The sequence below is a fragment of the Cydia amplana genome, chromosome 27 (assembly GCF_948474715.1).
Source record: "Cydia amplana chromosome 27, ilCydAmpl1.1, whole genome shotgun sequence".
NCBI lineage: Eukaryota > Metazoa > Arthropoda > Insecta > Lepidoptera > Tortricidae > Cydia > Cydia amplana.
The window spans coordinates 6,758,036-6,818,983 of record NC_086095.1 but is presented as its reverse complement, the minus strand read 5'-3'; the positions used below and the strand labels follow the sequence as shown (position 1 = coordinate 6,818,983).

Genomic DNA, 60,948 nt, shown 5'->3' with positions numbered 1-60,948 from the left:
TTATAGTAAGTATACATTCAGTGAGTAGTGACCTAATGACGTATACATAACATTAAATGTATTGTATGTATATTAAAGGGGTTTTACTTAATTTACGTTACATTCTCCCGTACTTATTTACATGTTTTACAAGACTGTCTGCGAAACTCTGCGTAGGGGGCGCCACTCCCACAATAGGTCACAATCTAAGGGTCTACCGCAAACGAGAGAGTCGAAATTTTGTTATCTAACCTCTCTATTACTCTTGCATATTCGAGCGATAAAGAGGCAGATAGCTGAGTTTCGATTACGCGTTTCCCGGTAGACCCTTTGTAACAAACCGCCTTGATGTTTCAATGTCATATTTGATTGTCTCTAAAAACTTGTCAAAAACAGTTTAAGGTACAGTATGTATAAGTTACTCTATGGTTTACTAAAGGCGCTAGTGTTGCACTCTGGCGGCAAAACATAGCAGTAATACTCCATATAAAAAAGGAAATACCATTTCGTTCTGACCTTTTATAGTAATATAAATTGGTTTATGGAAACGTGTAGGCGCGTAATAGGCTGTTGAAATAATTAGAAAATTAAACACTGGCCACACAAATACTTGTCTAGTTTTAGGTTTCAATATTGCCACCAAGAGATGGCGCCTCTTTCTATGCGTTTGGTTGAGCCATAGAGAAAAAAATACATAGAGTGCTCACTCCATACATCAGTTTTAGTACCAAAAAGACTATTAGCATCTAGCATCGAGTAGCGGAACTGTCAGTACTGCTACTTGACAATAGATGTAGCACCGACCGGAAAGTATTATGCTGTTGGGATAAGACTTTCCGGTCGGTGCTACATCTATTGTCAAGTAGCAGTACTGATAGTTCCGCTACTCGATGCTAGATGTAGACACTGAAATTAATAGTCTGAACTGAGTATGGAGTGAGCACTCTTGTCTTACTATATTTCTCTATGGTTGAGCGAACAAGTATTATTGTATGTGCATTGGTCTTATATAAAATAAATAGTTTCAAGGGATTTTTCCTTGTTTATCTTCAACCAAAGCCCATAATCCAAGCGCTAATGTGAAACCGCCATTAGCTCGAACGCTATAAATGTGGAAGATGGCAGTCATAGACTAGGAATCCTCTAGACGGAGTTTAGAGCAATTATTTCATGAAACCGATGCTGCCAAAAATACTGGGGTGCGGGGGACGAGGTGAGCGAGTCCCGTGCCGTGATTGGTCCGTTCAAACACACGGACCAATCACGGCACGGGATTCTGACACTTTGACTCGAAGATGGAGTAAAACTACCGTATACAGGGTGATTCAGGAGACGTGAGCAGGATCAAGCCTACGCATACAATAGGTTATAAACAACTGTTTCGTACCAGTATTTGCGAGATTAACTTTAATTAATTTTATGTCTGTTTAAAAAAAAAGTTTTAATTTATTTACGACATTCATGGTCACCCTCTTTGTTTTATCCATAACAAGTGCCAAATTGAATGTCATCGGAGTCTAGTTACTTTTGAAAAATCGTATCTCACTCAAGTGTGACATTTTATTTTCTAAATACTCAAAGTGCTGTCATAACTGTTAAAAAGGTTTTATCTTTGTTAATTAAATGTTGTAGGGTATCCATGATTGTAGTTAATCCAATTTGTCCTTACCAAAAATTATAACAACAGAAAAATGCGTGATTGTTTTACTTAAATATTGTGGTGAACGATTCTTCTACATGTACTGATTATGTAGTCTTAGTCCTGCTCACGTCTCATGAATCACCCTGTCATAGAGAAATATAGTAAGACAAGAGTGCTCACTCCATACATCAGTTCAGACTATTAATTCCAGTGTCTACATCTGGCATCGAGTAGCGGAACTATCAGTACTGCTACTTGACAATAGATGTAGCATCGACCGGAAAGTCTTATCTCAACAGCATAAGACTTTCCGGTCGGTGCTACATCTATTGTCAAGCAGCAGTACTGATAGTTCCGGTACTCGATGCTAGATGCTAATAGTCTTTTTGGTACTAAAACTGATGTATGGAGTGAGCACTCTATGTATTTTTTTCTCTATGACCCTGTATAGTGGCAGAGGGGGTAGCGTTACTACGCTCAGTCTAGAGGATGTCTTGTCTGTGTTGGCAGTATACCGTCTCGTCATCAATCTGTCATCATGTCACCTGTCACGTGTCATGTCACTACATGACGCTGCACTGCGAGTTGTCGGGCGCTGCGAGCCCTTGCGGCGCGGCCATGTCACCAACCAGCTCGGTGGGCGGCTGACCCAAGTCTTGCATCTGGAAAATAATATACAATACACTGGATCAACCAAATCTTGTCAGTAGTAAACGGCGGCAAATTTGAAAAATCGCGGGTTAAGTTTCGTGAACGTTTTATTAGATAGCGGTGACGCCATTTTGAATAAATGACACGAGATTTGAATAAATGATTCCGTACTACGATTATTTTCCTCTTCTGATGATATTTCATCCTCCAAGTAAATTATAGATGATCAAGCAAATCTTGTCAGTAGGAAAAGGCGCGAAATTCAAATTTTCTATGGGACGTTATCCCATCGCGCTTACATTTTTCAAATTTGCCGCTTTGACCTTGGTGGATGACGGTGTGTTATGACGCCGTGGTACTTTCCACATGTCGCCACCGTAAAGACGGCCGTCTTTTGCTGCCGCTATATGACGGCCGTCATATGACGGCACCGTTTTCGGAGGAATCCAAAGCTTTAGCAACACTGTGTTCGAATAATTCCAAAATCGCGTGTCATCTGTGTGTTATCTGTGGAATGTGGATCGTGAATGACAGCCATCATCTTATTGTTTACATTCTGAATCGTTTCTATTTCAAGAGAAATTTCTGCTGTCACCATTAAATACCAAGATTATGCATGACCTCAAGCAAAGCTAAGGTGCCTACAATGTACAATCATGCTCGTTGACGGTAAACATTACTAAAATTTGAGGTTATGATAATTCACTCGAACTGACGTATGAAGGGCGGAAAAATAAACACGGTTTGGTTCGATGTACATTGCTGCTTTTCTTAGTGCAATTCTGCTCTTTGAGTGTTACATGGTGTTACCCTACTTTAATTTGCAGTACATTGCTACTGACAAGATTAGCTTGACGCACTATAGTTATTATCACATCACCTATTCGGAAAAGAGCTTTTTCACCTCAGCAGATCGAACAAGGGTACTTTGCTACTTAAAAACAGTGAGCAAAATCGCATTTTGCTCACTGAGTGACACAAAATGAGCAAAATGCGATTTTGCTCACTGTTTTAAGTAGCAAAGTACCCTTGTTGGAGCTGCTGAGGTGAAAACTTAATTGTTGATATATCTTAAGAAAACATGAGTGAATAGAGGTAAGTGATGAAGAAGGAATACATTTGTCGGGTTCTCTAATATGTTCTCACTGCTGAGGTGAAAAGTTTTGTGAACTACACGAGATCAAAGTTATTTACATCTTGTGCGCTTTTGAGTCCCTTACTACGCTCAAGATTCTAAATTAGATTCACTCGCTACGCTCGTGAATCTAGTATAGTGTTACCGTCATCCACCTTGCCAACAACCAAACCAGCATAATAAGACCTACGAGAGCCAAACCATTGAAGACCTACTACGAAAGCGCCATCTACTGCGAGGTATCGGAACTACCAGCCTATTGCGTCACTACAGCGTCGTGTAGATGGCGCCACTGAGATTTCTGTCATATTAATTGTAATAATCCAATTATACCTTTTAGTTAATTTAATATTATAAAATTAAATGTTTTGATTGTTATTAAATATTACATGATATATGGAGCTTATACGTAATTGATTGTATTAGAATCTATTTTAAAAGTATGTATATTAGCTACCAGATTCAACTCGTGGAGGGGGTTTGTGAATGTTAATAAAAGGGGTCGTAACCGGGGACGAAGCTCTCTTTTTGCTTCTGATTTTTGTACCAACAACTTGGTGAATAATAAATCAGCGTCAATCTATACTAGTTTCATTTTATAGTGCAAGTGCTACGATTACCCATCCTGAGTACGTTAATACCTCAGAAGTGGGATACCTACGTAATGTCTGGCCCATATTTCAATGGTTTGGGGCGAAAAAAGAAGAGAAAAGCCTCAAGTATTGACGCCAACACCGAAAAAACAACGAAATTTTTTTCTTCAACACCACGTGGCGGCGATGAAGACGAGTTACACACACCTAAACGACGACGAATTACGCCCACGGAAGCTGAAGTTATCCCCAAATTCAACCCAGAAGACAGAAATAGCAACGTGAAAGGATGGCTACACAAAATAGACCAGTTGGGAGATGTATACGGTTGGCAGAACAAAGATCGTCAGTTCGTTATGCAAATAAGACTTCGTGGCTCAGCGCGTGACTGGTATGACGACCTAGAAGATTACAACCTCACATGGGACGAATGGAAACATACGCTACAAACGGCATTTCCGCGCTCAACGGATTTTGTCGACCGCTTGGAAGAAATGATGTTAAGAACCAAAATCGATACCGAAACTATGACGAAATATTTTCACGACAAGGTTTCATTGCTCAAGAAATGCAACATCTATAATGAGGACGCTATTTCATGCATCATCAAAGGCCTGCCATTCGAACTGCGCGCCAACGCCAAAGCATATCAATGCGAGACACCAGAACAACTTTACTATGGGTATCTATCTTCATTAGAGAACTTTAAGAGAATCGAAGCTGCTGCTAATGCGAGAAGAACAACGTGGAGGCGAGGAAATACGACTACAACATCACACACATTACCGAAGCTCTGCTACGCATGTCGACGGCCAGGTCACGAGGCGCGCGACTGCAGGACACAACTTCACTGCGACGTGTGCCAGCGCAACGGTCACAGCGCAGCTACATGCTGGTATGCTGCCGGGAGCTCAAGACAACAAATAATCAAGGTCGGTAACGTTATGTTTATCACGTATGATATTTTCCTTGATCTTTATAAAAAGAAAGTGTTTGTGAATGGCTACGAATTAATAGGTTACATTGATACGGGAAGTAAAATTAACATACTTACCATTGAACATGCTAACAAAATGAAACTTGTTATGACACCGTCTTCAGTTCTTATGCGCGGTTTTGGTGGTGCACATTCACAATCACTTGGTACCGTACATGTTGAAGTTCACATAGATAATATCACTTTGTCAGGCTCAGCGGAAATAACTAGCTATAAAATGACAGAAATTGACTTTATTATCGGGCAGAAATTAATAAATCAAGAAAATGTTAGCCTGATCACAACAAACAACTCTGTGACACTTGTTCATACGAGTGATTTAGAAAATACCCTACAGGAAATTAAATTAACTTCCTCCGATTTTGTTACGAAGTACCCGGTTTACTTAAACGCAGATGTTGTTTTGTTGAAAAACAGTTGTAGTTTAGTAGAAGTTCGTATTGACTGTGATGAAAATGGAGGTAAACACACGTTCTTGTTGCATCCGGTGTGCTTTGAATTAGGAAGTACATCCTATTTCATACCCAGAGCTGTTTTATCGTGTCAAAATCCACTCATAAAGGTAATTAATGTGGGCGATGAATCAATTCGATGGACGAAAGGAAAATTATTAGCACGTGTCGAAATTATCAATGCAAGTGAGATGGATGAATGTAATGTTATGACAGTTGGTAACTCATCTATGTGCGATAGGATAATTGAAACTAACATAAATCCTAGCGAGTTAGATGTAGGTGATCTTAATGAGGCAGTTTTGGCAAGGCTTTTGAATTTGTTAAATGAGTTTAGTACTTCATTTGCTAAAGATACTAAGGACTTAGGCTGTACAGATCTAATTAGTATGAAAATCAAAACGACAACTGATGAGCCTGTATTCTACAAACCGTATCGGTTGTCCCATAGTGAGAGCGCCATAGTTGACCAGAAGGTACATGAGTTATTAGATGCTGGTATAATTAGGGAATCTATGTCTGACTACGCAAGTCCCGTCGTTTTAGTAAAAAAGAAGAATGGAGAATATAGGCTATGTGTAGACTACAGGGCTTTAAACTCGCGTACTGTGAAGGATAGGTACCCCTTACCCAATATAGACGATCAGTTAACTCGTTTATCCGGCAAGGCATTTTTTACGACACTAGACCTAGCACAGGGGTACATGCAGGTCCCTATAGACGAAGATTCCATACATAAGAGCTCGTTCGTGACCAGTTCAGGCCAGTGGGAGTTTTTGAAAATGCCTTTCGGACTGTGCAATGCACCTGCCGTGTTTTCTCGATTAATAAAACTAGCTCTAGGTAACGTTCACACCGAAGTAGCTCTATATCTTGATGACATCATGTTGCCTACTGTTACTATTGAGGAGGGCTTAGATCTCTTAAGACGCGTGTTACAATCTCTTAAAGATGCGAATTTAAAGCTGAACTTACGAAAGTGCTCATTCTTAAAACCAACTGCTACCTATTTGGGACACGAAATTACTCAAGGGACTATACAACCTGGAAAGGCTAAAATAGAGTGTGTTAGCAATTATAAACGACCTAGTAACGTTCATGAAATCCGCCAGTTTATCGGACTAACGTCATATTTTAGGAAGTTTGTGCGGGGTTTTGCCGAAATCGCTAGACCGCTTACAGAACTAACTCAAAAGGGTGTTGATTGGCACTGGGGCCAAGAACAAGAACATGCGTTTCTAACGTTAAAACAGAAGCTTGTAGAAAGACCCGTATTAGGTATATATGATAGGAACGCCGAAACTGAATTGCATACCGACGCGAGTAGCTTGGGCCTTAGTGGCATATTACTTCAGTACCAGCCTGACCGTAGTCTCAAACCGATAGCATATTTTAGTAGAGTCACAAGTAAGGAAGAGCGGTTTTACCACAGTTACGAACTCGAGACTTTAGCAGTTGTAGAGTCCCTAAAACGATTTAGAGTTTACTTGACTGGGATCCCTGTAAAAGTAATCACTGACTGCGCGGCTTTACGAACCACCCTTGTCAAAAAAGATTTAATTCCACGCATCGCCAGGTGGTGGCTTGCTATCCAAGATTTCGACCTAAAAATAGAATATCGCCCTGGTAACCGAATGCGTCACGCCGATGCCTTAAGCAGGAACCCTGTCATTAGCGAGGTACATATAGTAGAGGAATCCGACTGGTTGCTTACTCTCCAGATGCAAGATGACGCGATACAAAACATTATTACTCAACTTTCTCAAGGTACGAATAATGCAGACATAGTTTCTAATTACGTGCTAAAAGAAGGGATTTTATATAGGAAAACTTTGTCAGGAGAACGTTTTGTCATTCCAAAGTTAGCAAAGTACGGTTTATTACAAAAATATCACGACCAAATAGGTCATCCAGGCTTTGAGAAATGCGAGAAAACTATTAAGGCCCAGTTTTGGTTCCAAGGAATGACTCGTTTCATACGTAAATATATAAACTCGTGTTTACGTTGTGCCTACGGTAAGGGTAACTTTGGTAGAGTCGAAGGTGAACTACACCCCATAGATAAGGCAGCTGTTCCGATGCACACATTGCATATAGACCATCTCGGTCCTTTCGTAAAGACCCGCCTCGGAAATACATATCTACTTGTAGTAATTGATGCTTTTACTAAATATGTATTTGCGAAGCCTGCGAAAAATGCCAGCTCAATGGAGACTATTAAACTTTTTAAGGACGTAATTTACCAATTTGGAAATCCTTGTAAAGTAATAAGTGATAGAGGAAAAGCCTTCACGAGCCGGTATTTCAAACAGTTTGCAGAAGAGTGTCAGTTTAAACACGTCTTGAATGCCATAGCCAGTCCCCGTTCTAACGGACAGGTGGAGAGGGTAAACCGCACTCTTCTGAACGGTCTTAACACCATGGCTGATAGTGAATGTACTTGGGATACTAAAGTAGCCGATGTAGTCTGGGGAATTAACAACACGCCCAATTCAACAACGGGCTTCACCCCATTTAGTCTTATGTTTGGTCATAGCAACACACGCTACCCAGCATACCCCTCTGATACTCCTACAGACGTAACTAATCAGCAGATACAACTTGATTCTCGTAGAAAGACGGCAAAGTTACGAATTGACCGAAACATGACCGTCATGAAAAGTAGGTTCGACAAAAAACGAAAACCCTATAGGAAGTACTCACGAGGTCAATTAGTTCTGTGGAAAGGTGGATCTGCGAGGGATACTCAGGCGAAGGTTACAAGAAAGCTTGACGGGTTATATACAGGGCCTTACAGAGTAATTAAATGTGACCATAGTATAGACCGTTATACAATTTCTAGCGTGAAAGGCATGAAAGGTTATAAAAGGTTCTGTGCCGTAGTACGAGCAGATGTTCTTAGGCCTTATAAAACAACCTTATCAGATGATGATAGCTCTGGTAGTGACCACGACATAGACAGGGATGATCTTATCGACCTTTTAGAGAGTTAATAAAATATTTGATTTGTCCAATCATATAATATTTGATTTGTCCAATTATAGTGTGTTTGCGCCCATAATAAAGTTAATCATCTTAGCATAAAAGGTAAACAATCAATAATAAAATCTTACGATTAGATCATTCATTTAATTATAAATATATTTAAAGTGTGCGTAATAATAATCTTATCTGTAAATATATTTCTTGAAGTATGTATTTCAATGAATAAAACAAAATTACATGATGTAACATACCTACGATTAAAAAGAAATAATAATTAAATCGGCGTAGGTACATTTTATTTTATATCAACTCTATAGACATCCTGTATACTTATTTACCGTCTTAATGCATTCATAATTTACAAGCGTAAACTGAGAGGGTACTTCTGCTATACAACATAAACAAATGATAAATCTATCTCACAAATACATTGACAACATTATTTTATTGTGACAAAAGGGTAGATATTATAAGCACGTGACAAGACAGTTCATAAAAATAAGGTAAGATACAATTAATGGCAGGATAGAAGCATACAAGTAACGGTCGTAATAAATCCGCTGTGTGGAAATTAAACGCAGTACCTATTTCCTCTAATCTGTGTGATACTTTGTTTACTATACCGAGAGGTACTGTGTGATAGCTAATTACTGTGTGATGCAATAAGGACTATGTGTCTAATACTAACTGTGTAGTAAAAACTGTGTGATATATCTGTGTGAAGCTCCTGTAAGTACCTATGGCACAACCTGTGTGTTTAATAGACGCTATTAGCATGCATATGGTACTAAATAAGGATTCAATAAACACATCGAATGCCTACTGTGTGATACTTAACTGTGTGACATGTCTCCAAAGCCCTGAAATGCGTTATTTTTTTAAACTTTTCCCCCTAATCTGTGTGTTAAACGCAATACCTAGTAGTTGTTTGAATTGGAGTCTAAGAAAAATATGTAAGATATCTGTGTACCAAGTAGATAGTGTAAATTAAAATAAAACTTGCTCATCATCATACAATTTAATGTACGTTTATCATCTGTGTGAAGCTGTCAATATAGGTATCTAACATCAGGTGATATAATATAACAATATACTTGGCTGGTTCTTTATATATTCCAGGTTCCTGAATCGACCGGCGGTCCAACCACATCTACCAACAACTCGAGGGCTCCACCAGCAGGCCGTGGTGGACCACGGCCATGGCAGGACGGCCGAGTGTTACCGTCATCCACCTTGCCAACAACCAAACCAGCATAATAAGACCTACGAGAGCCAAACCATTGAAGACCTACTACGAAAGCGCCATCTACTGCGAGGTATCGGAACTACCAGCCTATTGCGTCACTACAGCGTCGTGTAGATGGCGCCACTGAGATTTCTGTCATATTAATTGTAATAATCCAATTATACCTTTTAGTTAATTTAATATTATAAAATTAAATGTTTTGATTGTTATTAAATATTACATGATATATGGAGCTTATACGTAATTGATTGTATTAGAATCTATTTTAAAAGTATGTATATTAGCTACCAGATTCAACTCGTGGAGGGGGTTTGTGAATGTTAATAAAAGGGGTCGTAACCGGGGACGAAGCTCTCTTTTTGCTTCTGATTTTTGTACCAACAACTTGGTGAATAATAAATCAGCGTCAATCTATACTAGTTTCATTTTATAGTGCAAGTGCTACGATTACCCATCCTGAGTACGTTAATAATAGAATCTTTCGCTTGCACGGAACTCAAAATAAGCACTCGAAGAAATATCAAACTTTGATCTCTTGTTATACAAATAACTATTTCTTCCCAGCTAGGAGGGATCAAAGTAGCACTTTTCTGTTCTAGCACACTATTTTTTAATTTTTTGGACTTTATTTTTTTGCTTAAATAATCTGTTTAAGCATCAGATTGTGTCAACACTAAAATTTTTTTATTTTCCTCATAGTTGATGTGAAAAGCAGTATGTGTCACACGGTATCAAAATTATTTCGTCTTGGACGTTAACACTTGAATCCCTCATTACGCTCAGGATTCAATGTACGCCCTTGACGGAAATATATTATTTTGATCCCTTGTAACACTAACTACTATTACATATCTTTGTTGCCGGTCCCATATTGGGATACCCTCCCCCAATTGAGGGGGGATTTAGTTCAGAGGTGTAGGGTTGGAGCCGGTGTAGCTTTATTTGACGTTCATAAGCGCATTGTAATATGCCTACTTGAATAAACTATTTTTTATCTTTATCTATTTACGATACAAGTGCTAGTGCACTTCGGAAATAGAACCCGGGTCTGGGTTCCACTAACCCGGGTTAGTACCCGGGTTAGTGGAATGGTGCAAGTGACCCTTAGGTGGTCACAGGGTTTTTAGTAAGTAAGTAAGTAATATTTATTTGTGAAACACAGGTTATATACAGATGACAGTGAGTTGATACAGTACTCTGTGATCTACCATATAGGTGTACAAATATTTAGTCTTCTTATATCTAACTTATTATTTAGATAGCTTAGAACTTGTTACATATTTACATCATAGCAAATTAATTGAAACATTCGGTTACATTGTAATTATGTCAAATAAAATAAATTAATAGAAAGGACAATTTTGGTCACGGGCGAAGTTTTTGTCAGATAAAAATTGATTGATTGATTGGTTGATGGTTACCTTCTGCATAAGTTCTAGCACCACTTCGAACCGCCTCCTCTTGACATCATCAGGGTCCGTTTCCTGCTCCGGTTCCAGTTCAGCGCAGACCTGCTGCATCAGCTCCTGTTGCCGGCAGTATCTGGCAAGAAAACAGTTTGTTTTAACCTCTCAGTTCCCAGTGGCTCCAATATGAGTCGGAATTGTATGGATTTGAGAGGTCCTGGGAAACGAGAGGTTAAACGGGTAAATTTGGTACCGGCATTTTTGCCATGGCCATAGAGAAATATAGTATGACAAGAGTGCTTACTCCATACATCAGTTCAGACTATTAATTTCAGTGTCTACATCAGGGATGTTGCGAACATCCGCATCCGCATCCGCAACCGCGGAACATCCGCATGATTTTCAACATCCGCATCCGCATCCGCATCCGCATAAAATAGATGCGGATTTAATGCTGATGCGGATGTGGAACAGGTCGGTACAGGAACGTCTTAGCATTCGCGTAAGTGCTACACTGCTAGGTAATTTAGTCATTAACCAAAAAAACCTATTAAAAATGAGCAGTCAAGCGTGAGTGGGACTTAATGTACGGAACCCTTGGAACGCGAGTCCGACTCGCACTTGGCCGACTTTTTGAAATAAAAATTACTAAAATGTAATATTTGACGTTTTTTATGATACTATCTTGACATCCGCATCCGCATCCGCGGATGTGAGCCTTTAAAAATCCGCATCCGCGGATGTCAAAAAATCGGCATCCGCAACATCCCTGGTCTACATCTAGCATCGAGTAGCGGAACTATCAGTACTGCTACTTGACAATAGATGTAGCAGTACTGATAGTTCCGCTACTCGATGCTAGTTGCTAATAGTCTTTTTGGTACTAAAACTGATGTATGGAGTGAGCACTATGTATTTTTTTCTCTATGGCCATGGCTCATGGGAGCCTGGGGTCCGCTTGGCAACTAATCCCAGTAATTGGTGTAGGCACGTTTTTACGAAAGTGACTGCCATCTGACCTTCCAACCCAGAGGGTAAACTAGGCCTTATTGGGATTAGACCGGTTTCCTCGCGATGTTTTCCTTCACCGAACCAGGCGGGGTACTTGTCTACCAACTCCTTCAAGGAATAGAGGACCTCCTTAGAGGAGGAACATGTTATTCCTGAAATATAACAATTAATCCAAAATGCCCACCTGTCGTAGTCATCCTGGGGCACTTTCCCTTTGTTCTCCTCGAGCCAGGCGGGGTACTTGTCTACCAACTCCTTCAAGGAGTAGAGGACCTCCTTAGAGGAGGAACATGTTATTCCTGAAATATAACAATTAATCCAAAATGCCCACCTGTCGTAGTCATCCTGGGGCACTTTCCCTTTGTTCTCCTCGAGCCAGGCGGGGTACTTGTCTACCAACTCCTTCAAGGAGTAGAGGACCTCCTTAGAGGAGGAACATGTTATTCCTGAAATATAACAATTAATCCAAAATGCCCACCTGTCGTAGTCATCCTGGGGCACTTTCCCTTTGTTCTCCTCGAGCCAGGCGGGGTACTTGTCTACCAACTCCTTCAAGGAGTAGAGGACCTCCTTAGAGGAGGAACATCTTATTCCAGAAATATAATTAATATGCTCACCTATCATAGTCATCCTGGGGCACTTTCCCTTTGTTCTCCTCGAGCCAGGCGGGGTACTTGTCTACCAACTCCTTCAAGGAGTAGAGGACCTCCTTAGAGGAGGAACATGTTATTCCTGAAATAATGCTCACCTGTCGTAGTCATCCTGGGGCACTTTCCCTTTGTTCTCCTCGAGCCAGGCGGGGTACTTGTCTACCAACTCCTTCAAGGAGTAGAGTACCTCCTTAGAGGAGGTACATGTTATTCCTGAAATAATGCCCACCTGTCGTAGTCATCCTGGGGCACTTTCCCTTTGTTCTCCTCGAGCCAGGCGGGGTACTTGTCTACCAACTCCTTTAAGGAGGGGTAGAGGACCTCCTTAGAGGAGGAACATGTTATTCCTGAAATAATGCTCACCTGTCGTAGTCATCCTGGGGCACTTTCCCTTTGTTCTCCTCGAGCCAGGCGGGGTACTTGTCTACCAACTCCTTCAAGGAGGACCTCCTTAGAGGAGGAACATGTTATTCCTGAAATACAATTAATCTAAAATGCCCACCTGTCGTAGTCATCCTGGGGCACTTTCCCTTTGTTCTCCTCGAGCCAGGCGGGGTACTTGTCTACCAACTCCTTCAAGGAGTAGAGGACCTCCTTAGAGGAGGAACATGTTATTCCTGAAATAATGCTCACCTGTCGTAGTCATCCTGGGGCACTTTCCCTTTGTTCTCCTCGAGCCAGGCGGGGTACTTGTCTACCAACTCCTTCAAGGAGTAGAGGACCTCCTTAGAGGAGGAACATGTTATTCCTGAAATAATGCTCACCTGTCGTAGTCATCCTGGGGCACTTTCCCTTTGTTCTCCTCGAGCCAGGCGGGGTACTTGTCTACCAACTCCTTTAAGGAGGGGTAGAGGACCTCCTTAGAGAGGAGCGACTGCATCATCCCTTGCATGAAGGGGAGGAACATGTTGCCATCCTGAAATATAATAAATAAATTAATATTACATTGCATTATGGAAGGTAAATGTGACTAATTGGGTTAATCAACTTTTTCTTGTCACATGCTATGGTTACGGTCTCCTGAGTCACTCTTAAAATTCTAGGTTTTTCTTATTTAAATGAACCAAACTAGCATTTTATAGTAGTTATAAGACCGTTCCATAATGGGGCATCTACTGAGCATGTTAGTAGAACATGGTACAGCAGTTCTTCTAACAATCTATTCTACTATTGTCTCCTCGCTGATGGGACAGAATAACAACAAAAAATTGTTTATTGACCCAATTACGTCCACGAGCGTAAATTTCTTTGATAAAAATAAAATCTGCCATTGCTGAATCTAAAAGCAATCGCTGCTTTGTCGATGAAATTGTCAAATTTGTTTGTTGTTGGAGAAAAACGTAGTAGACGGAATAGTCCCTATGACGGAATTAGCCACATATTATTGACACTTACCATAGAGAAATATAGTAAGACAAAAGTGCTCACTCCATACATCAGTTTTGGTACCAAAAAGATTATTAATTTCAATGTCTACATCTAGCATCGAGTAGCGGAACTATCAGTACTGCTACTTGACAATAGATGTAGCAGTACTGATAGTTCCGCTACTCGATGCTAGATGTAGACACTGAAATTAATAGTCTTTTTGGTACCAAAACTGATGTACGGAGTGAGCAATCTATGTATTTTTTTCTCTATGCCCTAACTATGACATTGCCACACATGTCATTGGCAACACCTTGGCATTAGCATGGTGCGACTAGGACTCGCCTGGTTTTCTCCAAGGTTGAAGTTGCCGAACATGTTGGCGAGGTCCTGGTCGCTGAATGGCGTTTGTAGACCTTCGGAGTTGGAGCTCAGGTTCTGTAGGGTCTGCGATATGGCTGCTGACACCTGTCAAATAAATAAATAAATAATGGGACAAACTTAAATACTTAAATATATAGAAAACATCTATAACGGATCTATGATCAACACAACAATACCCAGGATTTAAACTCGGGACCTTCTGCTTTATAGGCAGGGTCACTACCGACTACGCCGTAAAGTACATCTATATTTAGGGTTCCGTACCTAAAGGGTAAAAACGGACTACTAAGACTCCACTGCCCGTCTGTCACCAGCCTGTATCTCATGAACCGTGATAGCTAGACAGTTGAAATTTTCACAGATGATGTATATCTGTTGTCGCTATAACAACAAATACTAAAAATAGAAGAACACAAGACAAAAGAATCTCAGTGGATATTTTTTGTGTTGTAATGATGCGCTCCCGTTGTCCAAGGGACAATAGTGGTACAGTTTGTTAGAAGAAAATGTTGTACCAGTTATAGTTCGTTTTTTTAGGGTTCCGTACCCAAAGGGTAAAGAACGGGACCCTATAACTAAGACTTCGCTGTCCGTCCGTCCGTCCGTCCGTCCGTCCGTCTGTCTGTCACCAGGCTGTATCTCATGAACCGCGATAGCTAAACAGTTGAAATTTTCACAAATGATGTATCTCTGTTGCCGCTATAACAACAAATACTAAAAATAAAATAAAATAAATATTTAAGGGGGGCTCCCATACAACAAACACGATTTTGTTAGCTCTATTTTTTGTTGATGGTGCGGAACCCTCCGTGCGCGAGTCCGACTCGCACTTGGCCGGTTTTTTTAGCATTAGAAAGAACTTGCAAGAAGGTAAGCGATCTTGACATGTCTTTTAATTGAAAAACGCTTATTAAAAATCAAAAACTATTACTTATGAAAGCAGAAGAATATAAATGATCGTATTACATTCATAATTGTTACATATTTGCCGTAACTTATTTTTAAAGTGTGTTTTCCAATTAAAAGACACATCAACATTTACCTTATTTCTAATGCTAAAAAAACGAACTATAGTTCTATTAACATGCTTGGGCCATTATAGAAGTGACCACAGTAGTAAACTAAGTTTGTCCTACTTCAGACACACCTAAAATTTTCCTCCTATGCCAGATTTAGACGGCCGTTTTTTCAGGCTTTAGGTTAGTTTTCGTTCATGTCGTCTCGGATATGGGTGAATATGGTATAATGCCCTGAACACAAATATATGAGATGACAAGCGCGAAAGTGGTGGGGGTAGGTGCTGTGACGTCATAAAGTCGGCAGTACAAACTTTTTTTTTATTTTCGTTTAAACATACCACGTGGGGTATCAAATGAAAGGGCTTTGTGAGTAGATCGCAAATATATAACATACTGTAACATTTTCAATACTTGGTCTAACAAATTATTAGAAAACGTTCAAAAAATTCACAATCCACAGTTGAATTCTATTACCTTACCTTAAACTGCAACTTTTATTATAACAAGTTTAAGGTAACAGAAAATTATACTTTTTCAACTTGATGTACTTTTCTTATTTTTTTATATATTTGGTTAATTATTTTTTAACATTACATAGAGGATATTCACAGTCACTTGGTATGTATTTTGGACTAATCCATTCAGCCATTTTCAATTTAGAGCAGTTAGAATACAACTGTGGATTGTGAATTTTTTGAACGTTTTCTAATAATTTGTTAGACCAAGTATTGAAAATGTTACAGTATCTTATATATTTGTGATCTACTCACAAAGCCCTTTCATTTGGTACCCCACATGGTATGTTTAAACGAGAATAAAAAAAAAGTTTGTACTGCCGACTTTATGACGTCACAGCACCTACCCCCACCACTTTCGCGCTTGTCATCTCATATATTTGTGTTCAGGGCATTACACTGAATGCATCGATACCATATTCACCCATATCCGAAACGACATGAGCGAAAATCGATTTCTAGAAGACTTTTCTTTCGCTGGCCGGGCCACTAATTGGGGGGAAATTAAGAGGCAACAGGAGTGGTCATTTCTCCATACAAACGTACTCGACTGTTTCCTCCGTGGGTTTTGAAGCTAGAGCAATGATTTTTTCAACACAGATTAATATCGTCAATATCTGTGTCGGACCGTTTTGCTTTTTTTGATATTTTTGTTTTTTAAGGCGCTAGAGCCCTTCAAAAATGGCCAAAATGGCCTAATTGACTATGATAAATGAGAGGCGTGGTATTCAAAACTGACATCAATTAGCCAAAAAAAGCAAAACGGTCGGACACAGATAATTTCATAATTATTTAGATTTCCAAATTTGGTTACGATTGCTTAAGTTTTGGAGGAGGAAACAGTCGAGTACGAAACCTCGATTTTTGAGATTTTTACGCAGGATTTTTCGCCTTGTCCTTATCGCACTAGTTTTAGGAGCCACTTCCGTTAGCGAGACGGGTATATTTACCTAAAATATTTAAATCTCAGCTCCTGTTTCGTCTTAAATCCAAAGCGTACCTCGTCTATTTTGGCGGGGTCCGCCGCGGGGGCTTCGCAGCCGTCCGCCGCGCCCGGCTTCAGCACCGCGGCCGCGGCCTCTGCACGACACCATAGAGAAATATAGTAAGACAAGAGTGCTCACTCCATACATCAGTTCAGACTATTAATTCCAGTGTCTACATCTGGCATCGAGTAGCGGAACTATCAGTACTGCTACTTGACACTAGATGTAGCATCGACCGGAAAGTCTTATCTCAACAGCATAAGACTTTCCGGTCGGTGCTACATCTATTGTCAAGTAGCAGTACTGATAGTTCCGCTACTGGATGCTAGATGCTAATAGTCTTTTTGGTACTAAAACTGATGTATGGAGTGAGCACTCTATGTATTTTTTTCTCTATGACGACACATACACCCATCGATAAAGGGGCCCACTGATTAACCCTTGAATGCACGATTTTTTCTTTTTGCCCGAAATTAATATATGTATCACGTAATTGTTTGCAGTTTCTAGGAAAAATTGTAAAAAAAATCGATTTTCACTGCGAAATCAGTGTTAAAAGTTGCATAGGCTAAATAATATTTTTGGAAATATATAGGAATTAGTAAAGGGTATAAGAAAAATCTTAACTGCCATCAGAAAGGTACACTATTTATGATGTTCCTATGATAAAGTTTGTAAATATAAAATAATTACCAACCCCGAAAAATCTGCCCAAAATCACATACTAAAAATCATCAACTTCCAGCTTTTTCCAAGTTTTCCGACATTTCGTCTATAAACAAATGTAATTTTTATAAATTAAAATACTGCGTAAATTTATGTAATAATTCGTAAAATTTATTAGTTTTACTATCGAAATAATATACAGGAACAAAAATAATTTGTTTAACCGTTAATCTGTGAGCTGTCTAATGCTTTGTAGAAATTTGGCAACACTATGCATTTAAGGGTTAACAGTCCGCCGGACGGTATTGGCCTGTCAGTTGTTCCATAGAAAAAAAAAACACAGATTGCTCACTCTATACATCAGTTTTAGTACCAAAAAGACTATTAGCATCTAGCATCGAGTAGCGGAACTGTCAGTACTGCTACTTGACAATAGATGTAGCACCGACCGAAAAGTTTTATGTTGTTGAGCATAAGACTTTCCGGTCGGTGCTACATCTATTGTCAAGTAGCAGTACTGATAGTTCCGCTACGCGATGCTAGATGTAGACACTGAAATTAATAGTCTAACTGATGTATGGAGTGAGCACTCTTGTCTTACTATATTTCTCTATGGTTGTTTGGAACTGTCTAATTGTTCTAACTGACAGGCCGATACCGTCTGGTCCGGTGGACTGTTAATCAGTCCCTTAAAATGGGCCATTACTAGGGTTTGCAATCCGGATCCGAAATGTATGAAATTATCCGGATCTGGATCCGGATCCGCGGATATTCCCATACATTACGGATCCGTCGTGCAAACCCTAGCCATTACATCATTATTATATTATCATTATCCTATATTTAAATTATTTTGAACCTTGTCTTATAGTAAACTAGCGACCCGCCCCGGCTTCGCACGGGTTAACAAATTATACATAAACCTTCCTCTTGAATCACTCTATCTATTAAAAAAAAACGCATCAAAATCCGTTGCGTACTTTTAAAGATCTAAGCATAAGCATACATACACAGACAGACAGTCAGCGACGCGACTTTGTTTTATACTATGTAGTGATTGGGATGAAATTGGTTTGAGAAAGCAATATATATAACAAAACAAATGCTACTGTATTGGGTTTATAAAAGGTTCAAATTAGATTGAAACAGAGTGTGCATTGTAATGCACATTGGGCCTTATGAGGATAAATCACTCACCAGCCATTTTCGAGAATGTCTGTGCTATCTGCTCCTGGCTGATTTCTGGCTCTGGAACACAAAATATTTATAACATAAGTTTTATATTTTTTATTAAAGATAAAGATAAAAGATAGTTTATTCAAGTAGGCATAATTACAATGCGCTTATGAACGTCAAATAAAGCTAGGTAGACCGGCTCCAACCCTACACCTCTGCCCCGAGAAGATTTAAATCCCCCCTCAATTGGAGGAGGGTATCCCATTATGGGACCGGCAACAAACTCGGCGGGACACATCTTTTCAAAAATAATTACATCTTATAATTAACATGCATTACGAGAAAATAAGGAAAAAAAATACAATTTAAACCACTATAGAATTCATGCAATTATACACATAAGGTACTTATACTATATTTATAATACAAACAATTCGTTATTACACAACCACAATAGTTATTTGTACAACAAGAGATCAAAGTTTGATATTTCTTCGAGTGCTTATTTTGAGTCCCGTGCAAGCGAAAGATTCTATACTAATTTAGAATCTTGAGCGTAGTAAGGGACTCAAAAGTGCACTAGATGTAAATAACTTTGATCTCGTGTAGTTCACAAAACTTTTCACCTCAGCAGTGAGAACATATTAGGGAACCCGAAAAATGTATTCCTTCTTCATCACTTACCTATTCACTCATGTTTTCTTAAGATATACCAACAATTAAGTTTTCATCTCAGCAGGTCAAACAAGGGTACTTTGCTACTTAAAAACAGTGAGCAAAATGCGATTTTGCTCACTGTTTTTAAGTAGCAAAGTACCCTTGTTCGAGCTGCTGAGGTGAAAAATACATTAAAACAAATGCGAGTCAGACCCGCGCACGAAGGGTTCCGTACCATTACGCAAAAAACTGCAAAAAAATCACGTTTGTTGTATGGAAACCCACTTAAATATTTATTATATTATGTTTTTAGTATTTGTTGTTATAGCGGTAACAGAAATACATCATCTGTGAAAATTTCAACAGCCTAGCTATCACGGTTCATGAGATACAGCCTGGTGAGTGGTGACAGACATCAGACAGACAAGCGGACAGCGGAGTCTTAGTAATAGGGTCCTGTTTTTACCCTTTAGGTACGGAACCCTAAAACATATAACTAGACGGTATAAATTCTTACGTTCACCCGGCACACCACTGAAGCTTCCCAGTAAAGCGGCCATGTTGCTTTCAAACTGCGCCGCTGCCTCCTTAACAAACTCCTCGCTCCACACCGGTTCCTGTACCTCTCCAGCTGCGGCTGGCTTCTTCGTCATGTCTTGGAGAGCGCCTGGAACAAATCATTGTTAATCAAGTGAATTCGATTAAATAACAATATGTACCGTACTACAAGTATTCACCTGCGCCAGTTCTCGAGAATGGTCGTGCCACACTCTATTGAATAGAATAGAATATAATAGAAAAACGTTTATTGCAAAAACCATCTACATACAGCACCACACATATAAATTTAAGAAAGAAGATCTTATACACTAAACAGTTAAAACTATTAGTAGCTTAAACTAACATGCAATAATAATCGTAGTATTGATGCTGCTATAGAGGCTACAAATGGACACCACTCAGTATATGCTCTAACATAATATATATGCTATAGCGCTGGTCTTCCGTGGAGCCCAGGGCAAGAAGATAGCTCATATTGGGATCGATCTATCATCACTGACAGGACTATTGTAGCCAATAAGCCTGACATTGTGATAATAGATCGAGCGCAGCGCCGGGCCGTGCTCGTTGACATCACCATCCCCCATGATGAAAATCTCGTGAAAGCCGAGAAGGCCAAGTCCAGTAAGTACCTAGACTTGGCTCACGAGATAACCGCCATGTGGGATGTTGACTCGACGATCATTGTTCCTATAGTCGTGTCAGCGAACGGTCTCATAGCGAAGATTCTCGACCAACACCTAGAGAGACTCTCGCTGAGTGGTTGGATCAAGGGTCAGATGCAGAAGGCGGTGATTTTGGACACGGCGCGTATAGTGCGTCGGTTCCTCACTCTGCGGCCCTGACCACCGGCAGCTTGGGCCCTGCCCCGCTGCTGGCGACATTCTAGGTAAGGTTTTTTATAATGTGTGTATTTTTATATGGTTTTGTAATGTTTTGTAAGTGTTTTTGTATTGTACTTTTATACTCACATTGTAAAATCCTAACCTAAGACCCAAATGAAATAAAGAAGTAATAACAATATGATGGATCTCTAGTTTTGAATTAAATAAATAATTGAATTGAATTAATTGAATTGAAATAGCCTAAAGGTAAAGACTATCATATGTTTCTAGCTGTAGTAATTATGAGTCAGGGGGGGAGGGGGGAGTATACAATTTGTTTTTTTTAGGAGAACTGTTATGCTCACATGGTCACAATCCTTGGGTACAAGTTATTATTTTTTTTTTAATTTAACAAGCGGAAACGTCTGCGATCGATGCTATTAAGCTTAGAATAAATTTAAAAGTGGAAAAATCACTGTCTTGGGTGAGACTTGAACTCACGGCCTCTGGATCGATACTCCAGCGCTCTGCCATCTGAGCCACCAAGACCACATCCATAGCCAGCATAGCATTCAAGAAGTGTAACGCTCTTACGGCAGATGGCGCTCGGGTCCCCTTGGCCCATATGGTGGAAGGATTAGATAATTTTATTTCTCTTGCAAACTACAATATGTCCCACAGTTCGGTGTGCATTTTGGCATAGGCCTCCTCGAACCTTCTCCACTGTACTCTGTCCTCTGCAACTCTGGACCAGTAAGGCCCCAGGGTTAAGCGGATTTAATCTACCCATCTTGTATTTGGATGTTTTTGTTTTCTGCTTCCGTCTCTTGGGTACATATTATTATAGTTAGTACTTGTATGGGTCGGCCACTTGTCTGGGACGCTACCTGCGTAGATACCCTGGCGCCGTCCCATATTCCAGGCACTAAAGTTGGTGCTGGTGCGGCCGCATCCTCAGCCGAAAGCCTCAAACGTCGCAAATATGCGACACTAGGTAGTAGCTACATATTTGCGGCGTTTGGGGTGGACCCCTGGAGCCGTGGGGACCTAGCGCGCATAGCCTCTATGAGGAGCTGATAAAACGCCTTATAGAGGCTTCTGGTGACCAGAGGGCTGGCCAATATTTTGCCCAGCGGATCAGCATTACCATCCAGCGGGCAATGCGGCCAGCCTTCTGGGCACCCGACTGAGTGACTTACAGGCCAAATTTTTTATTTATTTAAATGTTTTTATGTTTTCTAAATAAGTTCTATTGTCATTAAGTACTAATCACAATGACTACTTAATTTAAAGTAAAACAACCTAAGCAAGGACATAGCGAATTACTTCTCAATGACGAAATTTCGTCATTCTTCGTTTTGCACGTTCTCGTATTGACAAAGTTCATTAAATGTACGTAATGCTAGCTAATGTATGCAAATATTTAAGGTACAATGCAAACGGAAATAAAAAATAAAGGTTATACTTGTTAGGTAATGAATCGCAAGATTATTTTAAGAACTTACTGTCGAGTAAATCGTCCAGTTCGGGATCGACTTCCTTTTTAGTCGCATCTTTGTTGTCGGACATAATAATTTAGTAATTAAACTATTTAAAATAAATTTTATGAAATAAATTTCACAAGACAGTCTAGTTTTTTGACGTTTAAAAATTTTACGGTCAGTGAGTGAGCCTCATACATAATAACCTTTGAGATTAATACAGTAATGCCAACGCGAGAAACTAGAAATTGAAATATTAATTCGCCAGATGTTCTTTATATTTACTATTTAATTTAAGTTAAGTACAATAGGATACATATTTTACTGAATGAACATTGTTTACAAAGAATTTTTTATTATAATCTATTTTATTTAAAAAATGTTGTTATGTTGGTTACTCTGCTTTAGTAATATAAAGAAAAGAAACGTGCCGTTTGTGTCTTATCTATGGAGATAAGACACAAACGCAGCATTTATCCCGTATCATGTTGGTATCATGTGACTAAAATAGAGCTAAAATATAAAGGCGGCAAAAGGACTGTCTCATTTGTCTTACACTAGGTACCCAAAAGAAAAGATGAGTATAGTCTGTTCGGAAAGAGAAGAGTCGTGGAACGTATTGGGCCCCATACATTCCACGACTCTTCTCTTTCCGCACAGACTCTATAGTTGTTTTTGTCCTTATTTCCTGACAATTTGGTTTTACCAACTATAGTCGTAAGTATCATTGGTAGTTTGTGGTCGTAACACACTATTGCGCCGCGACCTTGGAGCGAGAAAGAAATATCTCTGTCTTGCTCTCACTTATGGGTGCGGCGCACCAAAGTCGCGGGGCGGTTCGGTTTATTAAGTCCTACAAAGCAATACTGTCGTTTTAACTACGTAATATGGATTTCCGCAAAGTACTCAATGCCCTATCGGCCTATTATACAAAACAATAAAACACTGTGTCAGTTACAGAATTTATTATAAATCGGGCATGCCTCCTCAACAGTTGGGGCACACGCAGGGCGGGCAGACGGTCGTCGTACCGTTGGTCGAGTCCGTCACGTAGCGCGGGGTCGTCACCTGTAACACAAGTTCAGCTCAGCTGGTAAAAGGCTTCTACAGACGTTGCAATAAGTTTTAAGGACTTATTTTATGTGCTTATCACGAATATTTGTTCCTGAGTCATGGTCATGGTTGTTATCTATATATCTATGTAATTATAGCTGGTCAACCAAATCTTGTCAGTAAAAAAAGGCGCGAAATTCAAATGTTCTATGGGACGATATCCCTTCGCGCCGCATTTTTCAAATTTGCCGCCTTTTTCTACTGTCAAGATCTGGTTGACCAAGTATATCTATATATTTACGTAGGTATGTACTCGTATATCGTCGCCTAGTAGAGTTAGACTAAGAAAAGTCTGCAGCGATTTTGATAGCCCACGCAGTGCAAGGGTTATTTACACGTCATAAATTCATAGAAGTTTGACGTTTAAAATGACACTTGCACTGCGTGGGTTATCAAAATCGCTGCAGACTTTTCTCGGTCTGACTCTAGTCACGTAACAGTAAAAGCTTTGCTGTCGATCTGTGTGTACACGCATTACCTTGAACCATCTTTGAACTAGGTAACGTACCTTAATGAACTTGAATTTTAAGTTTCCATACTTCTTCAGGTTAGACAGTGGAGCTCGGGTGATGCAAAGGCACTGAAAATTATATTTAATATACTTAGATAGCAGATATTCGTCCACTAATTTGTGTTGATTTCAAATAAAAGGTTTTTTTTTGTGAAACGGCTCTGAAAATTAGCAAAAGGCAAGTCCAAATTATAACAGGGGTTTTTAAAAAAGTCTTCCCCAAGATGGGACACCCTAAAAGGGCCCACTCTGGGAGCCTACCGCAAAAATCGAAAATCGCAAATTGCGGGCATTTTTCTGTCACTCAAATTACGCCTTCATTAGAGTACCTAAAAGAGAAAGAATTTGTGAATTTCGGTTTTCGCGGTAGCCCCTCTGGCCTGTCGGCCGATACCGTTCGGCGGACTGTTAATCAGTGGGCCCCTTTACAACACCTATTGTCGAATGTGTGGCGATGAGGAAGATAGAGTAATACCTAAACCTAATGTGTGAATGTCACGGCCTCGTCTGACAGAGAATGAGTAGGTAAAAGGTTTCTATTGAGGGCATATTGAGGGGGGTTACACAAACAACCCCGATGGGGATATACAGTAAAGAAAATACTGTAAATCGAAACTTACCCCTGGCTATATAAACGAATAAAAATTTATTAATTTTTTATATTTACGTTTTTAAATATACAATATTTTTTAATTGTAAAGTATAAAAAAAATACTTACAATCTGAAAATATAGAAATAGTCATCATAATTTTTTGTTATATCATCGATAAACTAAATGCTAAAATATATGTGGCCGTAAAAAAAAGATATGCACTGAAAGCGCCTAAAATAAAAATATCTGACTGTTTTGATTTTTTTTTAATTAAGCTGATTAAAACAAAAAACTCACCGTTGGACGCTAAAACCAAAACAATTTCAGTGATATTCATTAAAAATGAAACGAAATCCGATTTATTTATCATTACGATACAAGTGCGGAAAATAGGAAATTCGCAACGAGTGGCGATAAATTAAAACACGACCAAAGGACGTGTTAATTTATCGACACGAGTTGCGAATTATCTGTTTGCACATGTAGCGTACGTTTTACACTACATTATGGAACTTTAAGATTTTTGACATAGTCACATAATTAATGTGTAATTACCGCACTAGTTAAGTGTGGCAAAGAATTTTATATTACAGGATTTTTTGTGGCAAAGAAGCACTATGTACTGTAAAAAATATTATTGTATATCTTGTAGGTACTTACAGGTGTCTGAGGGATAAAATAATTTTCGTTTTATTATGTTTGGTTAGGTATAGTTGTATTATTCCATATCAATACACTTAAATGTACTTACATAACGCTGAAATAATAATGATAATTTATTTTTGAGTTCGTGACATTGAAATGAAAGACATAAAAAAAAATAGTACACTAAAAAAACAATCATTAAAATATACTTACAGTTTTCTGTAATTAATAAAATATGTATCTTTATTCAATTATTTATACTTATTACAAAGAAACATACCTACAATATTTTAATGTCTTAGGTATTCTTATTACTGTTATTGTAGGAAATGGTCCTCCTTCTGTCTCTTGCAATTGGGGGTCTTTAAATATGTACATAGATACCTACATATTTTTTGTTTGTTAAAACTTTACTTTTACTTCAAATAAAAAAAGTATGCGTACCCATAACTGAAAATAATTTAATGTATAAATTGGTGATGATTAAATTCGATTCATGTGAAAGCAATTAAATAATTGATTAATTATGTTGTCTTAAACAAACGGATTTATTTATTATTATTTGTATCTCCTTGGATATCACGGGCCTATAATCCCGGTTTTTTGATATGCTTGCGTGGGGACACAGATCCAACACGTAGAGGCCCCTTGGAGAGCTTTTATGTCATGTAGAACGCCTGCTGGAACCCGTTCACAGGTGCAACAATAGACACCCATGAACCGGTATCAGCAGGCATTGGGGCTATTGTAGAAAAAGAGAACAGTATACCGGTCTATGGATTGAAGTTTGGGTGGACTATGAGACTGGGTTATTACAAAGACGTACGGACACCTGCCATAACAATGTTTACACAAGTTGTCGAGGCAGGTGGTGACTTGCCGCGCCCTAGATGGGCCCCTGAAACTGCCGTCGCGAAGACGACCAGGGGCAACATCGGTGTGAGCGGCTCAGGGGTGTCGAGAGGTGTGCGCCGCTTTCTACATAGTGGCTGTTAACATGCAGCCACTGTGCCAAACTGCCAACTCGCGTCTTATGCATCTTTCACTTCCACCCCAGGAGCATATAGCTGAAACGACTCCTCTCTGGATGGCCAATTAAGGTAAGCCAGAGCTGAGAGTCCTGCGGGTCCCCTTGCGGTCCACTCCGACCGACGAAGACACGCCGGAGACGGAGACCCTGACCGACTCTCGAGAGCACTCGGGTCCGTGGGGTCGTTACTCCCCAACAACTTATTATTATTATTAAATTCTTACACCTTAAATATGATAAAGGTACTGTATTTAAAGGGACTTTAAATGTATTTCGTTTAGGTCTAGGTATTGGCAAGGTGCGAAGTCGGTGGAGGGGGAAGTGGCGCTGATCGTCACAAACACAGGTAATCTTATGGAATGTCCGCCATTAGTACTAGCGGCAGCCGCTTGAACTAATTTTACTCCATAAGATTTAACGTAGAAAATCCGCCAAAATGAGGGCAGCACCAGTCGTGCACCTAGCGAATTAAGATACATAGATTAGGCACTAGTTGACTACCGAACATATTCATCAGAAAAGTATCCATCTACCTATATGTCGTTTATTATTTTATTTAAGTATTAAGTTTACCTCGGACTGTAAATTAAAATTAATGCAATTTAATTTATGGAAAAGCTTGTTAGCATAAATAATATACATAGTTGGAATTTATTAAATAAGTAAATAAGTAATTTATGCAGTAATAGAACAATGCACATTAGATATACGAGTAACTACGGACATTTTGAACATGACAAATTGGAGGCAGAATTATTCTAAATTAATATTAAATTACGTACTTCGTAAGTGTTATGAGGTTATTAAATAAACATAATATTATCAACATTACGTAAAAACAATGGTTTTTATAAACCTGGTAGTTCCTGCATAGCTAATTTAATTTTTATAATTAATAATTACACTTATATGTGAATATACTTCAAAATAAAAACAAAATAAAAATAACGAATGTTAAATAGGTAACTCACATATACTCGCTGAAACAAATACGCAAGATTTATTTTACAGGTTTTATTATCTACTAAAACTTTAGTGTGAAATTTGAAAATTGTATCTTAAACTCAATTCTAATCAAATGTAAACGTGTATCAAGTAATATAATAAAACTCACAACATGCTAAAAATAAAATAAATTGGTTAGCTAAGTATACTTAGGTATTTTATAAAAAATAATATTAACATGTTAATGTGAAGTAAATTTAGTAATACTTACTTCACCGTTCTGTGCGTGTTTAGGAATAAAAAGAACAAAATTAATAAAAAATAGTTTACAAAGTGGTGATAACAATTTTATTAAAATGCGATGGCCTCTCCAATCGTCACCGGTAATCATATGCGATTTGCAGTATGTACTCGTATTTTAATATCGTAATATATAAAACTTTGATTTTAATAACAAAAATCTACTTAATAATAATAGGTACATGTAAATATTTATGTACGTGGCATAAACTGGCGAAATATTTACCGAAAGCTAAAAATATACATTCGCTATGTTAGTAGGTATAATATATGAATAAGGTAGGTAGCAAAACATGTTTTATTAATTTAAATTATATTATACATAGCAAAAATATTTTGAAAAATTACCGTGAACTGTAAAAAAGTAGAAATTGTTAATAAAATATAATAAATTTTATTCAGGAATGAGACACATTTTACAAATATAATAAATTGCACCAGTACGTAATTACAGGGACAAATTAAAATAGGTATGTACTTATATATTAAAATAAAATAAAAAATTGATTTGAATGTAACAGGTAAAAAGCACAAGGTTTCAAATTAAACATTATTTAAATAAATACAAATTCCACTTACGTTCAGCTGAAAATATTTTGGGATTTGAAAGATACCTTTATAATATTAAATATTAACAAATTAATAATGATCACTCTTCATCTATGTAGGTGCCTACAATATACTGGTAAATAATATTATTTAAAATGACTGAAAACCAACTTACCTCCGTCTGAAACGGTGTTTTTTTGTTATTCATGTGTTTAATTTTTTTATACATATTTTCCTAATACTTAAAAACATACTAAAAAAATACAAAAGAAAACGTTTGTTTTCAAGACCAACTATGTATTACGTATCAGAATTCAATCGTTTTGAAATTTGCGATAAAAATACATTAGCCACTTTAAGTACTTACCGTTTCCTGGAAGAACAAAAATAAAAATATTTAGTAACACATCATATTGATTTTTAAAAACTTCAATATTTGCACAAGTACAAATCAACTTACAGTTTGCTAAAAGAAACAACACATCATCGTTAATTTCGGGCAAAAAATCAAGAAAATAAATAGTATTTAAATTTGTATAAGATCGCGTGTTCAATAAAATTTGCATTAATGCATTGCAATTGCATTTCACTGCATTTCAAGGCAAGGAAACAGCTTCGTCGTCTATTTTACTCTCGTTTTTAGGGTTCCGTACCCAAAGGGTAATTATTTATTCGAGTGATAGACAGGCGAACCAGGCTACAGTCGACTCTCGTTATTCGAAACTCGAAGGACTAGTACCACGAAAACCGAATTTCGCAAATTGCGGGCATTTTTCTCTGTCACTCTAATTACGCCTTCATTGGAGTAAAAGAGAAAGATTTGCGAAATTACGTTTTCGCGGTAGCCCCTCAGATAGCGAGCTAAGCCAACAAGATGAAAACCGTTGAAAGGAAACGACCATAGAAACTTAAATAATGGAAATAGTCATAGTTAAATAATGGTAATAGTTATCGTTTCGCGGATTAATATGGATTTCCGCAAACGACTCATTCTTTTTAAATATGTGACGTTATCTATGAAAAGGGACATTATTGTTGATGGCGCTTACGCTATTATTAAGCCCAAATCTAATATTTAGTTAATTTCATTTTTATGTATATTGTTTTTCTTTGTGTCTTTTCTTTTATATTTTGTAGTTTCACAGTGCCTTGGTTTTATACTGTAATGCTGTGTTACTTATTTGATCAATAAATAAATAAATAAATAAATAAATTAACGATGTTCCGATATAAATACAATGCCGCGCGACGCTATGTGCCGTAGGCGCCATCGACAATAAGGTCCCTTTTCATAGATAATGCCCCATATGTTCTGTTTGCTTGGCATTTGCGTACGATTGTAAACTTGGCTATGCTTTCGACCGCATTAAATTTTAATATAATTTAGCATAACATATATAGAGCAAAATAAGTAATAAGCAACTTGATACTTATGTTTAAAACATATAAGTAAATTTAATGCAATAATAAAATAAAAAAACTTACCGGTCCCTGTTGACAAAATAATAAGCAAAATAAATTAAGTAATAATAATAAAAAATAACAGTAATATTTTAATTTAAGTACTTCACTAGAAAGTAGAAACTAATGAATGCACTTACCCCCTTTTACTAGAAAAAGATAACGTTATAATTAATTATATTGCGTTTATTAATTGTTTTTATGAATCAGTTCCTTTTTTTAATTTTGTCATGGTTCTGTTAGTTGTAGGACGCACGAACCCCCATGGCTTCACAATTTCTAAAATGAAATCTGAATTGACATAATTATACTACATAAGTATATACCTAATTATTAATTATATCAGCCAACCAAATTTCATTAAAATTGGTTCAGAAAATTGGATTGCAGAGAACAACCTGACATATGAACTCACAGTCCCCTTTGAATTGCTTAATATTATGTGTGGTCCCAAAACCAGTATAAAAAATGCAACTTAAACGTATACTCACTTTTTTGTAATGCAGGGAGAGAATGAAAGTATAATTTTAATAATCACACAAGTACATATTACGTAATCATAGTCTTCAACTAATAAATTCGATTACCTATTTTTTATTATTTGACAATATTATAACATTAAGAACTTACATATCGGTCCTGTTAATTAAAAAATAATTATATTATATTATATATATTGTAGTCAAACCTTGAATCAACCAACAAACTTTAATAAATTTATCGTTAATTACTACATTTTCTTCATTTTTACTAATTTTAAATTTATAGGCAAATAAAATATAAACTTAAAATAATTTCCAATAAAAATTATACTTACGGTAATCTGCATAAAAACGAAACTAATTTAGAATCCTTAAATAAATAAGGGTAAAATAATATACAGCTAATGAAATGAATGTACGTACCACATTCTAAAAACAGAGAATTTTAAATTATAAACGTTTTACAATTATAATGCTAAAAACAAACTAGGGGGTAAATTTTTCCCCTGGTATTAAATTAAAATTATTTATCGCAATTACAACTGTAGGTGTTATCTGAATAATAGTCAAATTACATACTAGTATACATTTGTACTTTGAAGTTATTTTTACAGCTGGCAAAAATTGATAAATAACTAACATTACTTTATGTATAAATACAAAACTTTTGGCATAATTAAATTAAAACAACTACCGTACTAACCTCTGGCTGTAATAGCAACAAGTATGTAATTTTAGTCTATAAAAAAAATGTGATTGGTTCAGATTCCAGAACTTGTTAAGATTTTGATTGTATTTTGATACGACTTTGAATACGTTCGACGTGTTGCCTCTTTGTCGCACTTGTAAATTCGTACGTAAGTGTGACAGGGAGGCAAAACGTCGAACTTGGTTCTCGGTAGGCCCTCAGATTGGTGACTTAAAAGGTCATATCAAAACCAGTTTAAAATCATAACAAATTGTTAAATTAGAATCGACTTCCAAGGATTAAAATATTTCAAATGTTTGGACAAACAACCAAATAGTAGGTATAGCTGGGTTATGTTGGTTATAATGAATTCATTAAATTATTAATTTTTGCTACAGTTTAGTTATACTTACTGGATTATCTTTTTCGGGCTATATTAGGAACAAAATTAATTTATATTGTTGTAGTAAAATTTGTAATTTAATAATGAAAATCAGATTAAACAGAATGCACTTATAATTATGATAATTGGAAAAGTACAAGTACTTACATCCAGCTGTAAATTAAAAAATATTATTAAAATGTTCAGAATAGAAATATTTAATAGTGATATTGATATATTATTATATGAATTATGTAGAATTGTTTGTGAAAATTAAAAACTAAAAAATTAAAAAAATATTTGTGAAATATTATTATAATTTTATATTAGGTAATTTCAAAAAAATATAGCACTTACTTCCAACTGTAAAGATAATAATAGCTAATGTAATGTAATGTAAATTTTGTAATTGAAACCCCTTTTCTACCCTACCTATGCCTGTAGACCCTTTGCCTATGTATTATGATTGTTATGATTTTTATTACTATATTAAATACAGCCTTGAATTAATATTCCTATATACTGTAAAGATTCTTTTATTTCTAGGCTTTTTCTTTTCAGGTAGGTAATTTTAGTTTATTTTGTTTAGTTCTTAGTTTAATTTATTTTTGTTAGTTTTAACGTTTTATTAATATTTTTATGATTCAATCTAACTTATATTACCTAAAAAAATATATTTATAAATGGTTATTTGAACGGTTACAACGTTACCGCACTTTTCCCCTCAGACTTAAGGGGACGTAGCCCCCATTTTTCTCTCTGGATAAAACATTTATAGCTCATTATATAAAACATTTTTAGGCGATTTAATGTGTTTAGGTATATTTACCACAGCTACGCCCCTTCGTTTGACTTTTTTTTCGTTTTTATAATTATTATAAGATTTAAAATTTAAACGAAAGTTCTCATAAAGTGACGTATTCAGAATATGACGACCTCAGAAAGTGACACACTCAGAATGTGACGTCCTCAGAAAGTGACGTCCTCAGAACGTGACCTAACTCGAAAGTGACCTCCTAAGAAAGTGACATACTACGCCTTTTTTTCTTGTATGGTCGACTGCTAGAGTAGAGGCTAGAGGGGCCCACTGATTACCAGTCCGCCGGACGATATCGGCCTGTCAGTTGTTCGGAGCTGTCAACTTTTTGTTCTAACTGACAGGCAGATATCGTCCGGCGGACTGTTAGAGCGGTTTCGCACTACGTCCGATCTGAATCCGTAAAAATATGGTCCGATCTCCGTCATCCGATTTCGGAAAGAAATCAGACGGATCTAGTGCCGCTAGTGCGTATAAAATTACCATAGAAATAATTCTACGGCTACTTCGGACCATATTTTCACGGGTTCGGATCGGATTCGGATCGGATGTAGTGCGAAACCGTTTTTAGTCAGTGGGCCCCTTAAAAGGCAAGTGTGATAAAAAAATTACTTACTCGAGCCGTAACCTCTTCCGCTTTGTCCTGAAAAATAAATAATAAATAATAATAAATATTTTAATTCACTTGTCCTAATAATTAGCTAAATAACGAACTAACAAACAATGTAATAATATCGTCCAAGTTTATAATAAGTAATATACTTACTTTTAATGTTGTTTCTATCGATTTCGATGTAAAGGTTTAGGTTATAAACTGATAGGTATTCCTTTATTTATTCTTCTTCTCAAGTTAGTTTTATTTTGTAACCACTATTATTAACTCACCTTGTCAGCTTTATCATCCTGAAATCACAATTATAGGTAATAAAAGCTCAAAAATGTTTTAGTATTAAATGTAATAAAAGTATCTGCAAATTACATTTAGAAAATGTGGCCCCTTTAGTATGGTGCCGAGGATGCTGGCAGCATTTTTCCGCTGTATTGCGATGCTCATACGTTGCGCGAGAAAGCTGCCAGCTCTTCTAAGTGTTTACGAGGTGTGGATTATATGATGAGTGACTCGTACGACTCTAATCCTAACCATGTCCTAACCACTATTATTAACTCACCTTGTCAGCTTTATCATTCTGAAATCACAATAGGCTACATGACTAATTTTCATTTATGGTATCAATCGATCGGGTTTGTTTTTAGGATCAAATGTCTACATGGGACCCATTGCATTAAAGTAACACAAAAGTCAGAAATTGTAATCAAAGGCCGACAGTCGCACTTCACTCGCGAAACGCCCTATACAAAACGGCAAGGGAACGTGACGTCAAGGTCTCTGGGAGCCCATCTTGTAGTATGGACAAAACAAGAAAATTGCGTTTTTGTCGGTGAAATATTGCGTTTATGTATATAGTTGGTGTACAATATTTGTTTGGATGAAATGTAAGGAATCGAATGGTACCCTTACCTTTATCGTTTTTGGAGTTAAAAAAACTTAAATTTTGAAACTTTCAGGTCCTGTATTTTTGTCATTTTTCAATATTTTATTTTAATATCCACATTATTGTGATAAATTGCTCGTTTGCTATCTATTTTACTAGATTTTGTTATAAAATTCAACATGTGTTATCATCCCTATTATAGGCAATAAAAGCTCAAAAATGTTTTAGTATTATTTAAATGTAATAAAAGTATCTGAAAATTAACTTTAGAAAATGAGGCTCCTTTAGCATGGTGCCGAGGATGCTGGCAGCATTTTCCCGCTGTATTGCGATGCTAATACGTTGCGCGAGAAAGCTGCCAGCTCTTCTAAGTGTTTACGAGGTGTAGATTATAATATGATGACTCGTACGACTCTAATTCTCACCATGTCCTAACCACTATTATTAACTCACCTTGTCAGCTTTATCATCCTGAAATCACAATTATAGGTAATATAAGTTAAAAAATGTTTTAGTATTAAATGTAATAAAAGTATCTGCTAATTAAATTTAGAAAATGTGGCTCCTTTAGCATGGTGCCGAGGATGCTGGCAGCATTTTCCCGCTGTATTGCGATGCTAATACGTTGCGCGAGAAAGCTGCCAGCTCTTCTAAGTGTTTACGAGGTGTAGATTATAATATGATGACTCGTACGACTCTAATTCTAACCAAGTCCTAACCACTATTATTAACTCACCTTGTCAGCTTTATCATCCTGAAATCACAATTATAGGTAAATATAACCTCAAAAATGTTTTAGTATTAAATGTAATAAAAGTATCTGCAAATTAAATTTAGAAAATGTGGCTCCTTTAGCATGGTGCCGAGGATGCTGGCAGCATTTTCCCGCTGTATTGCGATGCTAATACGTTGCGCGAGAAAGCTGCCAGCTCTTCTAAGTGTTTACGAGGTGTTCATGATATGATGACTCGTACGACTCTAGTCCTAACCATGTCCTAACCACTATTAATAACTCACTTTGTCAGCTTTATCATCCTGAAATCACAATTATAGGTAATATAAGTTCAAAAATGTTTTAGTATTAAATGTAATAAAAGTATCTGCAAATTATATTTATAAAATGTGGCCCCTTTAGTATGGTGCCGAGGATGCTGGCAGCATTTTCCCGCTGTATTGCGATGGTAATACGTTGCGCGAGAAAGCAGCCAGCTCTTCTAAGTATTTACGAGGTGTGGATTATGTGATGACTCGTATGACTCTAATCCTAAACTAAACATGTCCTAACCACTATTATTAACTCACCTTGTCAGCTTTATCATCCTGAAATCACAATTATAGATAATATAAGCTCAAAAATGTTTTAGTATTAAATGTAATAAAAGTATCTGAAAATTAAATTTAGAAAATGTGGCTCCTTTAGCATGGTGCCGAGGATGCTGGCAGCATTTTCCCGCTGTATTGCGATGCTAATACGTTGCGCGAGAAAGCTGCCAGCTCTTCTAAGTGTTTACGAGGTGTGGATTATATGATGACTCATACTACTCTAGTCCTAACCATGTCCTAACCACTATTATTAACTCACCTTGTCAGCTTTATTATCCTGAAATCACAATTATAGGTAATATAAGCTCAAAAATGTTTTAGTATTATTTATGTAATAAAAGTATCTGCAAATTACATTTAGAAAATGTGGCCCCTTTAGCATGGTGCCGAGGATGCTGGCAGCATTTTCCCGCTGTATTGCGATGCTAATACGTTGCGCGAGAAAGCTGCCAGCTCTTCTAAGTGTTTACGAGGTGTTGATTATATGATGACTCGTACTACTCTAGTCCTAACCATGTCCTAACCACTATTATTAACTCACCTTGTCAGCTTTATTATCCTGAAATCACAATTATAGGTAATATAAGCTCAAAAATGTTTTAGTATTATTTATGTAATAAAAGTATCTGCAAATTACATTTAGAAAATGTGGCCCCTTTAGCATGGTGCCGAGAATGCTGGCAGCATTTTCCCTCTGTATTGCGATGCTAATACGTTGCGCGAGAAAGCTGCCAGCTCTTCTAAGTGTTTATGAGGTGTGGATTAAGTATATGATGGCTCGTACGACTCTAGTCCTAACCACTATTATTTTAACTCACCTTGTCACCGGTATCACCCTGAAATCACAATTATAGGTAATATAAGCTCAAAATGTTTTGGAATTATTTATGTTGTGGCGTCTCCTCCAGCTGTCACTGTCGACGACTTGCCACATGACTCTAACAGATGGCGTTAGTGAGGTAGAAACCTCAGAGACTTGTAATTGTCGCATTCTATTTCTATGAGAAACCTACATCGCACTTACGGAGTTTCAAATGTCACTTACTATATATACTCCTTCTGACTATCTCTCAGTGGACTTCGGTCCTCAGGCATAACACCCGCCTGGAGAGAGTACTCTCTATTGCCCTCTCTCTACCTTCACTAAAATCTAATAAAACAAAACAACACGTATATATATATATAGGTAGGTAGTTACTTGTATAAATAATTTCAACTCACTTTGTCCTTTCCTTCCTGGAATCAGAGACGCGTAATATCAAAAAAATATATTCAAACGTCGCAAATATGCGACACTAGGTAGTAGCTACATATTTGCGGTGTTTGGGGGGAAAACCTGGGGCCGGATCAGCATTGCCATCTAGCGGGGCAATGCGGCCAGCCTTCTGGGTACCCTACCGAGCGACCACGACCTAGGCCAAATTTTTTATTTATAAGTTTTTATTTATTAAGTGTTATTATGTTTTTTATTTATAATATATATATATATATATATATATATACAAATTATAATACTGTATATATTAACTCACTTCATCAGCTTTAGGCTGCAATCAGAAACATGCAAGTTCAAGAACTTGTTGCAAGCAAGTTGCAGAGCAAAAAAGTAAAGTAAAAGTAAAAATTATTTAATAACCAAGATTTTTTTACATAGGTACAGTATATTATCGACGACTTCCACACTAGAGACAAACCAAAGAAAGTCTGCAGCGCTAGATTAAAAGTAGTTTTTAAAAATCAGTATGCGACAACACCACAGAAAATGGATTAAATAGTCTTGATACTTGTGAAATTTCTACCATATTTACCGTCTATGAAAAAATTAAGCTGTATGCACAGCTTAATTTTTATGGTAAAATAAATTTCATTCCAACAATAGATGTCACTATTAATATGTAGACATATACTAATATTGATAAATAATATTGGGAGAATGTGACATTTGGCTTCATCAAAATTAATAAGCTTTTGTAATATCCGCGACGGCGGTAAATAGGTACAGAGGGCCTACCGCGAACACCGAAGTTCTCAATATGCGAGCATCTTTCTCTTTTACTCCCATTAAGGCGTAATTATATTGACAGAGAAATTGCCCGCAATTTGCGAACTAAAGTTTTCGGAAAAACGAAATAAACCATTAAAACAATAAACATATATTAAAAATTAATTTTAGCTTTAACTAGTAGGTACCCATGCCGTGAGCATAAGCATGGAGGTTGTGGGTTCGACTTCGAGCTCAAAACCCGGCTAGTACCAATGAGTTTCTCGAAATGTTAGAGGAAGTTCATAAGTATGCCTATACCTATTAGGTGTGTTCAATTTGCTGTGAAACCTTAGTCTAAACCAATATTATATTATCTAAGTAGGTACATATTGTGAAGTATTAAGATGTTTCATTCCACTTACCCGTCATCAACTCCAAATTTTGTAAACATTGTCGTTTTTCAGCTTGAATCGCCTCGTGCTGACTTTTTACAAGTGTAAAATTATTCGTCATGCGGAAAAGTAACTCCCGCACGCCGGTTTTGTAAGGTTTCACCATGTTTATTCCGTTCATCACAAAACACAATGAATATTTAAACGATTTTGACAAACACATACCATAGTGCATGACGTTTACTGACTGCTTAAAAAACATTGCCATATGTAGTTTTTTAATTCGATGTCAAATTATTGCGCTGCAGACTTTCTTTGGTTTGTCTCTAGTGATATATATATTTTTCACCTCAGCAGCTCGAACAAGGGTACTTTGCTACTTAAAAACAGTGAGCAAAATGCGATTTTGCTCACTGTTTTTAAGTAGCAAAGTACCCTTGTTCGAGCTGCTGAGGTGAAAATTTAATTGTTGGTATATCTTAAGAAAACATGAGTGAATAGAGGTAAGTGATGAAGAAGGAATACATTTTTCACCTCAGCAGCTCGAACAAGGGTACTTTGCTACTTAAAAACAGTGAGCAAAATCGCATTTTGCTCACTGAGTGCGACAAAATGAGCAAAATCGCATTGACTGAATAGAGGTAAGTGATGAAGAAGGAATACATTTTTCGGGTTCTCTAATATGTTCTCACTGCTGAGGTGAAAAATTTTGTGAACTACACGAGATCAAAGTTATTTACATCTCGTGCGCTTTTGAGTCCCTTACTACGCTCAAGATTCTAAATTAGATTCATTCGCTACGCTCGTGAATCTAGTATAGAATCTTTCACTTACACGGGACTCAAAATAAGCACTCGAAGAAATATCAAACTTTGATCCCTTGTTGTACAAATAACTATTTCGGGTTATCTAATATGTTCTCACTGCTGAGGTGAAAAGTTTTGTGAACTACACGAGATCAAAGTTATTTACATCTCGTGCGCTTTTGAGTCCCTTACTACGCTCATGATTCTAAATTAGATTCACTCGCTACGCTCGTGAATCTAGTATAGAATCTTCCGCTTGCACGGGACTCAAAATAAGCACTCGAAGAAATATCAAACTTTGATCTCTTGTTGTACAAATAACTAATGTTTGATGTTTTCCTTCACCGAGAAGCGCCTGGTAAATATCAAAAGATATTTCGTACAAATACTACGTATATATTGTGCAATTATAACTTATCTCTTTCGGTGGGTCATTCTGATGAAATCATTTAAATATACAGTAACCCTAATACACATTTTTCCACACTCTAACTTACTCTGTATGGGTTAAGTTCTTACCTTTTTATCTTCATCTTCCTGAAATCATTTAAATTTACAGTTACCCTTTTAACACATTTTTACACACTGTAATTTACTAAAGCGGGACCTCATCGTGTATGGATTAAGTTAAAAATAAGTCTTTGGTCGAAATTTAAGTTTTTGACACAAGCTTTTGTCGCTGCCTGTACTTTTCTTTCAAACAGGCAAATTAAACTCATCAAGATAAATTCTAACAAACCCAAATACAATTAGTTTGCACTGTTTTATAACAGAGTCCCTATCACCTCTTGTGTCCATGATCAGATCAGCTCGATGGTATCATAATATGTAAGTATTGTATTGACACCATAGAGAAATATACGTAAAGAAAGAGTGGTAACTCCATACATCAGTTTTCTTACCAAAACGCGAGTTATTTCGTAGTCGACATCTAGCGTCAAGTAGTGGAACAACAAAGTGAAGTAATCTTAACATGGACTGTTTAATATGCTGTGCAACTTACTAATTCAGACTGAAAACATACATTTGCAAGTAAAAATTTGTTGTATAGGTATGCTATAATTTATGCTATGTTTTTTTAGGGTTCATTGACAGTGTCAAAACTGACATATATACGCTATCGGGAACTTAATTAACGTTGTCGTTTATGTCAGTGCCAAACTGGTGGTAGTGGTAAATTGCGTTTTGCGTTATCTCCGAATTTGCGGATTTATTATCAACCAACTGTCTTCCAACAACTTACATTATCAGTTTTTGTCTTTTAAAAAATGCAACAATAAAAACCAATGTATTTCAAAAATGTCCTATTTATTTGTAAGTAACATTGTATATAATGTATAATATAAAATCCTAACTTACATTTTTGCCGCCACCCTGAAATGATAAAATTGCTATTTTAAACATCTTAGTTTAATTAATACACTATTTACATATATCGTTGTCTGAGTAGGTACCCACAACACAAGCTTTCTTGAGCTTACCGTGGGGCTTAGTGAATTAGTCATAATTTATTTGGTTCAGAAACGCGTCAATTTTCAGGATTGCCATAAAACAAACCTAACCTAACCTATCTATAGGATAGCCTTACGAAAATCCTGAAATAATGACATAGGTACCTGATAATAGGACAAACAGTAGGTACATTAAATTATCACTTAAAGTTAAAACTTTATGGGAAACAAAGCTAGGGACTTCTAATATAATATAATTACAGTAGAATCCGCTTATAATGACATCGAAGGGAAGGGAAAAATAAGTCATACTAAGCGGCTGTCATATAAATCATAGTTGATAACTTCTTATTTTTGTTAATTTTTCCCATATTTTTCCAAATTAATCTTAAATTCCTTTGTGAGAGATGATTATCAACTTGTCACTGAGAATCAAAACTAAAACAACTTAACGCAGTCTCGCATGCACCTAACGTGCTGGCAGAGAAATACGTGGGGACGGCCACGAAAACCAGCGAATGCGTCAGTATAACCGGACATAATTTCATGAAAATAGGATTTTTAGGTCATTGTAAGCGGTTTGTCACTATAAGCGAAATCATCTTATCCGAATTTGTCACAAAGAATTGTATATGAAAACCAAACTTCGCACAGTAATTACGTCATATTAAGCGGTTGGTCAGTATAAGCGGAGTCATAATAAACGGATTCTACTGTATATTTACGGCGTTCGCGGTGGCGACCCTGGGGCCGTGGTGTCGTGACGCTAACGATATTTTTAAGGGCTTAAAAAATACTTTTTGAAACCACGGGTGACCCTAAGGCTGGCTCATTCCTACGCCAAAGAATAGGCATAGCTATTCAGCGTGGGAACGTAGCCAACCTTATGGGCACCCTTCCGCAGGGGACAGATCTGGGGGACCTAAGATAGGTGGGTAAGTTTTATTTATTTATTTTATTAGTTTTAATTTATTTAGTTTATACTTAATTTTAATAATAGTTTATACGTTTTGATATACATACTACTCCCCTTATTCATAAAACTTTACGGGCCTGATTTAGTTAAATTGTTTTATCCCTTTCTTACAAATACCTAATTAAGTCAAAATGACAGATAAGGACAAACGATTATTAACTAATTGAGGTTTGTAGCGCGTTTAAGAATAAGGGGGTAAGTATATTGTGTAATTGTAACTTACCTCTGTATTTGTAACATTCTGAAATTATTAAATTTACAATTTTAAAAATCAATTCTAAGCCCCTAGTGTAAATTTCATTCGATAGCGGGACGTGCGTTCCCGTTTGCGTTATGTCTATTTTTGTATGGGATTTTGAACTGCGCGCCAAGTGGGACGTTTTGGAAACTAAAAAATCCCATACAAAATGCCAATTAATATAAACTCGTACGTCACGTCACACTATCGAATGACATTAAGTACATAATTATGCTATGGGTACAGATTTTATGATACAGTTTTTCAGTAGGTACATCTCTATTCAAATATGTAAATATGTACTAATTAGAAATAGGTCGGGGTAAACTGGATGATAGATTAACTTTACATTCGCATTCGCCCGACGGATGATAATATTATCATCATGTGTATGTATATACATATACTCGTATCGTATACAGGTTGGCAGAGAAATACGTTGACAAAGTGTTTTGTAATTATTTTATTAAGTAAGGTAGGTAAGGTTGTCTGGAAGAGATCGCTTTTTAGCGAAAAATTTGACAGCTCCGAACAACTGACAGGCCGATACCATCCGGCGGACTGGTAATCAGTGGGCCCCTTTAGAGACAAGGGCCTGTGCTACAAAACACAAAAGTGTAAACGCTCTAAGCAGCACTTTCGTCATTTCGTCAATTAGCGTTTGTGTATCAAAGCGAAAGGAGGCTATTTTGAATTTTTGTTGCATAAAAAGACTGGAGTTTAAATTTTTAACGTATTATGTTACGTAAGTACTTAATAAAATAATTAGAAAAAACGTTGTCAACATATTTTTGGGCCATCCTGTACTATTTATATTGTGTAATTATAACTTACCTTTGTCTCTTCTTCTTTCTGAAATCATTTAAATTTACAGTTACCCTTTTAACACATTTTTCCACACTCTAATTTACTATAGCGGGACCTAATCGTGTATGGATTAAGTTAAAAATAAGTATTTTGTCGAAATTTCAATTTTTGACACAAGCTTTTGTCGCTGCTCCAAAGCGAAAGGAGGCTATTTTGAAGACAATTAATTTTTGTTGCATAAAAAGACTGTAGTTTAAATTTTTAACGCATGATGTTACGTAAGTACTTAATAAAATAATTAGATAAAACGTTGCCAACATATTTTTGGGCCACCCTGTACTATGTATATTGTGCCATTATAACTTACCTTTGCCTCTTCTTCTTTCTGAAATCATTTAAATTTACAGTTACCCTTTTAACACATTTTTCCACACTCTAATTTACTAAAGCGGGACCTAATCGTGTATGGATTAAGTTAAAAATAAGTATTTTATCGAAATTTCAATTTTTGACACAAGCTTTTGTCGCTGCCTGTACTTTTCTTTCAACAGGCAAATTAAACTCATCGAGATAAATTCTAACAAACCCAAATACAATTGGATTGCACTGTTTTATAACAGAGACCCTATATAATTATGCAATGTTTTATGTAGGGTTCATTTCATTGACAGTGTCAAAACTGACATATATACGCTATCGAGAACTTAATTAACGTTGACGTTTATGTCAGTGCCAAACTGGTGGTAGAGTCTGTTCGGAAAGAGAAGAGTCGTGGAATGTATTGCGCCCCATACATTCCACGACTCTTCTCTTTCCGCGCAGATAATAGTGGTAAATTACGTTTTGCATTATCTCCGAATTTGCGGATTTATTATCAACCAACTGTCTTCCAACAACTTACATTATCAGTTAACCAAAAACCAATGTATTTCAAATATGTCCTATTATTTGTAAGTAGCATATTCTATAATGTATAATATAAAATCTTAACTTACTTTGTTTGCTTCATCCTGAAATAATAAAGTTGCTATTTTAAACACCTTAGTTTAATTAATAAGTACACAATTTGTAATTAAATTTATGTATAATTTTAAATAAATTTCAACTGTGTTTAAAATTCAAGATTTGTCATATTTTATAGCAATATTTAATATCAATTTATTTTTTTTTTTTTTTTGCTTATTAAGTATTATATAATTTCAATAAAATGTACACATATTAGTGAAATAGAGATAAAGTCTTTATTGTATTATACAAAAGGTTAATGGTATATAAAAAATCATACAAAAATAACTTAAATAAATCTAAATATTAAAATATTTTAATCAAAAAGACCTCCGCGAGTTGTACCGGGTGCAAAGGTGCCCATGACACTTGCCGCGTTTGATTTTTGATTTATTTTGATTTTCTCTGAAAACAAAAAGGACTGAACTGATGGCGAAAGTGCTGCTTAGGCACTTTCGTCATTTCGTCAATTAGCGTTTGTGTATCAAAGCGAAAGGAGGCTATTTTGAATTTTTGTTGCATTAAAAGACTGGAGTTTAAATTTTTAACGTATTATGTTACGTAAGTACTTAATAAAATAATTAGAAAAAACGTTGTCAACATATTTTTGGGCCATCCTGTACTATTTATATTGTGCAATTATAACTTACCTTTGTCTCTTCTTCTTTCTGAAATCATTTAAATTTACAGTTACCCTTTTAACACATTTTTCCACACTCTAATTTACTATAGCGGGACCTAATCGTGTATGGATTAAGTTAAAAATAAGTATTTTGTCGAAATTTCAATTTTTGACACAAGCTTTTGTCGCTGCTCCAAAGCGAAAGGAGGCTATTTTGAAGACAATTAATTTTTGTTGCATAAAAAGACTGTAGTTTAAATTTTTAACGCATGATGTTACGTAAGTACTTAATAAAATAATTAGATAAAACGTTGCCAACATATTTTTGGGCCACCCTGTACTATGTATATTGTGCCATTATAACTTACCTTTGTCTCTTCTTCTTTCTGAAATCATTTAAATTTACAGTTACCCTTTTAACACATTTTTCCACACTCTAATTTACTAAAGCGGGACCTAATCGTGTATGGATTAAGTTAAAAATAAGTATTTTATCGAAATTTCAATTTTTGACACAAGCTTTTGTCGCTGCCTGTACTTTTCTTTCAACAGGCAAATTAAACTCATCGAGATAAATTCTAACAAACCCAAATACAATTGGATTGCACTGTTTTATAACAGAAACCCTATATAATTATGCAATGTTTTATGTAGGGTTCATTTCATTGACAGTGTCAAAACTGACATATATACGCTATCGAGAACTTAATTAACGTTGACGTTTATGTCAATGCCAAACTGGTGGTAGAGTCTGTTCGGAAAGAGAAGAGTCGTGGAATGTATTGCGCCCCATACATTCCACGACTCTTCTCTTTCCGCGCAGATAATAGTGGTAAATTACGTTTTGCATTATCTCCGAATTTGCGGATTTATTATCAACCAACTGTCTTCCAACAACTTACATTATCAGTTAACCAAAAACCAATGTATTTCAAATATGTCCTATTATTTGTAAGTAGCATATTCTATAATGTATAATATAAAATCTTAACTTACTTTGTTTGCTTCATCCTGAAATAATAAAGTTGCTATTTTAAACACCTTAGTTTAATTAATAAGTACACAATTTGCAATTCAATTTATGTATAATTTTAAATAAATTTCAACTGTGTTTAAAATTCAAGATTTGTCATATTTTATAGCAATATTTAATATCAATTTATTTTGATTTTCTCTGAAAACAAAAAGGGTTGAACTGATGGCGAAAGTGCTGCTTAGGCACTTTCGTCATTTAGCGTTTGTGTATCAAAGCGGAAGGAGGCTATTTTGAATTTTTGTTGCATAAAAAGACTGGAGTTTAAATTTTTAACGTATTATGTTACGTAAGTACTTAATAAAATAATTAGTAAAAACGTTGTCAACATATTTTTGGGCCATCCTGTACTATTTATATTGTGCAATTATAACTTACATACCTTTGTCTCTTCTTCTTTCTGAAATCATTTAAATTTACAGTTACCCTTTTAACACATTTTTCCACACTCTAATTTACTATAGCGGGACCTAATCGTGTATGGATTAAGTTAAAAATAAGTATTTTGTCGAAATTTCAATTTTTGACACAAGCTTTTGTCGCTGCTCCAAAGCGAAAGGAGGCTATTTTGAAGACAATTAATTTTTGTTGCATAAAAAGACTGTAGTTTAAATTTTTAACGCATGATGTTACGTAAGTACTTAATAAAATAATTAGATAAAACGTTGCCAACATATTTTTGGGCCACCCTGTACTATGTATATTGTGCCATTATAACTTACCTTTGCCTCTTCTTCTTTCTGAAATCATTTAAATTTACAGTTACCCTTTTAACACATTTTTCCACACTCTAATTTACTAAAGCGGGACCTAATCGTGTATGGATTAAGTTAAAAATAAGTATTTTATCGAAATTTCAATTTTTGACACAAGCTTTTGTCGCTGCCTGTACTTTTCTTTCAACAGGCAAATTAAACTCATCGAGATAAATTCTAACAAACCCAAATACAATTGGATTGCACTGTTTTATAACAGAGACCCTATATAATTATGCAATGTTTTATGTAGGGTTCATTTCATTGACAGTGTCAAAACTGACATATATACGCTATCGAGAACTTAATTAACGTTGACGTTTATGTCAATGCCAAACTGGTGGTAGAGTCTGTTCGGAAAGAGAAGAGTCGTGGAATGTATTGCGCCCCATACATTCCACGACTCTTCTCTTTCCGCGCAGATAATAGTGGTAAATTACGTTTTGCATTATCTCCGAATTTGCGGATTTATTATCAACCAACTGTCTTCCAACAACTTACATTATCAGTTAACCAAAAACCAATGTATTTCAAATATGTCCTATTATTTGTAAGTAGCATATTCTATAATGTATAATATAAAATCTTAACTTACTTTGTTTGCTTCATCCTGAAATAATAAAGTTGCTATTTTAAACACCTTAGTTTAATTAATAAGTACACAATTTGCAATTCAATTTATGTATAATTTTAAATAAATTTCAACTGTGTTTAAAATTCAAGATTTGTCATATTTTATAGCAATATTTAATATCAATTTATTTTGATTTTCTCTGAAAACAAAAAGGGTTGAACTGATGGCGAAAGTGCTGCTTAGGCACTTTCGTCATTTAGCGTTTGTGTATCAAAGCGGAAGGAGGCTATTTTGAATTTTTGTTGCATAAAAAGACTGGAGTTTAAATTTTTAACGTATTATGTTACGTAAGTACTTAATAAAATAATTAGTAAAAACGTTGTCAACATATTTTTGGGCCATCCTGTACTATTTATATTGTGCAATTATAACTTACATACCTTTGTCTCTTCTTCTTTCTGAAATCATTTAAATTTACAGTTACCCTTTTAACACATTTTTCCACACTCTAATTTACTATAGCGGGACCTAATCGTGTAAGGATTAAGTTAAAAATAAGTATTTTGTCGAAATTTCAATTTTTGACACAAGCTTTTGTCGCTGCTCCAAAGCGAAAGGAGGCTATTTTGAAGACAATTAATTTTTGTTGCATAAAAAGACTGTAGTTTAAATTTTTAACGCATGATGTTACGTAAGTACTTAATAAAATAATTAGATAAAACGTTGCCAACATATTTTTGGGCCACCCTGTACTATGTATATTGTGCCATTATAACTTACCTTTGCCTCTTCTTCTTTCTGAAATCATTTAAATTTACAGTTACCCTTTTAACACATTTTTCCACACTCTAATTTACTAAAGCGGGACCTAATCGTGTATGGATTAAGTTAAAAATAAGTATTTTATCGAAATTTCAATTTTTGACACAAGCTTTTGTCGCTGCCTGTACTTTTCTTTCAACAGGCAAATTAAACTCATCGAGATAAATTCTAACAAACCCAAATACAATTGGATTGCACTGTTTTATAACAGAGACCCTATATAATTATGCAATGTTTTATGTAGGGTTCATTTCATTGACAGTGTCAAAACTGACATATATACGCTATCGAGAACTTAATTAACGTTGACGTTTATGTCAGTGCCAAACTGGTGGTAGAGTCTGTTCGGAAAGAGAAGAGTCGTGGAATGTATTGCGCCCCATACATTCCACGACTCTTCTCTTTCCGCGCAGATAATAGTGGTAAATTACGTTTTGCATTATCTCCGAATTTGCGGATTCATTATCAACCAACTGTCTTCCAACAACTTACATTATCAGTTAACCAAAAACCAATGTATTTCAAATATGTCCTATTATTTGTAAGTAGCATATTCTATAATGTATAATATAAAATCTTAACTTACTTTGTTTGCTTCATCCTGAAATAATAAAGTTGCTATTTTAAACACCTTAGTTTAATTAATAAGTACACTATTTTGCAATTAAATTTATGTATAATTTTAAATAAATTTCAACTGTGTTTAAAATTCAAGATTTGTCATATTTTATAGCAATATTTAATATCAATTTATTTTGATTTTCTCTGAAAACAAAAAGGACTGAACTGATGGCTCGGCGCGGACCCGAACCGTTGTAGCCTTGTAACGTAACTAGCGTAAGGCATCCTTTATGTGTTACAGCGGAAAATGTATCAATACAATCAAAATGGAGTTATTTCTTTGTAAGAAAACAAACGAAGAAATAAATTCTTGTTCGTTGCTAGTTACAAAACTTGGTTACCTACTTTAGAATAAGTTACGTTATCTCGGTTACGCGTCGAAAGTGCCTCCACTTGATTGATAAGTGCAGGGCCGGATTAAGCATGTCGGGGCCCCTAGGCAGTGCAATGCTCGGGGCCCCCTTAGGCCCTTACAGTCAATTCTGCATACATAATGTTCATTTTTCAGTTCAGGGAAGTAAGTTTGTGGTTTTAATTTCAACCTTCAGGTGTCGGTTGAGCCGATCTGAACATGCCGAGCGATGTCTTTTTCGATCTTATTACGTGGACATAAAGCTTTTTTCTATCAGTTTTTGCCGATTCCTTTTTGCGTCAAGTGTGGGGAGAGCCCTTTTTTTCTCAATAGGTAGTTAAATATTGTGCGAGGCTGAACAGCGATTGTCCGACCATAATACCATACGCCGAGCCACATGATTAAAATTAACGTAATAATAAAGATATTCCATAGGTTTAAATTCCTATTCATTCACCAGTCAAGTTAGCATGTAGGTACAGGGTCAACCAGAAAAGCAGCAAAAAAACACGAGCGCAGCGAGCGCGAATTTTTTTGTAAAAAAAATTGTGAAAGCGTGTTATAAAGGCCGGGCCGGGCCTAAAAATCCGAAGTTCCCCAGTGAGCCGAGCTTTCATGCGAGGTCGAAGCCGTGCTTCAGGATAAGCTCAGCTAGAGCACAGACGCCAACCAATGTCCATTGTATTAAAAAGCGAGACCGCAGGCCGAGCTTGGCGCAGCGAGGCCAAAGGCTAAGCTGAAGAAGAGGAGATTTGGAAGACAAACCAAAAATGGAGGTGTGAGGCTGAAGGTCGAGCTCAGCAATCTCCACATTACATAACAAGCCCGAAGCGTACTTATAACCAGCGAGGTGAGCTTTCATGAGAGGCAAAAGGCCAAGCTTCTGAAATCAATGTTTATATTTGTTAAAAAGCGACGCCGAAGGTCGAACTGTAAGAAAACAGCGCTCTGACACGAACCAATCGTCAAATGTTACTCGACAATAATATGTCTTAAGCAAGAGTTACTCAGAGATGAGGTATTAGGCCCTCGGGAGCCTGAAAATCGAGCTCGATATTACAGACTTTAAATCTATAAAATAACATAATAACATAATGATCGTGTATCTGAGAAACTGATATTGGACCTTAAGTAGGTATAAATGTTTAGGTACAATAATAACAATATTTATGAATTTTGGCCATATAAAACAAATATTGTTTTTGGCGCGCGCGGGGCCGCCGGGGCCCCCTATCCGAGGCGGGGCCCCCTACCCGAAGCGGGGCCCATAGGCAGTTGCCTACTCTGACTTAGGGTTAATCCGGCCCTGGATAAGTGCCTCCAAGTGCTTGGCCATTGTTTCAAGTACAGGCATAGCCATTGATGAGGTGCTAGCGGCTGCCACTTGAGGAGTTGCGGGGGCCACGTCGAACACCCTGTCTGCTAGATCTGCCAGCGCTTCCAAGTTTGTATCTCCATGAGAAGCTATGGCAGCTATTAGCTGGGAGGCGATTTGTCCAAATTGTAAGCAAAAATTCTTCAGGTACCTTTGGTCCAGCTAGGTACTGCAGGTGACGTAGGAATTGTGATGGTCGACAATCTCCAAGCTCTTCGTGTAGCAACAATTGTTTGATTTCTTTTTGCCTTAACAATGACAATCGTTTAATTAGCTCGCTCTTTATTTTTTAGTACTTGCCTTTAGATGACGGGTTCATGATGACGTCCTGTACTTCGGCGGCGTATCTATGCTCCAAAGTAGATTGCACGTAGTAATATTTCGTGTCGTCATCTTTAATGCCCGCTAGATTGAAGTTGCCTTCTAGTTGAGCGAACCATACCGCCGGTTCCGCGGGCCAAAACGGTTGTGGTCGGACGCCGATACGACAAAGGTCGTGAGGTGTAAATAGACTCGTTGAAGTGGTACCGGGAATTGGGGGCGGCGTTTGCTTGTTCTTTGTTGTGTTGTCCTCTCCGTCAGACATTTTTGTTTGATTTGATCGCTTACTGTTGTTATCCGTTGATGTTCTCGGGGTCACCAGTGTAGCAGCACTTACGACGGGGTACTAAACTCTCTTGGGTAGGCAAGAATAAGTCCGTTTTTCAATGCACTAACAGTTTATTCAGAAGGCACAGTATTCCAACAATCAGCGATAGGAAGCACAAGCAGTAAATAAGAAGAAGCGATAGAATGTGCGAGAGTAAGCGAGCGATGCGTCTTATTATTTGTGAACAAAGCAGCGTGCGTTCATGTATCGTCTGGCGGGGGCAGGCGGCCGTCGCAACCGCAGCGCTCGGTGCTTGCAATTGAGACATTTTGTACTCGGCGATTACTAATTAATTGAGGTTTGTAGCGGGTTTATGAATAAGGGGGTAATGTATATTGTGTAATTGTATTTGTATCATTCTGAAATTATTTAAATTTACAATTTTAAAAATCAATTCTAAGTCCCTTGTGTAAATTTCATTCGATAGCGGGACGTGCGTTCCCGTTTGCGTTATGTCTATTTTTGTATGGGATTTTGAACAGCGCGCCATGTGGGACGTTTTGGAAACTAAAAAATCCCATACAAAATGCCAATTAATATAAACTCGTACGTCACGTCACACTATCGAATGACATTAAGTACATATTTATACTATGGATAGGGTTAGTTGTTGATCAATGAAACACTAAAAGTTCAATCTTCCTATCTCTGGTGTTTTTAAAGTTATAAGTGTGATATTTCGTATGAAGATAAACAATTTATTTGGCTATCATATGGCGTTCTTGGTTTCTACTTATTTTTAACAGTTTCTTTATTATACAGCTTTTTTTGAATGTGCATGTTTTCAATGAAACACTCTAATTTTTACAGTGAAACAGATGTAATATATATAGTCTACCATGAAACATCCTTAATAAATATTGAAACGTTGTAATAAATAGGTTACATTAATACATACATCCTTTCAATCAATTAATGAGAAAGGAAATGAGAAAATAGTGGTAGGCTGAAATTTGTTATTTAAAAGGTTTCCGAAATGTGGAATCGTTATAAGATTGCTGAAATATCTAAAAGCGAAAGACTTGTTTCATTGTACGCACACCTAAGTTTCATTGTGAATCGAAAATCTGGTCGGCACTTACGGCATGCTGCGAGAAAGGCGCCTTTTATGTCCACGGAGCATGATTGCCAATTAGGTGGACGCGGGAGGGTTTTAAGTAGGGCTCGCGGTCGTGTCCGTGTTTCGTGTACACGTGTTCGGTACCCGTTTCCGAACTACACGTACACGGTTTTCTGACCCGTTCTACACTTGTAGTCGGGTACCCGTGTAATTAAGTTCCGTGTATCCGTGTACCCGTGTACCCGTGTACACGGTGAACGGAACATAAATACACGCGGGCCTAACCCGTCTTGGCGTGTAGCGGAGATTGAAGTAATGTATAGAGCTTTAAATAAAACAAAGATTCAGAATCAGGAGCTCCGACTGGAATCGAATCCGATCAGTTTTATCGGATTTTCAATGTTATTGATATGTATTATACTAATTTAATTAATTTTGTATTGCCTTTGTCATCATTTAAGATATGGGGATATTCATAAATTACGTCATTTAAAATTGAGGGGGGGGGGGTCTGGACATCGGATGATGTAGAAGGAAACGGGGTCATTCGAAGCATGATTTTTGGATGATTTTAGGGGGAGGGGGGTCAAAAAACGTCAAAAATCGATGACGTAATTTATGAACAGCCCCTATACAAAATAACTCGTTATTCAAGTAATAATTAGGTAGCTACAGAAAAAACATGTACTTACGGTTTAGTTCTTTATCGTCGTAGACGTAGAATAACATGCATAGATAAAATAAAGACCATACCGTACGTGATGAGATACTTTATAAAACTTAGGCACAGATATTATTCATTTCTTGCTGTCTTTGTCATTAGAAAAATGCTCTTTAGTGCCGCGTTGCAACAAAACAATGAGATAATTCTACCTGAATGATTAGTTGTTGTATTTTTTGCAGACGTGTTAAGCTTGTTACAAAGAGATAACACCAAAAGCACCAATTCATATTGTAAAAACAACACGGTATATTGAATGAAACACCTGCACTTTGTTTATTGCATACCATATGGCCATTTTAAATACTTAATCCCTTTTTGTGATGAACTGTATGTATGAATTCTTGTACATTTTCTTCACGCTATTCAACATTTAGATAAAACAACACAGTTTATTTATCAGCACGATTGTAAATACACTGGAGCGGCGGCGAATTGATCGATCACGCTAATCGATGTAAGATGGCTTTTAGGTTACCTACTTATGTTTGTAAAAAGGTCAGAGATGCGTGCTTATTGCCTTGTCTATCTTACGGTGCACAAACATGGTTCTTCACAAAGGACATAATAAAAACAAAAATACGTTCATATCAGCGAGCTATTGAACGAAGTAACCTGGGCATTAAGCTCAGTGACAGATGTAATAGCGAAAACATTCGCGAGAAAACTAAATTAATAGACGCAGGACAACACGCTCTACAGCTGAAATGAACATGGGCGAGACACGTAGCTCGCATCACAGACAGAAGAGGGACAAAACGGGTAACTGAATGGGCGGGCCCTATCGGGAAAAAAAGAGGCAAAGGGAGACCCAAAGACCGCTGGATTGACGAAATCCAAAGAATTGCTGGTAGAGACTGGAAGCTTAAAGCACAAGACAGAATAAAAAGGAAACAAATGGAGGAGGCCTTTACCCAAAGCGGGGCCATGTAAAGGAAAAAACGACTAAATGTAAATTTGCGTGGAAATCAATGGCTATATTATTAGTATTATTATACTTATGTCTCGGGTCTTGATAGTATTATTATACTGGTTTGTTCAAGCATCAGAATTGCCCACCCTCGCGCTACAAAGGAAAATAATGACATATCCGTTCGTGGTAGTTTCAGTAAGCATAACTAGCTACTTTTGTATTAGATTATCATTTAGGTTTACTTTAATTATCAAAAAACTACAATGAAGAAAACGAGCTATCAATGAAATCAACGGATACTAAGATACCTATTGTTAATTTTAATATTATTTAGAGTAAAGCTAAAAATATGAATTATTGAGGTAAAACTGCAAAGTAATCGAATTTTCCAATTCAATCGTATGTCTTCAAGCACGAATCTCCCCAACACGAGAGTGAAGGGTCGAACCCGCGGGTAAATAAGATCCGTGTACACGGGTACCCGTGTACACGGGTACCCGTGTACACGGGTACACGAAATACACGGGTAAACGTTTCCGAATCCGGGCGGGTTCGTGTAGTTCGGGTTCTTAATACCGCCGGGCTTAAGAACACGGGTACCCGTGTCAGCGTGTAACACGTGTATCGGGAGCTCTAGTTTTAAGCATCTCCATGCTTGATATCATACACTTTCTTGCAAAATAGTGTTTATAAACGACTTTTTCAATGTTAGACATGTGACCTTGACCTTGCCATCAATAAAACATTCAACATATAAACTATCCTATCTCAGCCATTTATAAAGTTAAGTATCTTATATTTTGTCATATGATAGACAAATTATTATCAATTTTCATGCTATTTTAGTTTCACAAATTTCGCACATAGTCTTTAATTAATTAAAACAAATAATGAGTTTGTTTCATTGTGTACTAATACTGGTGTTCAGTCAACATCATGTTTCATTCTTTACTACATAAAAATGTTTCATTGTGAGACTAGGGGGGTTTTTTTGAAACAAAAAAAAAACTGCACCAAAGAGTGAAAGAAATTTAAAAATATTTAGCTCCAAAGTTACTTTAATACACATAGAACACAACGAAAAATTAAATAACGCCAAACTAGACTCTATATCTTGGTAAAAAATTGCGAAACATAAATGAAAAATATTACTTTTGTCGCACGAATTCATAATAAGGCTCGTAGCAATGTGCTCCTTCTCCGAGGCGCGCTCACGTATTGGGGAGGTGCTGGGGGTCCCTGAGCCTGCCCTTGCTTGACAGACGGCACTAGCTGATAACACCTAGTTTCCGAGATATCGCAAAGTTTCACTGTGTACGATTGCTTCAATGTTCGACAAGTGACCCTACAGATTTTATGATACAGTTTTTCAGTAGGTACATTTCTATCCGAATATGTAAATATGTACTAATTTGAAATAGGTCGGTGTAAACTGATGGATGATAGATTAACTTTACATTCGCATTCGCCCGACGGATGATAATATACATATACTCGTATTGTATACAGGTTGGCAGAGAAATACGTTGACAAAGTTTTTTATAATTATTTTATTAAGTAAGGTAGGTAAGGTTGTCTGGAAGAGATCGCTTTTTAGCGATAAGACCGCCTGTTGTTTACCTCCTGTTGTGTTGTGTTTCTGTTTTCTTTTGTATTGTTTTCTTTTTGAGGTGTGCAATAAAGAGTATTTTTATTATAAGTACTTACGTAACTAGTACAAAATAAGTTAAAAGACCGGCCAACTGCGAGTCGGACTCGCGCACGGAGGGTTCCGCACCATCAACAAAAAATAGAGCAAAACAAGCAAAAAAACGGTCACCCATCCAAGTACTGACCCCGCCCGACGTTGCTTAACTTCGGTAAAAAATCACGTTTGTTGTATGGGAGCCCCACTTAAATCTTTATTTTATTCTGTTTTTAGTATTTGTTGCTATAGCGGCAACAGAAATACATCATCTGTGAAAATTTCAACTGTCTAGCTGTCACGGTTCGTGAGATACAGCCTGGTGACAGACGGATGGACGGACGGACGGACGGACGGATGGACGGACGGACGGACGGACGGACGGACGGACAGCGGAGTCTTAGTAATAGGGTCCCGTTTTTACCCTTTGGGTACGGAACCCTAAAAATTAGCAGTGGTGCAAAAATAATTTTCCCGAGATTTATTAGTTCAAAAGAGTGGCCACCCACTCGCCTGATCTAAATCCAATGGATTAAAGTTTGTGGTCAATCTTAGACACAAGGGCCTGTACGAACGCTCTAAGCAACATTTAGCCAAAGAATGGGGAAAAATATCCTTGGAAGAGCTGCGGCTTTTCGTCAATTAGCGTTTGTATATCAAAGCGAAAGGAGGCTATTTTGAAGACAATAAATTTTTGTTGCGAAAAAGACTGTAATTTAAATTTTTAACGTATTATGTACTAGTTACGTAAGTACTTAATAAAATAATTAGAAAAACGTTGTCAACATATTTTTAGACCACCCTGTACTATGTATATTGTGCGATTATAACTTACGTCTTTTTGTGTATCGCCCTGAAATTATTTAAATATACAGTTACCCTTTTAACTCATTTCTCCACACTCTAACTTACTCTGTACCCTGTATTAGATTAATCACATAATTTAATCACAGAATTCATAAATTCATGTTAACATTGTTAACTCACCGCGTCCTGTCGTCGCAGAATTTGTTTGCCCTGTAAGATGAAATTGGAATAAGTAATACATGTAGGTACTTACAGATGTAGTGTATTTAGTATTAAAATACATTGTTAACAATTGTGTAATGTACGGAACCCTTGGAATGCGATTACGACTCGCACTTGGCCGGTTTTTAAGTTATCCAAGTTTGACGTTTCGTACATTATTAATCGTTTTGGCAGGGTGACCCAAAAATACAATAAAAAATATTTTTCAGGATATTCTGTTTTGCTTTTAAAAAACTACAATTTTATAAATAAAACGAATAATCTTAAACGTATCCTCCTATGGCGTGGATACCCCTTTTAATTAAATATGTATGTACATATGTATGTATGTATGTAGGTATGTCAATACTTAAATGTAAACAAATGAGTGCACAAAACGGTACCCCTAGTAAATGTGACGTGCGCGTTTGCGTAAGTGTCATCTTGTATAGGATTTTGAGTTTCCAAAATGTCCCGCTTGGCGCGCTTTTCAAAATCCTATAACGCAAATGCGAACGGTCGTCACGCTATCGAATGAAATTTACACTGGGGGTCATTTTTTCTGGGCCATTTTTTATTTCGCGGATTTTTTCATTTCTGACAGATTCCAATAAATTTTGATTAATATAATTATATAGAGTTCCCTATTCTGTGCAATATCAGCGGAATTTCACCTTATATCCTACAAAATTTACCGCTGACATACAAAATGTATATGGAATTTTCGCAATTCAACGGAAATTTTTATAAATTTTTGTCCCCAATCGGGATTTCGTGTTTACTCCGCCCAGAATGAGGAGGGGCATTCCAATCTTACCAGATTTTATCTAAACTAAGAAAAAAAACTACAACTAAATAAAAAGGGACGTTTTTAACCGGTCAACTAATTAATCGAAATTGGGTAGTTTAAAAAAATAGAAGCCAATAAAAAGCCATCATTAATACGCAGCAGTAAAAATGTTTTATCAACGTAAATTTGGGCCACCCTGTAGTCACGAAATGTAAAAATACATACAGGGTAACACAGCACTGTGGTGGCCAATATTGCTAGGAGAAGTGCGAAAAGAAATCTTAGCGGCTGCATTCTGTAAAAAAAAGAAATAAATGAATCTACACCACACAAAATACGTCAGTAAAAAGCCATTCCCATAAAATCGATGTTAAGCTGTATCCAGACGAGACAATTTTTCGCCAATCTGATGAAATTCTCCGATCGAACAGGCCGTGCGGACGCAAATACCAATTTGATTCCCCGATCACATCAGCAGGTGCGGACACAAAAATGCAAATTTTCATAGTAGAATGCAAATCGATTTAATTTGTGTACGTGTGGACGCTAGATGAGATTGGCCAATTATTTTCCTGAACGAATCGACTGATTTGATCAGTCCCGTCTGGATACCCCTTTAGAGCGGTTTCGCACTACCTCCGATCCGAATCCGATCCAAACTCGTGAAAATATGGTCCGAACTAGCCGTAGAACTATTTCTATGGTAATTTATGCACTATATCCGATCTCCGTCATCCGATTTCGGAAATAAATTAGACGGATTTCTAAGTGCGTAAATTACCATAGAAATAGTCGGATGGGACGTAGGGCGAAACCACTCTTACGCTCTTATTTTAAGAGTCCATCAACGTGCACACTAGCGCCACTGCTAAATAATAGTGATTATTTAATTTAACGACAGGTATTAGAAAAAGGGGGCCGCTACGTACTGTATTTTGTATTTAGGTACCTTTTGAATATCAAACTAGTTTTTATGTAGCGGCATAGAGAAATATAGTAAGACAAGAGTGCTCACTCCATACGTCAGTTCAGACTATTAATTTCAGTGTCTACATCTAGCATCGAGTAGCGGAACTATCAGTACTGCTACTTGACAATAGATGTAGCACCGACCGGAAAGTCTTATCTCAACAGCATAAGACTTTCCGGTCCGTGCTACATCTATTGTCAAGTAGCAGTACTAAAAGTTCCGCTACTCGATGCTAGATGATAATAGTCTTTTTGGTACTAAAACTGATGTATGGAGTAAGCACTATGTATTTTTTTCTCTATGGTAGCGGTTTCGTCAATCTATGCCACTGATCTATGCGTCCAAAGTTAAAACGGCCGTTTTTGTTTTGAGTTTATATAGATCGATCTGGGTCAATTTCTGAACACGATTTTTTTTCTGTCCGTGATGAAAATCGCGGGTTAGCATCAGACAATACTTACCAATTTTTTTTTACATAAAGAAGTCACACTTTCACACCGAGTTCCATATAAATTCACTGATTAGTTGGTTTTTAGAGTACACATAAAAATACCTAAAGGCTCAAATTACTACTCCCGTGCCCTGTCCGGAATCTACTTTTGAGCATAATGAAAAATCCTACGAAAAATTCTACATTAGTATCACTAATTTAGTGTCAAATACTTAAACTAGATGATATTTACTATCACTGAGCACATATACTATTAACTTCATTGTGGTAAATAACTCGTGATCGATGTTTAAATTTTGTCCGAGCGCGCGAGTAAAATTTCGTCGGCAAAACTCAAAGGGCTCTGACAGCCGACGTTTGTATTTGAACCGCCTCGTGTCCCGCCTCACCTGTACTGGCAGTATTCGGCTGTCTCTCAAAGCAAGCGGATGTAAGTCAAGCCGCGGCGTGTTCGAGCAAATCGCGTAAGTATTTCGGAATCCGGGTGGGCGACAATTTTTTTCTAATTTCGATGCCCCTTATAAATTTTATTTTCCACATAGCTTTTCAATAGCAATTGTCATATTTAGGAGCCCTTTATGTATCTTTATGTAAGCGATAACATAACAGTTTGGTCAAACACGATTTAAATTTTTGGCGAATTTTTTTATTACGAATTCTAATTTCCGTGCCCTAATTCCCATAACAAATTTACCTAAAACAGCTGATTAAGTGGCACGGGAATTAGAATGTATTACATATATTGTCAACAAATTTTTTTTTTGGGGGCACTGTAAGTTAATTGGCAATGTTTACGTCATATTATTATTACTTATATATATTGGCATTGAATATATATTATATGTAATAATAATACGACGTATACCTTTCTATTTTACATTTAAGGAAATCTTAAAGAATGCACAAAAATCTGTGAATAGTTTTTTAGTATAAGTACTATTAGTACTTACATACAGGATCGACCCGAATAACCCGGGCAATTTTAATACGTAAGGTAAGGTGGGGTAAGACGACACCGGGGTAAGACTATCACTTGTATGGAATCCTTGTACTGTTAGTCTTGCCCCACCTTACCTTATTCATTGATCATATTATAACATTAAAATATTATATAAACATAAAACTATTTCTGGAATTATTACATATTATAATACCTGTACCTAAGGTTACATGAAACAAAATGAATCACATTTGCAATGTTTTGTTTTTGTAAATTTGACAGCTGACAGCGTATGCCGTATAAAGTTTAAATATCTGGGAGACCGAGCTTTGCTTGGAAAACATATAGGTACCTACCTACCTAAAAACTCAAAAATGCGCGTTTTTCCAGAGATAACACCTACCTAGATAGATTTTTCACCCCAGAAAACCCTCATATATGATAAAATTTCATCGAAATCGTTAGAGCGAAGAGAGAGAGAATATATACAAGAATTGCTCGTTTAATAGATTAGTTGTTATAAATTAGCTTTTCTAATACAAGAAAAATTAAATATATCCTATTCTTACTATATTATAAATGCGAAAGTATCTCTGTCTGTCTGTCTGTTATCTCGTCACGCTTAAACCGCTGAACCAATATCATGTTGATGATATTTGGCATGGAGATAGTTTGAGGCCCGGGGAAGGACAAAGGATCTGGGGACACGGCAGTGCCGCCGCCAAGTCGAGCAAAACAAAGTGGCACAGTCAAAATAACATTTAATTTGAACATGTAATCTAAGAATTAATGCACTTTAAAATCCCTTAGTTTTGTCACTGACACAATCATTCACGATCATCATTATTCTAAGGTACTTCTAGCATACCCACAAGTTCCAAATTTGAAACGTAATTAGGTTTAAGCTTTTTAAGCCAATAAAAATCTAATAATACTGCAATATTAGTCACGTTCTAAAGATCTAATAACTGCATAAATAAGTTTGTAATCCTATAGAAATATATGCGATAACAAATTTACCTTTTAGTTCTTACAATTAGTAGGGAAAGTAAAGGTACACTACGATGTACGATGTGAGTATGAATAAAGATGTATATAGTTATGATATGTGTATGTCGGAGGCAGATCGTAAAATCGGCCATATCGAGATATTCCTAGGCATACCATGAAACGCCGCCATTTCATGATCTGACTAGCGACTACCAGCCATATCGTTCAAACATCAACGTTTGACGATTTGCCTAGCGACGTTTAGGCATATCCAATAAGTAGGGTGTGATATTCCTAGGGATATCATGAAATGCCGGCATTTCATGATCTGCCTAGCGCGACCATCAGCCATATCGTGCAAACTCAAGGGGTGATATTCCTAGGCAGATCATGAAACGCCGGCATTTCATGATCTGCCTAGCTACCACCAGCCATATCGTGCAAACCTCTATGGGTGATATTCCTAGGCAGATCATGGAACGCCGGCATTTCATGATCTGCCTAGCGACGACCAGCCATATCGTGCAAACCTCAAGGGGTGATATTCCTAGGCAGATCATGAAACGCCGGCATTTCATGATCTGCCTAGCGACGACCAGCCATATCGTGCAAACCTCAAGGGGTGATATTCCTAGGCAGATCATGAAACGCCGGCATTTCATGATCTGCCTAGCGACGACCAGCCATATCGTGCAAACCTCAATGGGTGATATTCCTAGGCAGATCATGAAACGCCGGCATTTCATGATGTGCCTAGCGACGACCAGCCATATCGTGCAAACCTCAAGGGGTGATATTCCTAGGCAGATCATGAAACGCCGGCATTTCATGATCTGCCTAGCGACCACCAGCCATATCGAGCAAACCTCAAGGCTCAAAAGGAACGTAAACTTGTATTAAAAGGTACGATCTGACAACACTGGACTCGGACGCAGCGCCATATAGAATGCCGCCACCAGTGGCAAAAAATGCAATTATTTTACAATGCGATCGGTATGAATGAAGCTAGGAATTCGACGAATACATTGCTCCCATCGATCTGCCGAATCTTTTATAAGACAGATCGTGATATGCCTGAGTTAATTTTAGTCAGATCATGAAATGGCGGCGTTTCATGATATGCCTAGGAATATCTCATCAATTATTTTACGATGCGCCCGGTATGAAGCTAGGAATATCAACGAATAGGGTATGGGTATGATTACCTGAAAAGAAGGACAGCCTACAAAAAGAGATGGGATCCTATCAAAAACATTACATGTAAAAAGATGCAAGTCTCGCAACGCAGTTCTTCTACTACAAAAAAAGTTTTGAGATGTAATGTGAAACCAAGTCGGTTATTTTAGACAATGCCAGGGGGGTATTAAAACCGTAATACTATTAGATACCTTATTAGGGTTCCGTAGCCAAATGGCAAAAAACGGAACCCTTATGGATTCGTCATGTCTGTCTGTCTGTGATAGTCTTACCCCGGTGATAGTCTTACCCCACCTTACCTCATATGTGGTTAAACAATTGTTTGTGTTATGAATTTATGAAGGCAGCAAATTCGATTTCTTCAGATTAACTTACACAATAACTTCTTCTCTCTGTGCCCCTATTTATTTCTTAGTATCATTTCCTATACGGCCATAAAGCAGATCATACACCTTGTACCTATCTACATGCAGATACATAATGACACTTTTTAATGAATAGTTTTGTATGTAAGGCGGACATGTTTACGCAACTACTCAAAGTATTGTTTTGAAATATATATATTTTACTAAGAAAGAGAGATTAGTTGCCATTAAAATCAAGGAAACTATTAGTCAAATACGTAGTTTTTAGTGTATCATACTTTCGTAGATTTGTCGTCCGAAACTAAAATTAAAGTAGATAAATATGTTCGATGCCGCTTCAGTATGGTTGAAGTATATTATTGTAGATTAAAATATACATAAATAATAGTTTTAACTACCAAAATAAGCTAAGAAAACAATTCCTGTGCCATGTTCTAATTTCCGTGCTAGTAAAATCTAATTCCCATGGACACACTAATTCCCGTGCCCTGACCAAAATTTTAAATTGAAATAACTTTTATAGTTTTATGAATATTTTTACCCCATAAGAAAATTAATGTTTATTATATTTTTTATCAAATTATCAGCATATTTTTTTTTGTGTAATGTTGGTATTTCAAAATTCCATGGGAATTAGACAAAAATGCTCGTTTGGTGAAATTGACCCATCTAATCATCATC

General features: G+C 36.8%; 1 protein-coding gene across 1 annotated transcript; it reads right to left on the bottom strand.

The window, feature by feature from the left end:
- Positions 1 to 2,160: 2,160 nt before the first annotated feature.
- LOC134660540 (peroxisomal biogenesis factor 19) lies at positions 2,161 to 22,548 on the bottom strand. The gene is made up of 8 exons (XM_063516318.1): positions 22,409 to 22,548; positions 20,036 to 20,185; positions 18,883 to 18,933; positions 17,034 to 17,113; positions 14,461 to 14,583; positions 13,512 to 13,663; positions 11,102 to 11,222; positions 2,161 to 2,283 (listed from the first exon to the last, which is right to left on the bottom strand). Exons 1-8 carry the CDS (start codon positions 22,470 to 22,472, stop codon positions 2,185 to 2,187), a joined length of 840 nt encoding a protein of 279 aa, XP_063372388.1. The 5' UTR covers positions 22,473 to 22,548; the 3' UTR covers positions 2,161 to 2,184.
- Positions 22,549 to 60,948: the final 38,400 nt, after the last annotated feature.

Excerpts from the sequence above, each read along its gene's own strand:
- LOC134660540 (XM_063516318.1), bottom strand. The coding sequence starts at position 22,472 with ATGTCCGACAACAAAGATGCGACTAAAAAGGAAGTCGATCCCGAACTG. Across the intron at positions 13,664-14,460 it reads TCAACCTTGGAGAAAACCAG|GATGGCAACATGTTCCTCCC; the intron begins GCGAGTCCTAGT and ends ATTATATTTCAG. Across the intron at positions 11,223-13,511 it reads CCCCAGGATGACTACGACAG|ATACTGCCGGCAACAGGAGC; the intron begins GTGAGCATTATT and ends TTTTCTTGCCAG.